Source organism: Vanessa atalanta, chromosome 28 (genome assembly GCF_905147765.1).
Source record: "Vanessa atalanta chromosome 28, ilVanAtal1.2, whole genome shotgun sequence".
NCBI lineage: Eukaryota > Metazoa > Arthropoda > Insecta > Lepidoptera > Nymphalidae > Vanessa > Vanessa atalanta.
The window spans coordinates 4,562,606-4,621,994 of NC_061898.1; the positions used below are offsets into that span (position 1 = coordinate 4,562,606).

Here is a 59,389-nt window from a genome sequence, read left to right on the forward strand (position 1 = left end):
GAAAAATGTTATACGTCTTTTCTGTAAATCTAAAATTATACTTGCGTTATTCATTGAATAGACACCATTTCGTATTAATTTTATACATTACAGATACGAATAATAAATTATATTCAAATAATTCATCAATTCAAAACCAAACCAATAATTCAAATACTAAAATTGACAATGAAAAGAAGGAAACAAATAATGTAGTATATGTAAAAGAAAGAGATGAATACAAATCCTTTCGTTCTCACAAAACTATGAAAGTTGGAGCTTGCGCGTTTTTAAACGTACCAGTTGCGAGAGTAAGTAAATTTGTCTTTTTAAAATTCCCATTACTTATAATATAATTCTAGTAGAGTATGTAGCAGCACATCTGTTTGTCGTTACGACGCTAGCCACTAGATAGCCACTCCAAGCGTATACAACAACTACACGCTATCATGTCGCTGGCTCACTCGAACACAAGTCTTTCTTAGAATAGACGATGAGTGGATGGTAGTCAGATAGAGACCTTTACAAAGCTCTACCAATTATCTCCTATAATACTGTATGTCCTATCAATCCAAATCAAAATTATTTATTCAATATAGAAGCTTTATACTTATTGTCAAAATAAACACTACCAGTGGTTCGGAGAGAATATATGATGTTTGATGAATGTTAGTGTAATAGTTTTAATATCAAAGGAATAGCTCGGAGGCAATCGTTCCGTTCCCAAGTTGTTTTTTTTTTATATCGCGTTGCATTCGTACAAGCATTGATATCGATTAATTGTTAAGTTTGTGCTGGAAGTGGTTACCTCAATAGTCGAAAAGATAAATATGAACCCCCTGCTTAAATTCGCATGTGAATATAACTAGAATACGAAAGATAATCTCAATGTATATCTTACTTGTTTAGTTCTCGACCCAACCAACCAAAGCACCCAAAGCTCCACCTAAAGCACCACCTAAAGCGTCACCTAGAAGAGAAAGAAAGGAACCGATGAAAAAGTCATCGCCCCCACCTAAGGCTCCGGGTGCTGGATCGGAAGGGAGGATTATTGCAGGTGATAATTATGATGATAATATTCTTATGGCATTGGTAGGCGCGAGAGCCGAAATAGCCCAGTAGTTAGATCGCGTGCATCTTAATCGGTGATTGCGGTTTTAAGCCCAGGCATGCACCACTTAATGTTCATGTGCTTAATTTGAGTTTATAATTCATCTCGTGCTCGGCTCTTGTGAAGGAAAACATCGTGAGGAAATCTGCATGTGTCTAATTTTAACGAAATTCTGCCACACGTATTGGAGCAGCATGGTGGAATATGCTCAAACTTTCTACTCAAAGAGAGTGGAAACCTTAGCCCAGCAGGGGGAAATGTATTCAAATTTGCCTAATTTATTTTTTTTTCCTGTAAAATAGTTCGATTTGATCCATTTTAAAATTTCTATTACACAGTAATTGGAGCGGTCGTGGACGTCAAATTCGATGTTCACTTGCCGCTTATTCTAAATGCACTCGAAGTTCCAGGACGAAGTGAGTGATACTTTACATACATAACAGAGATCACCCACCAGGTCTCTGCAAAATGCCAATTTGTGACACTAGTTTCGTTTCTGGTTTAAAAAAATATACGAAGCCTTACCATACACCCTACTTATGACAATGATTGCAGCACGTATTTTAATTTATTCAAAAAATAAATAAATCTTACGATTCATAAACAAACAAACAATCAAGACAAAATGTAACATGAGAAAGAAATATTGATGAAGCAGAATTAATGAATGACTCCATTAGAACGCGTAAATCCTAACCGATGATTGCGGGTTAAACCCAGGCAACCACCAATGAAGTCCTATGTGCTTAATATGTGTATAATTCATCTTCTGCTTGCTAATGAAGGATAACATTATGAATCCTTTGTATCTTATTTCAATGAAATTCTTCCATATGATATTGGAGCAGTCTGCTGGAATTAACTTCAAACCTTCACCTCAGAGAGAGAGGGATTAGTACAGCAGTGGCATAATAACAGGCTGTTATATTTAAAGACCCATAAAAACTAGATAAAGGCCACGGTTTTGTCGAGGAGAGGTTTTGGGGCTTATTTTAAGAGAGAACTAGTGCGTCTCGTAGATCAGTATTATCGATTGGTAACCAGTTAAAAATGTTTCTAGAACCGCGTCTGATATTGGAAGTCGCTCAACACTTAGGTGATTCCACATGTCGTACAATAGCAATGGACGGTACCGAAGGTCTGGTCCGTGGGCAGCCGGTTATAGATACTGGGGCTCCCATTACAATACCGGTTGGTGAGCCAACGTTGGGCAGGATTATAAATGTTATTGGTGAACCCATTGGTGAGTTTGGTTATAGTTTGTAAATAAAAAACAAATGCATGATACACCTCACGAGTGCCTTTCATAAAGTAATCCTTCATTACGTCTCTATGATATCCTTTTAAAAAGCAAAATCGGCACTCCAGGTCTTCTTTCCGTTATTATCGTAAGCGCTGCCATAATCCGAATATACTAAGAAATATAAATGCATTGAATCTCGTTTCAACAAATATATGATACATGAAAAAAAAAACGTAGAAAGTATACTTAAGAATATCTGTAATGAGTTGTTTTTCATTAAAAATACATGTTAATATACGCATAGTAGAACTTGGTGTAAAATTTTTGTTTAAAGAAAAACTAAATGTATGCTTAATCTAGAATTTTCCATATACTTAGACGAACGTGGTCCAATCGAAACGGATCAGTTCGCGCCGATACACGCTGATGCTCCGCCATTTGTAGAGATGTCTGTGGAACAAGAAATTCTCGTCACCGGAATCAAAGTTGTCGATTTACTCGCTCCTTATGTTAAAGGTTTGAGCAGATATATATAACGTTAATAAATATTGTCGTTAAATTAAGCTATTACATTCTTAAATTCACTAATAAAAAACGAACCAACTTTATTATCTTGGTGTGCGTGATAGTTACGCTTGACAGACGCCAAACATCATACTACTTTACTAGTGTGCGTGCGGAGCCAACTGTTGGTCGCCATTTTTTCGACGCGTTCTCAGCTTTGACAGTCTACATAGACAAAGAACCAAAGCTGGTAACGTTAGTAGAGTCCAATATCCTGACCAACACATTACCAATCGCGAAGCCCTGACTGCAATGGAGGTCCAGTATCTAACTATTTACTTAGTGGTAGGGCTCTGTTCAAGCCCGTCTGGGTAGGTGCCACCCACTCATCAGATATTCTGCCGCCAAACAACAGTACTCAGTATCGTTGTGTTGCGGTTTGAAGAGTGAGCCAGTGTAACTACAGACACAAAGGACATAACATCTTAGTTCCCAAGGTTTGGCGCATTGGTGATGTAAGGAATGGTTAATATTTCTTATAGCGCCAATGTCTATGGGCGGTGTTTGCCCATAAGCTCGTCCGCAAATCTATGCCAATATTATGCTTTATTTGGATTTTGTAGTATCATCAGTATCAGAATCTTTGCGGCCCTTGTCACCTGTTTCTCGCAACTGCTTTCTCGCTCTAAAATAGAGACAGCGCTAAAAGTCTAAAACATATAGTTCGCGTATTAGTTTATCTGCCCTCTGTTTGCTTTTAGGTGGTAAAATCGGTTTATTCGGTGGTGCCGGTGTCGGGAAGACGGTTCTGATCATGGAGCTAATCAATAACGTGGCGAAGGCGCATGGCGGGTTCTCGGTGAGATTATCTTACTGACGCAAAATGTCGATGTTTTAAATATAAAATTTAATAGAGATCTACATGATTGCCATCAGTATATAGTATATAGGGGTATAAGAGACTTATACTTGGTCCATAGGGAGTTGTGCAAGCCCAATGCTAGGTATGAACAGTTATATTTTGGTTTGAAGAGTGAGCTAGTGTAACTAGAGGCAATCTTGGCTCTCAAGGTTGATTGGGTATTGTTGGTGGAATGGTCGATATTTCTCACGGCGTCAATTTCAATGGGCGGTGGTGACTACCGTCCAATAGGTTGTATTTACATTTTCCATTGGAGTCCATTTGATAGATTTGATTAAGTATCTGAATAAGAAAATATAATCAAATAGTTAGTTTGGTATATTGGTCATTTAGTAATGTGAAATGTTGGTCAAAATTATGTTGGTCGTTTTTTTTTGACATTGTCCGGGTAGACATATGAATCCACTCCACCTGATGATAAGTGGAAGTCGAGTCCAAACGCGAAGACGACCAGTACTTTACTTGGTGGTAGGGCTTGGTGCAAGCCCGTCTGGGTAGGTACCACCCACTCATCAAAAATTCTACCGCCAAACAGTAGTACTCAGTATTGTTGTGTTCCGGTTTGAAGGGCGAGTGAGCCAGTGTAACTACAGGCACATGTGACATAATATCTTAGTTACCAAGGTTGGTGGCGCATTGGTGATTTAAGGAATGGTTAATGTTTCTTACAACGCCATTGTCTGCACTAGTCGCCCTCGCCATGCCGGCCCGCAAGACGCCTCTTCACGCCTCGTTTGAAGGCAGCCAGGTTATAAGAGGAGGGGAACAGTGTGCTGGTAGAGAGTTTAATTTTTTGGTACGACAAAGCAAAGAGTTGCTGCGCTATCACAGTTTAGCGGTAACATCGCGAGCCAGCACGCGTAGATCTGCGAAGGAAAGGGGAAGCAGGAATTAGAGAGAATAATTCCTCCGATCGCTCGCCGTGATACAGTCGATAGAAAGTATTGTACGTTGGCTGCAAGTTTTACCAATTTTTTGCAATTATTTCTCGGAAAATCTCATTGTCACGATACGATTGGATGTCTCTATAACTTTGTTCTAGGTGTTTGCCGGTGTCGGCGAAAGAACGCGCGAAGGTAACGATCTATACAATGAAATGAAAGTCGGTGGCGTTATCACGGATAGCTACAAAACGTCGAAGGTACACAATGACATTGAATTACATAACCCTTTTTTATGTTATGTGTGGCAAACGAGCAGGAGGCTCATCTGATGGAAAGTGACTACCACCGCCCATGGACATCTGCAATACCGGGGGACTTAAAGGTGCGTAGCCGGCCATTTGCCGCTCTTTGCTTGAAGGTTAATGACTTGACTCCCTTGAAACTGCCGTGACCGAAATCGGTCAGGAGGACGTCATCATCAACACGGTCATGGTATGTGATGGAGTAGCCGGCAAACTCCTCAAGGCACCATTTTCTTTTTATATTATTTATAATTTTACCTCCATTATCCATTAAAATCTTGTACAGGTGGCATTAGTGTACGGTCAGATGAATGAGCCGCCAGGCGCCAGAGCTCGAGTCGCCCTCACAGGACTGACTCTCGCTGAACATTTCCGCGATAAAGAGGGTCAGGACGTGTTGCTGTTTATTGACAACATATTCCGTTTCACCCAAGCGGGGTCTGAGGTGAATGACCTTTATATACACTACTAAAATAATTAAAAAACAAAGTAAAATATTTAGACATATGTCACGATAAATTATTAATTTAAATTATTAGTTTTCTTAATTATTATTTATTATATAATAGTTTAAAAAATGTATTACGTTTCTTATTTTTAATTATTGTGCTTATGTTAAATTTATATTTTCAATTCCTGTAAGTAGTAGAACTTTTGCCTTGATAATTTTGTAATTAATTTTTCTTTTTTTTTTATATTGTTGGTTGTCCTAATGAAAATAAAATAAAATAAATAACGTAGTAATAGTACTTAAACTTAAATCGTGTAACTTAACACTACTACCACGTGCGTGATACCGTTAGTGTCATATAAATGATTCGCGTGCTCTTAGTAACGAGTTACATTAACACGCGTACGATATCGCTAATGTGTTTCTGAGCACTTACCACCTGGTGGTAAGTGGTCACTGACGGCCATAGACAATGGCGCTGTGAGAAATATTAACCATTCCTTACATCGCCAATGCGCCACCAACCTTGGGCACTAAGATGTTACGTCCCTTGTGCCTGTAGTTACACTGACTCACTGTTCAAACCGGAACACAATAATACTGAGTACTGCTATTCGGTGGTAGAATATCTGATAAGAGGGTGGTACCTACCCAGACGGGCTAGCACAAAGCCCTACCACCAAGTAAAATTGATTTGGATATTCTTTTACGTAATTGTTAGGTATCAGCACTCCTCGGTCGTATTCCGTCCGCAGTGGGCTACCAGCCCACGCTGGCGACGGATATGGGTACGATGCAAGAACGTATCACCACGACGAAGACAGGTTCGATTACAAGTGTACAAGTAAGTAATTACGATGTGTGTGTGACCTTGAAGTTTTTATTTAAACAGCCATTATTGATTTGAGGATGTTTTCGTTTTTGGTAACACTAGAGCAGGGATGTTATGGATTTGTGATTTCGGATATGAATAATATTTTATTGGCTACAGACACGGTTACGGATACGAAATTATTTCGGATTTTTCCAATTGTTTCGGATATTTCAATTACGGATACTAAATTATTTAGAAATTAGAAAAGAAAAAAAATACTAGATAAAAATTTGACTTCAATTGTTGGCTTTATTTGCTATACGGTTAGAATAAAACAAATAACTGTGCAAAAACAAATTATAATAAATATTTTTTGCATCGGATTCGGGTACGTTTATGGATAGATTTTTATTTCGGACTAGCTGTGCCCGCAACATCGTGCACGTTTTAATAACAAAAAAGTTTTCGTTGTAGCCTAAGTTACCCTTTATTATATCAGCTATCGGCCAGTGAAAGTACCCTGTTATACCCTGTTCAAGTTAGCTTGATCTTTTGTACAGACGGGCTAGTGATGAGAAACAGAAAATATAATATATATATAACAGTCGATGGAACGATGGAATGCGTAATTCAAAGTAAACTTATTTTTCTAAAAAGAGTTATACCAGCTAAAGAGACCTCGAACACTAGCCAAAGAGACCCCCGTTCGTAACAATTCTATTTAAATTGAAGCAATAATATATAATAGAAAAAGTCTTAAAATTTTCGGATAACGCTTGAATCTTTACGAACTTTTGTATTATATGTATTTTTATAAACATTTTTACAATTTTTAAAGTAATTAAATTAAGAAAATAATATATGCGTCATTGCAAGGTTATGTCGTTTCCAAAAATTTACATCTATCTGTCAAAAAGATAAGCTATCTTAATACGGTATATTAATTCCACGAAGTTTGACAGCGTCAGCGTCGACAATGACGTTGCAGTCACAGTAATTCCCCGGTGACGTCACGAATGTTATTGGACTTTATATCATAAAACCCAATAATTTTGTATGCGATATTTACCCAATTAAATCTTCTATATGTACATAAATATATAAAAGCGAAATACCCCTCACTTATTAATAACGAAGTCTCAGACACCATAACACCTAGAAACTTATAATTTGGCAGATTCCTTATAGGGCGTAGACATCCGCTAAGAACTGATTTCACGAAACTCCATCCCTAAGGGGGTCGGATTTTTTTGTTTTATAAATTTCGTGCGGGTAAAGCCGTAGGTTCAGCTAGTATTATATATGTATGTTATAACCGATGCGTATGAGAAATGTTCAATATATACAAATGTAGGAACATTCTTTAAATTGAAACGAAGTTCTTTTGTAGAGTGTAGTGTAGCCTGTAACTGTAATATTTTAATTATGATTTTTTTTTTCTTGTTGAATATTGCTCATTATCCTAGGCAGTATACGTACCAGCGGATGATCTGACGGATCCAGCGCCCGCAACGACATTCGCCCACTTGGACGCAACGACAGTTTTATCCCGAGCGATCGCTGAACTGGGAGTGTACCCAGCCGTCGACCCTCTGGACTCGACATCCAGAGTTATGGACCCTAATATCATTGGACCGGAACATTATGGCGTGGCGCGAGGTGTTCAGAAGATTTTGCAGGTTCAGTATTCGCGGATCCGTTGAGGCTTATAGTCGAATCTAGTTTTCTAAATCTTTGTTTTTCACTTTCTATTAAGAATTATCGAGTGAATGAGAATTAGAGTAAATGAGAGATGAGAAATGTATTTTGCAAAAGTACGTCTCATGTGTATGTTAATAGTCTCGAGTATTGGGCTATTAAATACAAATATAGTTTTTCAAAACCGACCAGTAGTTCCAGAAATTAGCGCATTCAAACAATAAACTCATCGACTTTGTTATATTAGATGGGTTGAACTTTATATATATATATATAGATATATATGTATATAGGTAGGCATACGACTCCACTCCACCTGATGGAAACGCGAGGACGGACAATACACTCAGGAGTAATGAACTGCACTTGCCGGCCTCGCCACGCCGGCCTGTAAGATGCCTCATTTGAAGAAACCCAGGTTATATGAGGAGAACACGTGTGCTGGTTGAGAATGCTGTGACATCGAGAGCCAGCACGCGTAGACTCGTGAGAAAGAGACGCAGGAGTTAAAGAGAATAATTCCTCAGAGTACTCAACGTGATACAGACGTCGATATTGTAACGTTATTGTCGAAAGATTTTGTCCAAATTAGTTGATTTGTGTACTGAGTCGAATCAAATTCTGGGAAGTAGGATATAATTATTTATATTGAGGAAAATGAAATTAAATATAATATGTCTTGATTCATACGTTATCCGAAGAACGTTTGGAATGACGCTCAACTTAAGTGTTCTGCAGAAACATGTTATTTTAATATGAAAGTCTTAATATTTGACGGATCATCAGAAGGACTTTATCCTCCACGGTGGACGTGATAATGGCGGAATATCAGAAATAAAGATGCATCGTAATTGTTCAGTTCACTATTATTTAATTTTCCAGTACAAATACACAAAGTATAATACGGTTTGGTAGATTAACTTGGATTGATTGGATTAACCTACTGGAGGTTAGGTAGTGTCTGCCTCGGGCGACGGTGACCAAGTTGAATAAATCTGCTGTCAGAACGTTTTACGACACACAAACCTATTCGGGACTACCCCGCTCTTAACATAAATATTCGATTATAAATAAATAATTTTCAAACCGGATACAAACAACACGAACGCCATTAAAAATAGACAAACTATGATTAATACTATATCTCCCTCTGAAATTATTTATCAACGCGCGTCATATATGTATATATTTTTGTAACGATTAAAATTAGAAATTATAATTCATTTGGGGCCAATAATTCAGAATTTTGTTCTAAATTAATTGCGGTCTGACTTATATGCGGTCGATCTAACCTTATATTTAGTGTGTTTTCTATAAGACAATCTATCTTATATTTTTCGAGACAAGTAACGAGCGGAGAATGAGAAAGGAGAAGTGGACCTAAGATGACATGGATGGAGCGTGTGTGATACGAGAGAGATAGGATGTAGACGATCAGGTGATGAATAATACAGGAGAATGGAAGGAAAAGACATGCTGTGCCTCCCAAATAAATTGGGACGCGGCCAAGGCGAACATATATGTACATTGGACATACATTGTTCCTTTTTAAATTTTGTGTTTAAATTTTTCAAAAAGTAGTTTTTCGTGTAGTAGTTTTTTAAGGCAGGTTATAGATAGATACTAATTTATCGAGACGTATTTTCAGATGTCTATGTTCCTAATTCTCATAATTGTATATTTAAATAAATGTCAGGACTACAAGTCACTCCAGGATATCATCGCCATATTGGGGATGGACGAACTCTCGGAGGATGACAAGTTGACAGTCGCACGGGCTAGGAAGATACAGCGGTTCCTCTCGCAACCGTTTCAGGTGAGATTTATGATTTGAGACGAGGCAATAAGAATTACTTCTCAAGTGCATAGCTATTTGGTAACGAAGGTTTGTCGGTTTGCTCCTGTTTTTTGTACTCGTCTTTACTAATATTATAAATGCAAAATTTCGTCTGTGAATGAAACTCTGTCTGTCTGTTGCTTTTTCATTACCAAACCACTGGACTAGCCCCTAAAACTCGATCTAGTATTTCCGTATATGATCCACATGTCTCACCGGGTGGTCTTTGCTGTCTGTGTATTGGTACGAATTCTCCAGTTATTATACCGCCAAATAGTAATTTTATGTTCCGGTTTGAAGGATCATTAACCCAGTGTGATTAAAAGAACAAGGGATGTAATATTTTAACCTCTGTCGAAGCGCGTTCAGTTTTAGTTTAAGCACGTTGCTAGTGCCTAGAGCGTCAAAGTTTCAATTTAAAGTAGAGGATGAGAAAATAGAAATCTTTGCGTTATCGAAAATACTCTTCTTATATTTAATATATATATGTCGGAGAAACATAATTCTTGTTGACATCATCGTCAATGGTTATGGGCTTAGTGGGCGTCATTAGGGTAAAGAAAAAGCACAAAACAAACTATCACGTAATTACAGTATTTTAATTAATATAAAGTCAACAAATTAACACTTTAACGAGTAACAAAACCGAGCAGCGGGTTCAGTCACCGATCTGACCTTTTATAGGCAGTCTTCTACACTTTTCAAGATCCACCTCGATCTGTCACTTTTTCTAATCAAACAAAATGTATCCCTCAAAACTGTCTCAGCCTCTGTCAACCAGATGCCGCCTCGACCCCACTCGAGGCAAATGTTTCGCTCTGATTGAAGGTTTTAAATTGAGAAGGATATAATATCCTTAATAGAAGAATAGAATATTTAAGATTTTTAGAGATTACATTTGTAAAAGGTGGCGGAGGTGTTCACCGGTCATGTCGGTAAGATGGTGAAGCTGGAAGAAACTATCAAGGGATTTAAAAGGGTATTTTATTTTATTTCGTTTAATTTCGTGGTAGGGATTTAGACATTTTCCCCCGACAAATAGTGATACATAGTATTCTTCCGTAGCGATTTGAAGGATCAGTGAGACGGTGTTACAGGCACAAGGGACATAGCATCTCAGTTGCCAAGGTTGATGGCGCATTGGCGATGTAAGGAATGGTTAATTTCTTACATCGTCTTGTGATTTTTTGCAGCGTGGTGGAATATGCTCCAAACCTTCTCCGCAAAGGGAGAGGAGGCCTTAGCCCAGCAGTGGGAAATTTATAGGCTGCTAATGTATGTATGGAAATGTACAAAACAAAATTGGGTACTTATCACTGATTACCAACTAGCTATCCGTCCCGGCTTTACACGAGGGTTATATATCTTAGATTGAACAACCAATCAAAATTTCTTGTTTTTACTTCTGAATATACATTTATATGCATGTATTATACATATAAAACTTCTTTTTGATGAAAACCGCATTAAAATACGTTAAGAAGTTTAAATGACCTAAGCGTACAGGAAGGGTCTTTGTTTTTAACGTAGTGATTAAACATATTAGTATTCATTGAAGATTCTAAATGGAGAATTGGACCACATACCGGAGGCAGCATTTTATATGGTGGGGACGATTGAAGATGTGATCGCCAAGTCGCAGTCTCTCGCTAAGAATATTTAAATACATATTTTACTCAAAAATGTGTTGTTTTTATTTATTTTTAAAATTTTAACAGACTTGCCGCCTAATGCATTAATGCCTTGTAGCGTAATACATTAAGAAAAAAAAGGAGCGCGCGATCGCCTGTCACAGAGGCTTGGGTTAACTTTTGGCGCGAAGTTTGAGCGCTTCGGATATATTATTCTGAGGCATTGAAAATTTGTAATTTTAGTTGGTTTGTGTTATAAATTATTATTCATTTTAAGTTATTAATGTTATTGATGTAACAAAGTATTTATAATGACTGAAAAAAAATTGAATCGAATATATTTCTTTTAATAAAAAAATTACCTTTTTTTGCATTTAAAAAAAATATTTGTTCAATTAGTTGTTTAATACAAAGACAATACAGGCACAGATAATTTTACATTTTACTTATTTGATATATTTTTAAAAGTATGTATTTGTACAAAATGGCCGAAATGACACGGCATTCTATCCAAATAAACTGTTTTCGTACGCTCGCATGGCTAATGCTGATCCTAATAACGTAATAGTAAATTGTAGGTCTGAGAAAGGCCTACAGTAAAGTCTGTGAAAACGAGTGTGTTACTTTTAAGGTTAAGTAAAGTTTCAACATGAATAAGTCCCTTAATAATTTAGTTTTGATTGATTATCGGCGCTGCGATCGGGTTCCAAGATATTTTTACCAAAGTCAAAACATACAGCTTATATAGTTTTCAATGGAGATGTTCGAACTATGTTTTTAGCGTATATGCGGCCATCTTGGTAAAGTGACAGCTGTCAAATTTGACAGTGCCCAACTTGTCAAAAAAGCGAATGTCGTAAGACTCGAGTAACTTTCAGTCAATGGGTTATGTATTGCGAAAATGTATTTTGCGTACATTTAAAAACACAAATAGATGTTAGCTTGTTTAATAAATATAAAAGAACGAGAATTTATCGTCAGTATTTCTAAACAAAATACATTCAATTAAACATAATCATTATAAAAGTGTAATTATAATGTAACTACACGCTGGTGAGGCTTCTGCCCTCGGGAGTGGAAGTTAGCTGGACCCTTGCACTTTGACGGTCACGCCACACATCTGGGAAGGGGGCGCGTTGATAATCTGGAAGGAATGTTCCATAAATAATGAAACGATAGAAGTTTTCGAGCAAAACGTTTAAATGTTGACCTGTCTTAATCTATACTAAATAAATGCGAAAGTAACTCTAGTAGTCTGTCTGTCTGTTGCCCTTTCACGACAAACAATTCATTTATGAGGACTTAAAAATATTTTTTTAAGTCCTCATAAATGAATGAGTTCTGAGGTATTTTTCTTTTAGACTTGCTTGTTGACTTCCAGGCAGGGTATATAACATATATTTGGCTAACATTCGGTTTCGGTTTAAAGACATTTATTTCTCATAAAGAATTACTTAAAAAATTACTCAAAAACATTACTGTATAAAACGTTGAAAAAGAGTAACTACTGAGTTCCTTGCCGGTTCTTCTCGGTAGAATTTACATTCCGAACCGGTGGTAGCTTCATTTAATATAGAGTGCTTGTAAAAGCCTATTCGAATAAAGTATATTTTGATTTTGAGCCGGCTAAAGTCTAGCTTGTCTCTTCGGTGTGATTAACTACTAGCTTCTATTGGAAGGTCGTAGAATAGATATTGAAGCTCCGCATACCGCTACTACATGAGTTACATGCATGCATGAATCAAAATGAGGTGCGTGTGATTGAATGGGCGGCTATAACTCTTCCAAAACCCTACCACGACTGACATTACTCGGATCCAGCGTTGGGATGTAGGCCAACACGCCAACATGCCAAGGTGACCATAAAACTTTACAAGATGATTGCCGAAATTATTGGCCAACGCGAAGAGTCGACTTATGACACGCAGGCAACCAGAACTAAGCAACTAGAATATAAAGGCTATATTACCTGAGCCTCTTATCTTTCCTGCCGTTAAAGGCATCGATGTCAGCAAATACTGCTGATCGTACGCGATACAAACATTGCATACTATTTTGAATCTTTCCGAAGTCATGTATTTAGTCAAATTCGCTGAACGTCTCAACATTTTAACTTATGACAGTTCATTATCAGGCTCTTTTTGTGTCAATTGTTTTAGCTTCAAAAAAGTCTGATGAAAGGAGGTTTAATGCAAAGAGGTGACAATTATTTATAGTGTAAAAACTGCACCCCTTCAAAAAAATACCGTCCTGTTTAATATTTTATCTATTAACAAAACTTGATTCGTCGAATAGTTTATCCTGTTTTGGTTTTATTGTTTTATAAAATGTATAATAATATTTATATCGGTTATATTATTAACATAATATAACCAGCAGTGCGATTCTGTAACAATGTTGATTATTGACTTACGGTGATGCGCCAGTTTGATGCGTGTTTTCGTATCCTATAATATTATAATTATTAAAGTCAAGATACATGTAATTAATATCTGTCAGTTGCATTCTTGATGAATTTCATAATATTTTGTTGGTATATAACTAAAACTTGATTAATTTTTATTTTAAATGTTTTAGTAAATTATTATCGATATACATATACTTTTATTTTATGTAATAGGTAGGAGGACGGACAAATGTACCACCTGATGACAAATGGTCCCCACCGCCCATAGACATTGGCGTAACAAATATTAACCATTCCTTACATCGCCGCTGCGCCACCAAACTTGGGAACTCAGTGTTCTACTGATAGCGTAATGTAACGCCTGCAGATCCTTGGCAAAGTATTCTTCTTTACTTCTCTTGTGGTATTAATAGTCTCTTAATTACAATGTTGTAAATATAATTTGACGCATCTATGCATATATTTGTTAAAAACATCCTGCACGTCTCGAGCAACAAGATTATAAACAGGAAGGAAATAAATTAATTAAACATGTACGTACTAGCTTCTAGCCGAGATGGCCCAGTGGTTAGAACGCGTGCTTCTTAACCGATGATTTCTCATGATAGAGGAAGCCTTAACCCAGCAGTGGGAAATTTACAAGTCGTAACTATACTAAGTATTATAAAATGAGGTAAATGTGGAAAAACAAATCGCGTTATTGAAGGTAAATTTTCTATTATGGATGAGTAATATCTATAATTAAAATCAACGACTTAAAATACGCTTACGAAAACCAGTTATAAATAAATAATAAATCATACCCGTGCTAAGTGTGAAGTGGGGGGGGGGCATCCTTGTTTTAATTATATGCCAAAATTAAACGATGGCATTTCGAAGAAAATTTATTAACGTAGATTTTCCTTATATATATTTATATCAGGATAAATTAACAATAATAAATTTCCCAACGTCTTAATTTTATGACGTTGTCTAATATTTCCTCATTGCCAGAGAGAGGAGAATGACGTCATTTTTATCAGCTGTCATAAAAATTGTATATCAATACTGTTGGAAAGCGACATCTGCGTCACGTCACAAATATACCCTTTAAAAAAAAAAAAGGCGGGAGTTTTTGGCGGCAGATGTTAATATTGATGGTTATTTGTGTTGTAGATTATTTTTTTTTTTCTTTTGTGATAGATTTATTGTTGTCGTAAATTATAGGACATTCAACATCTACCCGCAAACGGCAGTGTGGGAACAAGACATTCGTAGATAATGTCGAAATATCGAGCTCCACCAAATAAAAATAAAAAAACATGGTAAATATCCCGTTTTAAATACTTAAAGGACATTGTTGTAGAAGTTAGCCTATTTGTTTTTTTTCTTTTAGTAATTCCTACTTCTGGTTCTAAAAATACTAATAACTCTCTAACACTTCTTACGCTCAAACCTCACGCTTAAACCGCTGAATTAGATGAACTTTGTTACGGAGATACTTCGAGTCCCGGAGCATGACGTAGGCTAATTTTTTAATTGACCCCTTGACGTAACAAAAAGGAGGACGATGCTTTGTGTGCTAAAGTTATTTTTTTATAAACTACGCGCGTGTAAAATCGCTGGATTAACTAGTATACCTATAAATGTCTATACTTGTAACGCACGTATATAAAAAAGTAATTACTATAATCATAATAAGTTAGCAAATACCTAAATTAAATTATTTTAAACAAGAGCACGAAAAAAAACAGATTGTAGTAAGGGTGAGTGAGCATGTGTAACTACAGGCACAAGGGACGTAACACCTTAGCTTAAAAAAATGGTGACGTATTGTCTATGGAAGGAATGTTTAATATTACTTAAATTTGTTACAGCTTATTAAACGACTTCCGTGGTCGAGTAGTGTGTACACCGGTTTTCATGGGTACGCCACACCGAGGTCCCGGTTTCGATTCCCGGCCGAGTCGATGTAGAAAGTTTATTAGTTTACTATGTTACTTCTGATTTTCCATAACACAAATGCTTTAGTTACTTAAATTGGGATCAGAGTAATGCATGTGATGTTGTCCAGTATATTTACAGCACCAATGTCTATGTGTGTGTATGTAATGTATATATATGTATACGTAGTACTATTGGCAATATCGTAGGCGATATGGATTTTAAGAAATTCGAGATAAATATTCGTAATGATAATAATATGACTGTTGATGTTCCTCTTTATTCAATAATAATCACACTGAATGGCGACTAGATACTATTTGTTATTTGTATATATCAGTATATTTGTATGTATTTATGTATGACTTAATGTATAAATGTATTTATGTACCTAGCTATATGTATGTAGTAGTTTATGTATGTATTATATTATTTGTATCTATGTATCTAGTCCATTTTACACCACCTACCATCTCTCTGTTGGCTACTACTCCATATCACCTCGGTTGTCTGGAAGAAATCGCTTTAAAGCGATAAGACCGCCGGTTGTACCATCTTTTCTTTATATATACTTACTATAAGGCTAATCTGTTTAATTTGTGGTGTACAATAAAGTTTTTAAATAAATAAATAAATAAAATAAAAATAATTATTGCGATGCAATCTTTGATTAGATATTAACTTGTATATTTACAAAACAATAACATTTATTAGAAAACGGTTAATTCAATGATTCATTTAATTAAACATTTAATTCCTCTCAGCCAGTTATGCAGAAGCGCTCGCGATGCGCGGACGTGCGTTGACGTATTATTTCTTGTTTACATAGTTTACACATTCTGTGCGCGCGTGATTCTGAGGAAAAACAAGTTAATAAATCGTTGAGTTTTTTATATTATAAGTTGTTTTAAATATCAAATGCAAAAAGGACCGTTAAAGGTAAACAATTTTTTTTTTTTTTCTATAATATCATGCATGATTTATTTTATGGTCGTAGTATTTCACGGCCTTGAACTTCAAAAAAAAACAACAATTATTTAAATATACTTTTGTAATATGTTTGAATCATCAGTCAAGTCTTAATGGAGAGGTTCTAAAGAAGATGGTCATTAAGCGTTTTGGGGGCCAATTCTTAGACCATCAGTGTTGCGCTCCAGAATATTGTTTAAAAAGCAATGTTTTCAGGACGTAGAACACTGACTGGGCGCTTGGGTTCAATGCGGAACTGAGACTCATATTTTATACACCAGTTCGAATACCGTACACCTGTTTATGTAAACAAGTATCCTAGTTATCTATAAATAAGGGATTATTCAATTTACGAAGACTTAAATGTGATCGGCATATTTTTATTTGTAATATTCTGGCAGACGAATTTGCCACTTGGACCAAAATGGGATTTCGTAACAAATATTAAGTAACCCTTTCGTTGTAGATGCTCCAGCAACCGTGAGAACTACAATGGTATTTCCCTTGTACGTGTCGTTACACTAGCACAGTCACCATTCAAACCGCAACACAACAAAACTAAATTTGTACTTACTTAAGAAACCAGTTGCTATAGTAACTGACCTTACTGGTGTGCGTTCGGTGTTGTCTGTCTGTCTGTCTAGAATATCTGATAAGTGTCTACCTACCCAAATGCAAATGACAGTCCACCTACCGATTTCATAAAAAAATCCCCATGCCAATGAAAAATTGTCATTACCAATGAACTTTTTAGCCTTATGTCCTAATTTTTCCAGTATAAGGCTCCTAGCCGTCAAGGGGCCAACACTGCCCAATAATCCGGCACTGGTTAGGGGAGAAAACACGTATAAATTTAAGGCATACAATATAAGTAAATGTTTTAATTGTATCGCGTTTGTGGTTTTATATTATTTGAAATGGACGAACGGATGGTAAGTGGTCACCACCCGGTGCCCTTGTAATTGTTAATATTGACCATTTCTTATATATTATGTATCTTGTGACCGTAATTACATGAGTCACTGTCTGACCTTTGAAGTTATTCACTGGTATTTGTAAACATTATATGTCGAGATTAAACCGAAATGTCTCAGCGGTTGGAACACGTGAATCTTAACCGATGATTGCGAGTTCAGACCCGGGCAATCACTACAGATTTTGATATTGAGTTTATAATACAATTCGTGTATTTTTGCGGAAAGTCCTCTAAATGATAAGAAGATAAATTCAGAGCCGGATTATCTGTTAAGCATTGAAGGTACCTGCCTAGGGCCCCGCATCGACAAGGGGCCCTAGACCGATCAAAATTTTGGAAATCGTTTAAGCCAAATATTTTTCCTATTTATATAGAGTTATTGCTTATCTTCGTAACATAGTAAAAAATAGAGTAAAGGGGACCAGAGAAACAATATATTGCCTAGGGGTAAGTGGTTAATTAGACCTCTATCTCATGTTTATATGACATATAAACATATCGATTATATATATGTCATCGATCGTACTCGTAATATATTATACCGCCAAACAGCCAAATCTGAGATGTGATGAGTAAGCCAGTGTACTCATCACATCTCAGAACTCATGGTTACTGGTGCAGGTGTTATTTTAGGTATGGTTTGGTCTCTATCATAAAAAAAAAACAAACCCTGAGACTGAACCCAGGACCTCAAGACTTGTAAACTAGCCAAGAGACCAACAAGGCAGTTAACCTGCCAGTCTACAGTCTTGAGAATAAACTACGATAGTATAATTGTTCTATATCAACCGGTTTAGTGGTCTTTGCTAAATCCGGAAAAAAAGACATCACGAATGAAACCTGTTCATGAGATTTGCATTATAAGAAATATTAAAACACATTTATAATAGTTCTGATAATTTTAATGACGTCATTAATTAAATGTCACGCGAGATGGCCGACTGGTGTCATTCAAGACCACTCGCGACGCGTCCTGGCTTCGCTTTTGTACAATTTATTAATAAAATTAGCTTAGCAAGATAACATAATTAGATTAGATTATGTTTATTTACATTAATTAACAACATTTAAGAGTAAAGAACCGAGATGACCTAGTGGTTAGAACGCGTGCATCTTAACCGATGATTTCGGGTTCAAACCCCGCAAGCACCACTGAATATTCATGTGCTTAATTTGTGTTTATAATTCATCTCGTGCTCGACGGTGAAGGAAAACATCGTGAGGAAACCTGCATGTGTCTAATTTCAACGAAATTCTGTCACATCTGTATTCCACCAACCCGCACTCGAGCAGCGTGGTGGAATATAATATAGGAGGCCTTAGCCCAGCAGTGGGAAATTTACAGGCTGCTAATGTAATATGTAAAAAAAAAGAGTAATTAAATGTCCCTTTGAGCAGAAGATTCTGGAGGTCGTTTTACGGTTGAGTCCACACTTGTGTCAGAATTTCATGGAAATTAGAAGCATGTAGGTTTGATCACGATGTTTTCCTTCACATACATAAATTATAAACACAATTTAAGCACGAACATCGGTCAAGATGCACGCGAAACCAACCATGGCTTAAGCTTAAAAATATACCTCCAAAAAAATTCATCAGCTAGATTACGAGTTGTCACACAAAACCTCCTCAATTTGTCCTTAAATATATTTCTTGGGGAAAACAACAGTATACGCTAATATATCCGCCTTGTAATCGTGATTATGCCTGAGGCCCGTGACCCCTTCTGGTAAAGAAGGTGCCGCACGTGACGATACAGCTTTATTGTTCAAGAATTTCGCTATTAATTACATAGTGGATTATTTTGATTATTTACCTTGCTATTCGAAAAATGAGGAATATATTGTGAGTAAGGTCTTGAGTATGAATGTGGATGGATATAGAGGAAGGGGACGACCAATGAAAAGATGGATGGATTGTGTGAAAGATGATATGGCTGGAGAGAATGTCAGTTGTGAGATGACGTCAGATAGGGAAGTATGGAAGAAGACATGCTGCGCCGACCCCAAGTAAATTGGGATAAGGGCAGGAGGATGATGACGTTGCTACTCGTTTCATCCCGACTTCGTTCGGGTGTAATAATTGAGAATGGGAATAATTGTAAATACCGTTAGATTATATATACCTCGCGAGATTGTGAACTGTCGAATGATTTTGAACCGTAACATGCTGCTTACAATTCAACGCATTACTTTTAGGTAGATTATAATCTACCGAAGATAATTAAAGTTAAATTATAAATACTCTAATCTAACCTAACCGAAATATCATAAACTATCAAAATTTTTTATATTTTATTTTTAGTTCACAATATTTCGGCAGTTTACAATCTCGCGAGATAGATTATAATATACATAGTCATACATATATTGTGTACTCTATCGCAGAGTCATTACGGTTCAGCCGTTTAAGAGTTCAGTGACGCACATACGTACTAAAGAATTATTTATTTAAATATATGACGCATAAAATATACCATTATCCTCCTTGACATCATCATAAGCGGTTACAGGTCTTGTGGGCATCGTCAGGATTGAATTTGAGCACAAAACAAAGTATAAACTCTTTCATACAACTTAAATTAAAGTTTCATAATCTTTAATCACTTCACGACATGGTGCCCATAGACATTAGCGCTCATAGTAATATTAATCATTCCTTACGTAATGCGCCACCAACCTTGGGAGCTAAGGTGTTATGTCCCTTGTGCCTGTAACACTGGCTCACTCACCCGTCAAACGGGAACACTACGTTACCAAGTATTGCTTGGCGGCATATATGATACCACCAAGTAAAATTTAAACATTAAATTGTATCTGTGATATTCATATTTTTTTTATGGCATTGGTTGGCGGACGAGCATATGGGCCACCTGATGGTAAGTTGTCACCACCGCCCATAGACAAAGGCGCTGTAAGAAATATTAACCATTCCTTACATCAATGCACCACCAACCTTGGGGACTAAGATGTTATGTCCCTTGTGCCTCTGATTACACTGGCTCACTCACCCTTCTAACTGGAACACAACAATACAGAGTACTGTTATTTGGCGGTAGAATATCTGATGAGTGGGTGGTATCTACCCAGACGGGCCTGCACAAAGCCCTACCACCAAGTCATCAGATAAGGTTGATTTAGAAATTAAATTAAATGGTCCGAATCATCGCGCGGCAATTTTTATATATCCTATTTTCCCGCGCTTTCGCGATGTGTGTCACTCGAGATGACAGATGCATAAATACACAGATAATAAATTTTCATTTAAAATATAAATCGAATAATAATTAATATGTTATTATAGATCTGTGATATAATAGCATTTCGTATTTCTTAATATTAAACAATCCCCATTAAATATTATGATGTTAAAAGTGCCTCCTGAAAATTTTACTCATATTATTTTGCTGGTTTGCGATTAAGAATCGTAAACGACTATGCACGATTTTTTTTAAAAAACAAGACATATCTATGACCTCGTGCTTAAAATGAAAAGGATTGCAGTAGTTTCTATCCCTTTCATTTTAAGCATAAATATTTTAATATTAAATGATGTGAGAAATTATATTTAAAATATATAGCAATAAAGTTCATTTTTCTAATGTGTTCCGTATTTTTGAACACTTAGAACCAACCATATTTATGGCGGTTTGACTGAAACGATCTATATGACATTTTAAACGTCTCGACCTTTTGAGCGAGTATATTGTTGACAACAATAAGGAAACTGTTTGTACCGATATTGACTTTTTTGTTGCGTCTATTTATTTGAATACCCTGAGCGTCTCTAATTATTTGACGCTGACTGTATACCACAGATCCATCGCACGTTTCCTCCGATATCATTTTATAGTATAAAACAAACTAGCTTACCGCTGTCTGTCCCTATGTATGCTTAGATCTTTAATACTAAACAACGGATTTTGATGCGGTTTTTTTAATATATAGATTGATTCACGAGGAAGGTTTATATGTATAATACATGCACAATATAGTAGAGAAACACTGATAATTTTAGAGGTTTTTAAATCGATGTCGCAAATAAACACATTTTTTACGCTTACATTGCAAATGCTGGCTCAACCCAACGAGATAGGTCTTAAAAAAAGTCCGCGATAGTATATATCATCTCTTAGGGTTAATACGAGACAGGCATTCGAATAATTTGTACCTACGAACGATTTTTTGCAACTCATAATTTGTAATCAGTGATATATTTTATATATTCTGTATTAAGAAGTATTTATTTTCGATTCGTTAGAACATACTCGTATATTGTAATTGCTCGGCCAATATTCGCGATTTATATATAATTTTTTTTTTTAGAATTGCGTCATTAGTTTCCTAGATCAACCCCTACATATAAACAAATTTTACCTCTATGTCATATTAATATAAAGTCCATTCCAACCATAACAGGAAAAAAGACAAATAAACAACATTTGACAGCAAATTGACGCAGTATCATTGGTAGAGAGCTTGATTAGTCTATGATATTCACTATGGATTTGCGAAAATGACGATTTGAACGTCGACGTAACTGTTATCGAAATTTTGAAAGTAAAATTAAAGTGGACATAAGTAGTTAAGTGCAATAGTGTTGTATTATAAACAAATATATATTAATCATAAACTCTCAGTAAAGCACAATATAGCCGAGTTATTAGCAAATCACATAAAATAAGTAAATCTAAGACTTGTTTATCTTTTTTCGTACTTCCATTGGAATAGTCTGTAGATTTTTATACATAATATTTTATCAGTTCCTGATCAATTAGCAACACCTCGTAATGATTACGTATAATTAGTATTAAACAGTTTTTATTTTTTTATTTCAGATGCATATTTACAGAACACTTTTGACAGCTGTCGGAATAGTTTTGACATATGGCGTTACGGTACTAGCCGAAGAAGATATTAAGGGGGATGACCTTGAAGCTCTCATACATGACATATTTGGTAAATTATTATGTTTATTAAACAAACTAAGCTGCATCTTCTGGCTAGGCAACAAACCGACATCTTCCTAGTTATTAATATAATTTCGTGCAAGTCTAAGATAGATCCGATCGAAACCTATCTACAATTATAGATCGTTAAAAAATAATGATATTTTATTTGACAACATGTATCCGCAAAATTCGTATAATCGGGATATTTCTATATAAAATCCATGAAATTCAATGACATGACAGTTCAACGGGCGGCCATGTTTGACGTTTACGGGTGCGTTTAGAAAGTGTGTTACGGTAGTTAGTATTTTGTATAGTATAACATTTGTTTAGCCTTATTTATTTCACTCGACGCCGGGTTTTCATCTAGTTTATTAATATAATAGGACAAAGGGTATCCTTATAAGTTCACTTCGTCCTTGTCCAACAATCCGTTTATCTGTCTCTCTGTCAAAACAACAACACAATTTCTCAGGAAAGCGTAGACGTGAAAAGTTCAAATTAATACCAAACACTAAGGTCTGTGGTTACTTGGAGCTGTACTCTGAATGCGCAGGTCTGACTTGTACTAATCAGGTATTTTTATAGTATGTACAGGACGGCCAAATGGGCCACGTGATGGTACGTGGTCACCACGGCCCATAGACATAGCCGCTGTTAGAAATAAGAACCATTCATTGCATCACCACTGCACTACCTTGGAGCTAAAATTTTATGTCCTTCATACCTGTAGTTACACTGGCTAACTCCCCTTTCCAACTGTACCATAACAATAATATTTAATTTAGTTTCGAACCTAACGAGAGAGATTTACTCAAAGCCTTACTTAGCCTTGCCAAGAAATTATAAATATTTAAGCACGAGAAATTGCATTGATCCAGCAACTTTCGTTTAAGATACGAGGTACTCTCAAACCCCCTTTTTTCATACAGTGGATATCACTTGGTGGCTTTGTGCAAGCCCGTCTGGGTAGGTTGGTACCAGTTGTGGGACCACCCACTCATCAGATATTCTCCCGCCAAACAGTAGTATTCAGCATTGCTGTGTTCCGGTTTTAAGGGTGAGTGAGCCAGTGTAACTACGGGCGCAAGGGACATAACTCAGTTCCCGAGGATGGTGGGGCATTGGTGATATAAGGAGTGGTTGATATTTCTTACAGCGCCATTGTCTATGGGCGGTAGTGACCACTTCCTATCAGGTGACCTATTTGCTCGTCCGCCTACCGATAACATAAAAAAAAAATCCTGAGAAAGCTTAGGGCCTATGTGGGGGCGAACTGAATTATGCGGCATTCGAACGCATTAGAATTACTTGGATGGCCGTTTTCAGCACGGATCGTTGAGGCTGCGACATCGTATCGGTATAACGGCTACTGCCGTGCTGTAAGAATCCTGCTATTTTATAATAAACGTTTTCAGGTGAACCCTGTAGTTTACAGAACGACGTTATTGGTTCTTGTGTGAAATACTATCTCTGTAATGAAAATGGCACCGTCGTGACTGATGGCAAAGCCGTCTTAGAATCTCGGTAAGAACTTAAAAATATTTGTGTATCCCATTCCAATATTCCCATTCCAATATTTAAACTACAACATGAAAAAAGCCAAAAAAACAACAATTGACGGCAATTTTGAGAGCATGATTAATCTACGATATTCACTATGGATTTGAGAAAAAATGGCGTTTCGAACGTCGACGAAACCGTTATCGATATTTTGGAAGTAAAATGAAAGTGGACATAAGTGGTTACTACAGGTGTCACACTGGCTCACTCACCCTTCAAAGCGCACAACAATGTGACGTATTGGAGCTTGGCCATCGAACACATGATGAGTTGGACCTAATTAGAAAGGGCAAAATTCTAAAGTTACTCATTAAATTGAAGTTCTAATCTTAAATTTTCTACGTTTTCAGGAACATGCGGGGCACCTGTTCCAACTTCTTAGATGTTTGTTGTTTATATGAAAACATGAACCCTTCAATTAATAATAATAATCAAATAACTCAAGAGGTAAGTTTATTTTCAAGCGGAAACACTTTATGAATTTATCGTTTATGTACATATATTTATTTAATCTTTGCTAAAGAGTTTTAGCTGATCTTACTCGATAGAATCTACATTCCAAGCCGATGTCTGCTTTATATCAGTACTAAATAATATAATACAGAGTGGGCTACAAAAAAGGGATGACTGAAAGACGATAGGCTATTTGACAATGCGATAAATAAAGTGTCAATTATTGTAATCAGTATATATTATGAGTTTAGTTAGAAATGGCTGTTTATTAACGAAAGTTGAAAATACTAATTAATTTATTCAAAAATCTATAAATAAAAATGCATTTTTTTAATGTTTTGTCACGTGACACAAAACGCTCCTAATTGGTCGGGCTTATAACGACGTCACTTGCTTATTAACCTCGTTTGCCTACTGTATGTCGATCATATGTGCCACAGATTAAAATACAGGCAAGTGACGTCACCGACCCCAGCGCGCCATATTGTCAAAGTAGCGTTTTCGCGCGCTATTTAAATATGGAATTTTTATTTAGATATTTTTCAGCAAATATGTACTAAAATTAAAAAAAAAAAAACAACTTTTACTGAGTTCCTTAACCTCTACTAAATAATATAAAATGCATTTTAAAAACCAGTCAAATAGCCTATTGCATGTGGCGGAGAGAGATGAGAGTGCTGAGAGGAATGTGTGGTGTTACGCGAATGGATAGAGTAAGGAATGAGTACATAAGAGGAAGTTTGAAAGTGGCACCGGTAACCGAGAAGCTATCTGAAAACCGGCTGTCTTGCTATGGGCATGTTATGCGGAGGAATGAGGACCATGTTGTGAGAATGGTTTTGAGAATGGATGGATATAGAGGTAGGGGACGACCCAAGAAACGATGGATGGATTGTGTGAAAGACGATATGGTTAGAAAGAATGTTACTTGTGAGATGGCGTCCGACAGAGAAGTATGGAAGAAGACGTGCTGCACCGACCCCGAGTAAAATTGGGATAAGAGCAGGAGGATGATGATATGAACAAATAATAATAATATATCTGTTTGTTGCTTTTTCACGGTCAAACTAGAAAACTTAAATTGATGATATGTGGTATGAAGTGAGCTAGAACCCCAAGCAAGGGTGTAGGACATACTTTTTATATCTAAAACTGGTTGGTAAATCTCTCTTTCAACTTGGCTTATTAATAAACATGACATAATAACATTGATAAATATGGAATATTACTCTGTACAGGTTTACATTCATGATAAAAAGCGTTGACTTATTATTTTTTTATTTTTAGGCAAGATATATGTATATATATACATTTAATTATAATTTAAAAGAGAGAATCTACTAAGTTTCTTGCTTAAGTTGCTTGCTACTCGGTAGAACCTACTTTCCGAATCGGTATCTTTATATTTAATTCAATTCCTGTAACAATGTTTCAAAAGTCCCTTTATGAGTCTACTTGAATAAAGAGTATTTTGATTTCGATTTAAGCATCCCTTACAGCGTACCTTACACGATTTCATTGTTATTATTTCAGAAGAAGAGCTGTGGTTGGCGAAATCATAAAGGTTTGGGCGTACAGCCAAGTAACCTCAAGGAAGACGAAACAAAAATAGGCGAGTTTCCCTGGATGGCGGTTGTTTTAAGGTAAATAATGTCACCACGCTGAAGGGTGGGTACCGCCATTACCGTCTTTACCATAGGGCACATGGAGCACGTGCCCAGGGCCGCCATCTTGAGAGGGCCCCGAAGAACCGACAATTTACCAAATTAAACCATAAAATATCTAGCAAAAGGGCCCCAAATTCATGGGTGCCCAAGGGTACAAACACAGCTTGAGACGGCTCTGGGTACCGCCGGTTTTTTAGAAGGTATCACGGTGTCTGGAACTAGTTGATATCGGCAGCGGAAAGTCCCACTTCATGTAGGTGAGAGGGCGTTTTTCCAGCGATAATCATACAAAATATACTTTATTCAAGTAGGCTTTTACAAGCCCTTTTGAATCGTCATTTAACAAACTATATTAAGTAAAGCCACCACCGGTTCGGAATGAATACTCTACCGAGAAGAACCGGCAAAAAAAAAATCAGTAGTCTTTTTCAACATCTAAATATACAGTCGTGTTATACAGGTCTACGATAGACCGGATCGAAACCTATCCACAATCGAGACATTTCGATAAAATTCAATGAAATGACAGTTCGACGGGCGGCCATGTTTGACGTTTACGGGTGCGTTCAGAGAGTGCGTTCCAATTGAATATTATCGTGCAGGGATACGGTAAACTCGATGAAAACTTATCCACAATAAATTATAGAGCAACTTTTTTGATTTAAAAAATATAAAATCGTATTTGTTTACTTTTATACCTAGATATATTTCATCTAGTTTATGATTATTTTCAGAAAAGAATCGAGCCATACGAAGAGCGATACAAACATTCGGAACATATACATCGGCGGTGGGTCCATCATTCACCCAAGCGTGGTGCTGACAGCAGCTCACGTTGTTTCCGGTCCTGAGCTGTTCATCCGCGCTGGAGAATGGGACACGCAGTCAAATAACGAGCTGTATCCCTTGCAGGATAGGCATATCAGCGAAATTGTTATTCACGACGAGTTTAATAGTCGTGAGTTGAATTTGTATTTATAATGTGCTTTTATGACTCAAAATCAGAATATTTAAGTATACATACATATTCCTACGTATGGTTTAACTTTTATCGAATTTCGTATTATTTTTCACTACCGAAAGTACTCTATTGTTAAATATTTGTTGACGAACTAATTACGTCGTTCGCAGCCGAAGACTTAAAAAAAAAACGAAAGTACTTTAAAAGTGAATTTATTTTAATTCACAAACTTATCTTACAAATATTAATACTAATTTAATTAGACTACTTCATGTGTTGAGGTTGTAACACAGAATGCCCTCAGAACCAATTATTATATTATTTATATTAATACTTTTCTTAATTCTAAGAGACACAGAAATTATAAAGAGAGATCGGTGTGGTCCGTTGTTGGGCGGCGTGGTGTTGCGCAAGGGTTGCTGGTAGCGGGCCGTCGTCGGTGGTCTCGGCGAACGCGATGTCCTAATGTACCTCCATAGGGTGGTCGCATACCTAACAAGCTGTTGCTATTTATATGAATGTCATATAATAAATAATAATAATTAATAAATATTCCATAACATCACATACATTACTCTGACTCCAATGTAAGTAGCTAAAGCACTTGTGTTATGGAAAATCAGACGTAACGACGGTACCGCAAACACCCAGCCCCTTTTTATATATTCATGGAAAGCGCGCCTAGTGCGCGCCTTCCCCCTCATCCTCCACGCGGGAATGTGGCGAACTCCCCCGAGTCCGCCACTGGAGGCTGGGCGTCAACGAAGCTGACGCCCTGCGGCGGATAAGATGGTAGGCTCCGCCGCTGACCGCCGGTGTAAAACACCTGGGAGGCTCGAGTAGCGAGCCCTCCCACTCCCTCCTAGCCAACGAGGCCACTCACAAGGTCCGCCCTGACGCCGATCAGGGACGTACCAGGAGCAGCCCCGCGGCATCCCTCCCGCCAGTCTTAGCCGTGGCCGACGAGCAAGCTCAAGCCAGCCCCGTTGCCCAGGGTACACCACGAGGAGGTGACTGACATGTACCCCACAAACACCCAGACCCAAGACAACATAGAAAATTAATAATTTTTTTCTACATCGACTCGGAGTGGCGTACTCATGAAAACCGGTGTCCACACTACTCGACCACGGAGGTCGTCAATACAATAATATAGTCGTTCGAAAGTAGCATTTGCATTAGCATTAGCAGCCTGGAAATTTTCCCACTGCTGGGCTAAGGCCTCCTCTCCCTTTGCGGAGAAAGTTTGGAGCATATTCCACCACGCTGCTCCAATGCGGGTTGGTAGAATACACATGTGGCAGAATATCGTTGAAATTAGACACATGCAGGTTTCCTCACGATGTTTTCCTTCACCGCCGAGCACGAGATGAATTATAAACACAAATTAAACACATGAAAATTCAGTGGTGCTTGCCTGTGTTTGAACCCGAAATCATCGGTTAAGATGCACGCGTTCTAACCACTGGGTCATCTCGGCTCACAAAGTAAGACGTAGTTCGAAAGTAAACGTGTTTTAATACGGGCGCGATCAATATTGCATACGAGGACAATGTCACACTGGATGAAGTACGAAGGAGATTGATCGGTATTCGGTTAGATCAAGACAACGCCATTGTTTAAACTTTGAAAAACAGATTAATAGGACATGATACTTTTTTAGTCCATCACCTAAAACATAAATTTAATAAATAACTATTTTCATTCGAATTTTTGTAATTCTTAGCTTGTTTCATCTTATAACTTTGAATTAAAGTATGAGTGTGTTAAGGAAGAGCGACTTCTTCTGGCACGGGAGCTCATGGCACTCAAAAGAAGAAGTCAACCTTTGTGATGTTATTGTACTCTGTTGGTTATTGATGAAATAAACATTATTATTATTATTATTATTAATTGAATAGTGTAACCGGTTCGAAAGTGCTTCGAAGAAGTTGTCTTGAATAATTTTTTTTCTGGTTTTTTTATGTTATGCTGTATTTACTCTTAGTCGTCTCACGCACACTGATACATCTGTGCATGAACTCATAATGATTATAATTTAACGTGGAGGTTCGCGCATTATATACGGCTGTAGTTAATTCAGCTTTCCGTTCTTATGAGAAAATTTCGCAGACATTTTTAACTTTGCCGTTTCATAGATTCAAGTCATTTGTAAAATATACATTGGTAAAGAAGGCATATTATTCGATACAAGATTATATTGATGATAAAAAAGCATGCAGTTAATGCTTGTTGACTTCCAGGCAGGAGACATAACATACATATATAATTGTATTTAACTAACAAGACTATATTCTTAGATGTTGAAAAAGCGTAACTACTGATTTTCTTGCCGGATCTTCTCGGTAGAATCTACATTCCGAACCGGTGGTGGTAGCTTTAAATGACGATTCAAAAGTGCTTGTAAAAGCCTACTCGAATAAAGTATATTTTGATTTGACTATATGACTTTTTTTATCAAAAATGATTTGCTTTTATTATTTATTTAAGGTAACTTGTTCAACGACATCGCTCTCATATTCCTGACGAAGCCACTAGAATTGGCGCCCAACGTGGGACTCGTTTGTTTGCCGGCACAGAATGTACCAGTGCAAGAAGGCGTGAGATGCATATCAACAGGTTGGGGCAAAGACAAATATGGAAAAAATAGCCCTTTCCGAGTTGTTATGAAGAAAGTAAGCATCGCCGGTATTTTTAATCTATGCTTAATAATATTTGGTTTCTTGCCGCAGATAGTCAATTCAAGTTCGGCAGTTCTTGTTATTTTTATACAAAATAGAACTACTAAATTAGACACATGCTACTTTACTATACTTTACTAGCTTTCTTTCACCACCTAACACTAAATGAATTATAAAGATAAACATAAATTAAGCACATGAAATTTCAGTACTGCTTGCCTGGATTTAAACCGGCAATCATCGTGTAGATGTACGCGTTCTAACCATTTGGCTATCTCGGCTCAATTTGGATAACTTATCTTTAATTTAAATAAAAACGTCTCGACAGTGGTGTAATGGAATGGGCTATTTAAAAAATGGCGGTAAATAGAAAAGCTAAGGTCCTCTATAATTCGTGCGTCTGCGTCCTTGCGTGTTTGTATTGAGGACCTGTATAAAGAGCATCCGCAACTCGTCGTGTTGCGAGCGAGTGCGACTGGTTTCTCTGAATCTGTTGAGCGCAACCAGGACGTTGAGTCCCAGCCCCAAGTCGGGCGCCAGAAATACACACTCGCTCCATGCACGCGTGAGAGCTACAGCGAACTCCTTAAAAATCACTACTTGAATAGAATTGCACGCCCATTATGTATTAAGCACTATAAGAGCATTGGATCACAGCCTTCTTGCTCACTGTCAAATTATATATAACTGTTCAAGGACATTAAGATGATTCCTTAGACAATTTTTTATTTTTAACCAGTTATATACCTGACACGGAAACATTTTTATTAAACGACTATACAAAAAACAGGTGTAATGTTTTCAGTGTTCATGTATGTATGTATGTATGTATATATGTATGTATGTATGTATGTATGTATGTATGTATGTATGTATGTATGCAAGCGAGTTTCTTTTTGCCATTATAACTTTTAAATGCCTGAACAGATTTAGATGTATAGGGCATCGTTAGAATCCTTAAATCATGGCAATGGTTATTAATTAATTAATTTACTAAAGTTTGTTTATTCCTTGTTAACAGGTGGAAGTACCGACAATAAATAATGAGATATGTCAATCAGCGTTGCGCTCGACCCGTTTGGGTAGATTCTTCCAACTGCACTCCTCCTTTATGTGCGCTGGTGGGGAGGAGGATGTAGATACCTGTCAAGGGGACGGCGGCTCGCCCCTCGTGTGTCCAATTGGTGTAAGTTAAAAATTGCAATGCTAAAATCTGTTTTTATATATATATATTATAATCTACCATTCACCAAAATATTGAAAAACTATACACAAGTACTCATTATAGTAGCGGCACGCTATGATGGCCGTTTTGACGTTTGCCCGCTTTTGAAGTTTCGTATTTAATAAATAACTACATCAAAGGAGCAAATTGTTGTTCTTTATTGTCAATAGTGACGTGCAGTTAGTCATAAAATTTATCGAATGTGATTTCTAAACTACAAATATTATGGTACCGCGAAGATAACTTTTAACTATTAAATTAATAAAGGACGATTATGAAATAGACGTGAAAATAGATAATATTTTAGAAAATGAACTTATAATTAATGTGAGTGACGATAGCAGTGAGAGTGAAAGCAGCAGTATGGACGACTCCGATTAAATATAGCCACTAGTATAATGTTTTTGGTTTCTTTTTTTGTATCAATTTATTTCTTGTATGTAATGTGTTTATAAAGTTATTCATTCTAATTTCAATTTTTGATTTAAATTGATTTCGTTCGACTTTTTTAATCAGATACTACTTGCAACAAACTTCTAGAAAATGACAAAAACATTAAAATCATGCAACTGACTATAAAATTCTATCTCTTATGTCAACTAAAGATGGCCGCCTCGCCGCTCGCGTGTCATAAATTGTCTTAAATCAAATCAAATTAAAATATAATTTATTCAAGTAGGCTTTTACAAGCACTTTTGAATCGTCATTTAAGAAACTATTTAAAGTAAAGCTACCACCGGTTTCGGAATGTCGATTCTACCGAGAAGAACCGGCAAGAAACTCAGTAGTTACTCTTTTTCAACATCTAAAAATACAGTCGTGTTAGTTAAATACAATTATATATGTATGTTATGTCTCCTGCCTGGAAGTCAACGAGCATTAACTCCACGCTTTTTTATCTTTCGATATAATCTTGTGCCACGTCGTCTGTCCGGTGACGTCACTTCCCCGGCCACGTCACTCAGTTTTCGTTCAACAATAATATATATAAATATAAGTTTAAGATGTTAAGTTGAATAAAATTTAAAATAATAAATAACGAATAATAGCTTTCCCAGATACCCTGAGAGGGTTAAGTGCAAGCTCGTATGGGTACCACGCATCATATACTTCTACTAAACTAAAGCGTTATTCCAGTGTTCCAGTTTAAAGGGAACACAGGGGACACATTTATGTTATGAGCATTGGTGAGATGAGGAATGAGTAATATTTTTTACAGCATTAATGTCTATGGGTGGTGGTGGCTTACCATCAGGTGGTACCTACATAAATGACAAAAATATACAGTTAAATCTAAAATTAATGGCAGCGGTGGGATTCGAACCCACGCCTCCGAAGAGACTGGTGCCTTAAACCAGCGCCTTAGACCGCTCGGCCACGCTACCGATGGAAAGCTTTCATTAAAATATAGAAGGTTTTTTAGTGTCTATGTAAATATAAGCGAAATACCACTGACTGACTCATGAGATCTCCGTAACCTTAACTCCGACTGACTTGAAATTAAACATAATCTTAATTTGGGGTCACGTGAGATATGCGTAATTGCGTATTATTTTTATGATATCGTTAGGTGGATGAGCAAATGGGTCACCTGATGGTAAGTGGTCACCACCGCCCATAGACATTGGCGCTGTAAGAAATATTAACTATTCCTTGCTTCACCAATGCGCCACCAACCTTGGGAACTAAGATGTTATGTCCACCCACAAATCAAATCAAATCGGATCACAACAATACTGAGTACTGTTGTTTGGCGGAATATCTGATGAGTGGGTGGTACCTACCCAGACGGGCTTCCACAAAGCCCTAACACCAAGTTAAACTCCAACGCACTAATGAGGCTTCACACAAGATTGGAGAAATCAAAAATATCTCCATAAATAATTACAAAAATTAAATATTTAAGCCATCAAATTTTGTTTCCAGAATGATCGCTACATCCAGAATGGTATAGTCGCCTGGGGAATCAGCTGTGGGTTGAAGGACACGCCTGGCGCTTACACCAACGTCACCAACTTCAGGTCATGGATCGATAATCATGTCATAGCCAAAGGATACGACCCTGCAGTATATACTTATTGAATATAAAATAAATTATAAAAAATAATGAAGACTTTTATTGAATTTCGGACATTAAATTCGTTCTTTTATTGGGCAACCTTTTTTGCTCTGGGCCCTCAACTAGAGAGGGCCCACGATAGAGATTTATATAAATCGGAGTTAACAATTTTAATATAATATGTTGAGATAAATTGATATAGTGAAATTATAATCATATGATTACTTACTTAATAATTATTCTATTAATTAATTTGTAAAGTTATAATTAGGGCCCTCCAGTCTGTTGCTCCAGGGCTTTCATTTCTTTGTTGCTCAAGGCCTCAAGGCTTTTAAATCCACCCCTAATTCTGATAAACGGACGTTCGGTGATACGCAGGATGTGCGGTTTTAAAATCTTATAAAAGTCTGAAAATTTTCCATCGCTGGACTAAGAACTCCTCTCCGTTTCAGAAGATGTTTTCTGACATAATAGTGTAACGGTAATATTTTGAGGTGAGGCGAGGAAGGGAGAGGGAGGGGTTATGATGGTTTTCAAAATATATCTGAATTGGGATCTTATTTGGGAACAGAAAATGAGCGATATTAAATCAACTACTAAATTCAAGTTGTATTGCATTCCTTGTATTAAGGTTTTGGTATTTTATAGTTGCTTAAATCTAATGGGTCTCATCACGATTAATTGGCCGAAAATCTTTATTCTTTACACTAGTTCTTTAATATAAACGTTTTTTAAGTTCCCAAATAAGTAATAAAAGATTGTACAAAGACAATTGCAGAATAGTGATCACTTATGCGGAAATTATAAATAACCAGTACAACTGGCCATTTTTGAATAACATTTCATCGTTTATAATCCAAGTTTTTTATGTAAAGGGTTGGCGGGTGAGCATATGGGCCACTTGATGGTAAGTGATCACAACCCCCCATAGACAATGTCGCTGTAAGAAATATTAACCAATCCTTACATCGCCAATGCGCCACCAACTTTTGGAACTAAGATGTTATGTCCCTTGTGTATGTAGTTACACTGGCTCACTCACCCTTCAAACCGTAACGCAACAATACTGAGTGCTTTTGTTTGGTAGAATATCTGATGAGTGGGTGGTACCCAGACGGGCTTGCACAAAGCCCTTCTACCAAGTAAAGTACCAAATATTTAAACAAGATTAAATTAAATAGGTATTTAAAACTGGTAATATTTTAACGCTGATCACTTTTTATGGGCATTCTGTTGTACACCCAACGCAAGTATACTCTTTGCGCTATCATAATCCAATGAGTTGTCACTATAAAAATGGAACAATTCTGCACAACACTTTAATTGGCTATGAATGAAAATACCTTGATAAAAACTGCATATACTGTCGTACGAAATTCTGCCAAAAACAATCCATTCCTCGTCTTCAAAAATGGGGAGGCGCTTGACAAGCAGTGGACCAATAATTACTGTTACTTTAGTTCTGTTTAAATTTTCAAAAACTACTTTTAATAAATGTCAACATATATGAACGGAAATATATTTGAATGGTAACAAAGCTGTTGTAATAAATTAACAGATTTCTGGTATCAAATTAAACAAAAAACATCAAAAATATCTTTAAATAAGAATTCGTAGTTTCCTGTCAACGTATAGACTAGGGGGCGAAAAATCTTGAAACAAATGATTGCTTCGAGAGCCCAAGACATTGTTTATCTTTACAAGGCTTATTGGGCTGAGGAAGAGGAACTTTACATCCCTCCTTTGGGCAAACAAAGGGCCTTTTCTTTTCCTTCTTCGGAATCGGCCAAGATGGTATCGGAATCCAGGGTTGAAAGTCTCTCGCATAATCTACGGCATCTCCACAATTATTGTTACCATGAAATTTCAACTGTACGCTCAATTTCTGAATTCGTTGGATCACGACTTCGCTTAATATAGATAAAGAGGTCAGTGCTACTTCCGAATTCGGGGATGTGGTATTTTTGTGTTTCGCGATGTCAAAAGAAACATCGCGCCTGATCATTGTGCTTAAGAAAATGGGCAATAACTTCGCGCATGGGTCTTTTTTCGGTTTACAAGGTGGTATTTTGCACGGTCCGGAAGCTGATGACGGTTTTGGTTTGGGTTGAATCGGGCAAGGTTTCACGTTGCAATCACTTTTAGACTTGGATTTCTCGCCTTGAGAGCCAGAAAAATTCTTATTTCCCTCAAGCTTAATATCGGCTTTCGCAACGATTTTTCTACAGTATTCCAAGCGATTTCGTTCTTGTATATATTTTAAAAGCAAGGACAAAGGGACTGAGTTTTCTGAACACGAAGTATCTCTTTTACTTATTAGCTCGTCTAAATTTGCGTCGATGCGATCTTTGCGTACAGATGTTGCTTGCTTCGCTTCAGGTTCCAATACTGAATGCGAATCTTTCAAGAAGCTCTCTGCTACTCTCTCGGCTCTATCTGTAGATTCCTGTAATTCGATTTGCGGCAATGCCGAATAAAATATATTTTGCGAAACCGGACTTTCTGCAAATATACGTTTCACCGTCTCACCCTCTGTTAATATATCATCTGGTAAACTGATGTTGAAATATTCATCAGGATTTTGGTTTGCGGAAATCGAAGTATTCTCGGGAAGATCTAACGTTCGACGATCGCCTTCTGGTAAAAATGTGCTCGATATTGAAGACTTTTGAGGTTCATCTTTCGAATCAGAGTGCATGTCTGGCGTTTCAGCTTCAGATGTAAATAGCTGTTGGCTGTTCATGATGTTCAGTGTAGGTATATTATCTTGTATAAAATTATTTCTTACACAGACATCTTCTTGGGCTGTTTTTAAAATTTTTGGTTCCAAAATTGATTGGTGACATCGATTAATATTAGGCTTAGGGTTCAAATTTTCTTCACCTTCAAGTATTTGACTTTCTTCTTGATCAATAGTATTCCTTTCAAGAGAATCATCTTTGAAAATAATCTCTGTTTCTTGTATATTCTCATCAATTGCGGCTGTTTCCATTTTAGAGTCATCTTCTGGTGTAATGTTTTCTTTATTTGGATATTCATAAAAAGGTAGTGCTGGTTTTTCATACGGAGATAGAGGCGGGGGAGTATCTATTTTACTTTCATCAACATCTTTTGTAAAAAAGATTGTAGAATATTCTCGTATAAAACCACCCTCTTTATAATCCCTTGCAACATCGTCAATTAATGGTACTGTATCTAAATTTACTGGCTGAACCCTATCGAATCGACATACATTTGTGGCACCCGTTTCTTTTATACATTGATTTTGAACTAAATCTAAATCACAATTCGACTGCGATTTATTTTGAGAAATTCTCTTTAATTCTTGAGCTACAATTTTATCTAGTTCATTGTCCGGTGAACCGAGACAGCGCTTTGCTAACTCATCTAGATTTGTTTGTTCATCGTTTGAAATCGATTTGGACATCTCGCAGGTCTTGCCACCTAATATCTTCGGTATTGAATTAAATCCTTCAACCTTAGGCGCATGCGCTTCAACATGTGGCGTTTCATCGACGACCTCAATCCTCTGAACCAACTTCTCTTCTTCGTGCTTCGCTGTTGAAGCTTGTACTTTAGCATCTTCAGCTAAATTAGATTCTTTATTATCTACCGATGTATCGTGGACAGTTTCATTTTTGAATAGCCTTGAGATAACCGTGTCGCATCGTTCGCCATGTTTCATGTTGTAAAATTCAGGAGTAAAAATAATTTCATTCTCAACATCCTTTACTTCTTTACTCATCCTCTTGCACGCTTCTGGCTCTGACGCCGAAAGTGACTTATCATCGAAGCACTTTTCAATAATACGCTTTTGTTTATCCGTTGCTTCATCTTTACCACCTGAATTCGTACTTTTTCTAACTTTACTGAACTGCTCTAATGCACCTGTAATGGACAATAATATTACCTTTACAGTGTATCGAATTGTTGTGTTATTTATTTGTTTAAACAGCGAAAATTTTACATCAGCTTATTAAGTTATTTCTGCCATATTTAACGCTTATTTGCCGTGCGTATGAAAGAAATAAAACGGACAGATACATCAATATATATATTTAGCCAAATAAACTTCCAGAATTATCGTGATTTTAAATATTTTATTTGTTTAATTAAAATATCTGATCAAACTCTCAATTTATATAATGCATTTGAGATTAATAAAAAAAATATTTATTGTAATAATTTATAAAGGTATCTGTTTAATAATTGCATTGGATGTTTTTTTAAATAGATCGCTACCGAACAATTATAACTCGGATATTCTTCCCGATAATGTGGCCATACCGTCAAATTATTATAATTTTCATAACGACAAAATCATAACGCTTCAACTTTAATATTGTAACCAAGAAACTTGCTGAAGAAAAACGAGTTCCACGCCATATCAGAAAATTATCGACAAATATTCGTTGAATTAAATCGACCAATACAAGTCTGCCACGCAATTTTTTTTGGTAAAAAGGTAGGCAAAGGAACAAAATACCAAGATGGTAAGTGATGGTATAGTTGGTCATATATATTCAAACTAATGAGATTATAATATGTTATACTCACGATTATAATAATTCAACTCCTTTGAATATTTTAAGTTTTTTAATAAAATACGTGGTAGCAAAATTGAAGAACAAACTTGCTTGAATTTAGATAATTTAAATCTTAACATTTTTCTAGGTAATTTTCATGCGTTTGCATAAAATAAATAATTACATATTTTAATTAGTTGTTACTTTTAAATTTAACAGTCTTTTCAAAAATCTTTTTCTCTTCTTTGTTCTTGATAGAAATTTGGGTTTTTTATTTTTAAACCAGCCAGTTTCTTTTTTTATATTTATGCTGATTTATGATTAAGCATTTTAAAGAAATAAGAAAATTAATGAAAGTGAGATCTTAAAATTAATTATTTAAAAGAGTTAATATAAGAATAATTTTTAGGTATCGTCTAATAACTGTAGCGTTTATCACTTTAAATTATTCTTAAGTCGGTACCATACAGTACAAATTTCGTGAATATAATGCATTAGCGTCATAATGAGAACTTTAGCTTCGTTGTATTTTGTGCCGTTAACAATAAAAACATTATACTCCTAACTGCAAACACTACGATCAATACTTTACGCTAAATACTGGTACGGCTATACTTGCGACTTCTTTGAACTTTGCCGCATATATAGCTTTGACTTAAGAATTGCATGTAGGAGAATTTTAATTTTTAAGTGAAATTTCAATATTTTTAGAGACAAAGATAGGTTTAATTTTTTCGTTGTCTGAATATAAATATATAAAAAATATAAAGATAGTATCACAAAATATATATTTAATTTGATATAAAGGACCGAACATTACTTAATATAATATTTTACGATATTGTATCAGTACTATTTTGAGACATATTTATTAATAAAAAAAATCTACAATAACTTATAATTAAAACTTTTCATTATCTTCTATCAAAAACATTATTACAGCAACGAAACGTCATTTCAAATGCATGAAAATAACAAAGATGGCTGAAGAACAGGTGAGTATCAAAATATTACATTTTTTTGACGATTTTAACATAATTGAAGGTTCAAAATCTGTGAGATTGAAATTTATTAAATGGACATTTAATACCATTTACAATTTTATAATAAATTTCTTACAAAAACATATTTTGCAGCCGAATGTTTTTGTGATTTTTTGACTGCGTATTTGTGTGAATTGGGGCGTTTTTACACATTAACAATTGATTTTATATTAAAGCGATTCTTAAAACGATGTCTTTAATGACTGAAATTTATTTATAATTAATTTATACGCCGGCTGTTTGGTTAGATTTCTGTGTTGACAGTTTTCCTACCCTTGAAATATTTGAACGAGTAAACATTGTGATATTTTGATGGTTAAAGTATCATTTAAATCCAATTACGAACATTTCCTTAAGACGTAGAAAAATCACTTAAAACCGTCCTAGATACTATATTTTTCGCGTTTAATAATCTTGCTCACATAATATAATATCTTTGTATATACTATCATAAAAAATTCAACGTTAAATTTAGAAAGTTATACAATTTTTTCCGAACGATATATATCTTGATTTTATGTGTTTTTACTGTGTTAGATATAATTTATTTTTGTTTTGTTTATAATTGGTTAGAATAACTAATAAAACAGTCATAAGCCACATAGTACTACAATGTTAATATTATTCTAATAAGCACATTAAAATGGATATCGGAGTCCGATAGAATGCAGTTTTTTAAAGATATTATTCTGTTATGCATGAATAGAAAGCTGTATATTCTGTGGAGTTGCTCATTGTTATAATAAAATAATTAAAGCCTATATTCTAGCCTAAGACTCGTCACATGATAATGAGATCAATATTCAAAACCAACTATCTTTACATATAAAATTGTCTTATAAGAAGCACCAATGTTACAATACTGAGATAGGATTTAATCACCAGTTGACGAGGTGCACAAAATTGTAGCTGGCATTGCTATTTCGAGTATCATACCAATTTATTTTTAGATGATCTGATAATTGTATGATTACAACAGAAATTTTCACAATTTCCAACTTCAAGTTTCTACCAACAGCACAAATATGGGAATTAAGGAAAATGGACATTCATTCTTTACTCTGTGACTGGTTTTGCTTAAAAGTATCCTAGTTATATTTCTGCAATGCAAATTATCAACATGTACAGCCTTAATGATCGTTCTAAGACAGATAATGTCATATAAAATGAATTTTGACTACACATATTTCTTAAGACAGTGACTTGGTCGTAACAAACAAATACTATATACAATACTTACCTATGTGTATACGTATAATTGTATAATTATGCATATAATCAAACGAGATTTATAAGTAAATATTATTTTCAATTGATAATTGATAAGTTTCTACTTTATTAATCTCTTTTTCTCTCCTAATCTATTGTTTACCTAAAGGTTGCCTGAAAGAGATCACCCTCACAGCGATAAGACCTTCTCACCTTTTTTACTATGTGTACACGACAAAGTATATCCTATTTAATTAAATAACAAGTATATGATATTCACATTCACACACAGTATAATGATACTCACTTGTCACCGTAAAATAGCTAATACATAAATACCTAAATAGCCTGTTCTAAATCTATAAACATTAAAACCATATGGTTTGACAGGTAACTGTGGCTTCCGAGTGACAAAATATGCAGTCATATCGAATTCCACTATACTTCATTCAAGCATGCTCTTCCAAGCGCTTTAGAATCATCATAATACAAAATTAAATTAAGGATACCACAGATTCAGATTCTATCGAAACAAATCTGCAAGGAACTCAGTTGTTAATTTTTCTGGTCTTTAATTAAATCAGTTGTAATAGTAAAATTTGGTTGCGACATGAATGAGATGTTAAGTGAATCTCTGCACACTTACACAAGTGATAACAGTATATAGAGAATAAGGATTTTTCTTTTTTTTCTGGCTTTTATTTGTGCCAAAAAGGCACAGATTATTTCGCCAATGTCACGTGCGATGGAGGAGACACGGTAGAGATTGATCGGTGCGGTCGAGATTACAGGCTCAATTTAATTTTGAAGGCATAATAGTAGTAGACGGAATTAAAAACCCACAACCTAAAACAAAACAATAATAATAATTAGATAAAAAAAAAAATTGCTATTTAAACCCATAAAAACAATCACAAAACTATTTACAACTTAATCTTATTACGTTCAATATATTTACATAGAAATTTACAAAATGGACTAAACACGAACATTAACAAACATTCAACATTAATAGGGCGAGGAACTTTAGGAGGGAGAGCGTCATATACGGGATAGAGGAGTTTGGGACAAGGGAACAGTATATGGGGTAGGGAACCTTCGTCTAGGCTAAAATCACACAAAGAGTGATATTAGAGAATTAGGATTGCCAGTTAAATTACAGTTCATGCTGACTAATCACTTTGCTCGTTTAAGTCTACAGGATATGCAAATTATTCATATAGGTACTTTGTTTCATTCTCTACCTACTAGTCAATCTAAGTAAGCTAGGAACTAAAGCAGTATGTTGTATAATTTTTAAAGTGTAGACAGAAATTTATGTGCAGCCCCCGTCCATAGACTTGGCACTGTAATATGTGACCAATTTCATCGCCAATTCACTGCCAACTTTGGCAACCAAGATTTATGTTCCTTGTGCTTGTAGTAACACTGTCTCACTCGTCCTTCCAACAAGAACACAATAATACTGACTATCGGAAATGGTTGTATTGGAGACTGTTGGCTATTTGCTCATCTGTTTATTCCTAACAACTAAATAATTTATATGGATTTTAAATTTTATTTATTGTACAGATTGGAAGCACTCCTCTTCCTTATAGTAAAAGTAGTAAAACTATCATTGCTATTATACATTATTATATATTTTCATATATGTATATGAAAATATATGTATTTATATAGTATATATAAGTAATATATGTAGTATATGTATTTTGTGTATTGTATTTTTATGTATGTTTATGTATTATATTTTTATTTATGTAAGTATTTATATTTTCATATTTTTTTTATACTACAGTATGCACTATTTTGCCCGCTACATCACCCTGTCACTCACCTCCATAGGTTGACTGGAAGAAATCTCTTTTAGAGATAAGTCCACCTTTGCCTGTACATATATTACTGTACCATCTTTGTAACATATTTCAGTGCAATAAAGAATATAATATATATAATTAATTAATATTTAATTTTCTATGGTATTGTATGTTGTCTGAGCTATTGTTTAAACGTGCGAAATTGTAGCCAGTAGTTGGTAGGCAGGTTTGCTAAGTGTGGAGCCATCGGATGTTCTGTGACAATGTTAATCTTTCATGTTAATATTTTTTTTATTCATAAATAAATATTTATGAATGTAGTTCATGGCTAGTGCCAGGCACGAGCCTAGAATTGAAGCTTAATTTTACTTAGCATCATGTTTGCTAAACTACTATAAATAAACTTACTACAATGGCTTTTTTGAAAATACATTTCTTGAGACATACACTTTTGTAACCTTAAAATTATCTTGTTTATGGACAACTAGTGGTCGCCCGCAGCTTAGGGCTTTAGTCATCAGGTTTTAGACATAAAAAGGTACCATCATCACTCCAAGGTTCTACCAAGTGTCATCAAATGAAAGTCAGTCATCAGTGGTATGGACAGTTGGAAAGAGAAGCAGAAATACTCTTACTTTGGCATTTATAATATTAATATTGATTTCTAAATTGTAGAATTAATGGTACTCAGAGCCACATTTAAAGGCTTGGAGGACTTGGAACATTGGAGTTAAGGGCATTGGAAGCTCCCAATAATTTGTAAACATTTGTGGAAGTTGGTGAAAACATTTTTTCTGTTAACAGTGAAAAATTAAATGATGTAATTATTTTTGATTGAACGAACGTTGCTCTCCCCTAAATCCCTTGTATCTTAATGTATACATTGGGCCGTTCCACCTCTTTAATATGTAATCATCAATCAAAATCAAAATGAAATCAAATGTCGTCTGAATATCAGATGTCATCGATTTAATGTTGAAAAGTAACCGTTTTCACCACTAAAAAAACTATGAATATCGATCTAATACCTCATTCAAAATACGATTGGTACGACAAAGCTTGAATGCTTGAGAATGAGCATGAAACATCCGTCCTGTCTCTCTTTATCTTAACGGTGACCAGTCTGTGAGAAAGAGATGGAGCGAAAGTAAAACCAATTTCCATATCATATTTGTTTCATCTCTTTCACACGAACCGTACAATGTAAAGTTAAACAAAGACAGAACGACATCTGAATTCGGATGTCAACATCGATATAAATGGGATATTGCCCATGACTAGTATGAAGATACTCATTGTTGAACGTATTTTTTTTCCAGGAGGTGATCCAAATAGAGCTTCTATGTAAACAGCTCTATGAATCTCAAGATCAGGCTCTGAGGGATCGAGCTGAGATTGCTGTAGTCGTATTTCAGGTGAATTATAGATAATTTTTCAATTCAAGGACGAAAAACATGAACTATGAAACAACTCGCCACCGGTAGATGGCGCTGATTAAATATTTCACAATTCTGAATCACGCAGGATAGATTTAAAGTCTGGAAACTTTGAACAGTGGCACTGGAGACCCGTATTGAATCCTATGATTTCGTATTTCGTGGCCTAACTTAGGGGATTGATATAAATTGCAAGAGATCTCCCGGGACTCCGCTGAATATGGGAGTCCCACAAGGTTCTATTGTTGTTCCGTATCTCTTCCTCGTTTATATAAATGACTTGCTATTTGAAATAGTCCTGTTAATGCATAGTAAAGTTATTTTTTAAATAAAAAATTGCGATCAGTTCTCTGAGTGTGTATGTTGTGTCTGACTCCCTGATGTTATTAAAAACCTTTTTAAGATGAACATAGACATCAAAAACATGAAATTACCGCTTGCCACGTCAATAGCCAGAGTCTAAAGCGGGTGTAACTACGAAACGCAATATATTAAATATTTAAACTGTTTTAAGTTTTATGTTTTTTTTTTGCCAGGAATCCCCGGACACTTTAAGCAAATGTCAAGCACTCCTCGAAAGAGCGGACTCGAGTTATTCTCAGCTGCTAGCGGCTACGACACTATCGAAGCTTGTAAGCAGGTGTGTGACGAGTACTCAGTGTTGTAACCTTACATAAAACGAATAATCTTCTTAAAAAATAATGTTTGTATTCAAATCATTCATCGGATTGTGATGAATCTGTGCGTCTGGCCCAAAACTAAAACGGTGGCGGTGTCAGGGATACAGAAAACCACATAACCTATACACAACAACCCATATCTCAAGGCGAATATTAGATCATCTATAATAAACCCAACTATAGATATCAGCAAGTCTTCTAACGACTGACTTCCCAAAATCACTTTGAAGTCCAAGTTCGTTGTCATTATAGGCAAAGGTTTAAGGACCCGAAAAGTTTAACCGGCAGACTATCCTAGGCGAATTTATTAATACCGTTTTCTTTCTGAATCCTGTTTGTTTATGTTGTCATAATTATTATTATTACAGGTCAACGACCAGTCTGTCCGTCCAGCAACGGTTGTATATACGCAATTATATACTCAATTACCTCGCAACGAGGCCGAAACTTGCAAATTTTGTTGTACAGGTATGATTTATTAATACATATATATTTTTATAATTTTAATAAAATAAATATTAACTGTTTTAAATAATTAAAAAAAGAACACTGCTTATATAACTTCTTAACAAATACTGACCGAATTACTTCTATAATGAATATCAGTTACTACTGAGTCTCTTGCCAGTTCATCTCTATATAATCTATTTATCAAACCGCTAGTAACTCAAGTTGAATGTGATGATTCAAAGTTTTGATTTTGATTTTGTCAATAATTTATCATTCCAGGCGCTTGTATCACTGTTTGCGAGGATCACTAAACTGGGATGGTTCGATATGGTCAAAGAGGAGCTGGTCTTCCACAGTGTCATGAACGATGTATCCAGTTTCTTGCAGGTGAGGGTTGTTCTGTTATATTGGCTCGCTTTAGAGTTTAAACCCATTGCAACTTTTAGTAATAATAATAAATAAATATTGGACAACATCACATACATTGCTCTGATCCCAATGTAAGTAGCTAAAGCACTTGTGTTATGGAAGATCAGACGTAACGACGGTACCACAAACACCCAGACCCAAGACAACATAGAAAACTAAAGCATTTTTTCTACCTCGGAATGATGTACCCATGAAAACCGGTGTACACACTACTCGAGGTCGTCGAGCCAGTCTTGAAGACAGTACAATGTCTGCTGTTAATAAATATATATATAAAGATAAATAATATATCACAGGGTCCAGCGGAAATGTGCACGATCGGAGTACAGTTGCTTTCGCAGCTGGTGGTCGAAATGAACCAGGTGTCGGAGGCCGACGCCAGCAGATCCCTCGCCAAGCACAGGAAGATCGCCTCGTCGTTCAGGTGAGTCGAGTTATATCTTCGAATAAGTATACTGTTAATTCATCACGGTGAGGAAGATTTCTCATATCCATCGAAACCGGAGTACAGTTAGCAAAAACATTTTAAACGTTACGTGCCGTGTGTCGGTATAAATTAAAAAATGAATAGCATCGGTGTCAGTCACGCACTAACGCACTGAGGGCCGCGGGCGGCGCAGGGACACGCAGCTGTTCGAGACGTTCCGGCTGGCGTGCTCGCTGCTGGGCGCGGCGCGCGGGGAGGCGCTGGGCGCGCAGCCCGCGCTGCTGGCGGCGCTGCTGCGCCTGGCGCACAACTGCCTCACCTTCGACTTCATCGGCACCACGAGCGACGAGTCCTCGGACGACCTGTGCACCGTGCAGATCCCCACGTCGTGGCGGCCCACGTTCCTGGAGGCGGGCACGCTGGAGCTGTTCTTCTCGCTGTACCACGGCGGCGGGGCGGGCGCGCCGGCGCTGGCGCTGGCCTGCCTCGTGCAGCTGGCCTCCGTGCGCCGCTCGCTCTTCTGCAACAGCGAGCGCGCCAAGTTCCTCAACCGCCTCGCCGCCGGCGTCATGCGCATCCTGGAGGACACGCAGGTGAGTCGCACCGAGCTAGGCGACTGTATGCACTCTCCATCTGCGGTGTGTACGAGTGCGACTGCAGTGTATTTGAGTGAGATAGACAACTTTGTTAAAAATATAACTTATTAACTTTCAGGGGCTAACCGACGCGACTAACTACCATGAGTTCTGTCGTCTGCTGGCGCGACTTAAGTCCAATTATCAGCTCGGAGAACTGGTGATGGTCGAGAACTACCCGAGGCTCATAGAATTAGTTGCAAAATTCACCGTACAAAGTTTACAGGTACCATATAATGATTATGTCCTACTGTTGACTTGTACAGAAAACATTATAGTGCATCAGTGTGTGCGAAGGTACAAATACACGTATACACACACACACACACACTAGTTCTCATAATCCGATGGTTCTTCTCAGTATCATTTACACTGTCGAACCAGTGTCAGCTTAATATATTTTTTTATTATGATAAAGATTTGGTGGACGAGCATATGGACCACCTGAGGATAAAAGTGGTCACCTATACCCATAGACAATGGTGTAAGAAATTGGGAGCTAAGATGTTATGTCCCTTGTGCCTATAATTACACTGGCTCACTGGCTAATCACCGGGACAAAAATTGGCTTACTCTATTAATATATAAGATTATTCTTATAAGGATTCGTGCAGAGTTGTCTTGGTGGGCACGTATTCTACAGCCAAACGGTCATACTGAGTATTGTTGTGTGAGTGATAAATACTGGTACAAGTGATGTGACATCTTAATTCTTAAAGCCGGTGTTAACTGTAACGGATAGTGAATATTTCTGACCTCGCCTTTGGACAGTGGTGACCACTTCCCACCAACTGACTATTATATATATAAAAGTGTATAGTGTGTCGTGCCCTGACACGTGTAAGCTCTGCGCGCAGATGTGGCAGTTCGCGCCCAACTCGGTGCACTACCTGCTGTCGCTGTGGCAGCGCATGGTGGCGTCGGTGCCGTACGTGAAGGCGTCGGAGCCGCACCTGCTGGACGCCTACGCGCCCGGCGTCACGGCCGCCTACGTCGCCTCGCGCCTCGACTCCGTGCCCATCCTCGTCAGGTGCGCCCCAGATCGACGCTCCCTCGAGTACTGTCAATTAGCTTTATTTTGACACAGTTCCACGCAATTCTGATAGGGCACACACAGGTTTGAAGTAACTAAAGATGTGCCAATTATAACATTGGCTGGTTAATCGAGTAGTCGTTTGTACAGACTCCGACTAGTTGGCCTCTTTTTGTCAGGGCGGTATTTTTGTGTAAAAAAAATAATGTGTTACTTTTAATTAAAGTGAAAGAGTTTAAGATGATTAAAATTAAGCTTAAGAGAATTAAAATTTAATTATATTAAAAATAAAGTACCGCGTATGGGTCATCAAGAAATATATTTAATAAAAGAAGCCAGTTATTCAACTACGAATGCGACCGGATAGTAGTCGGTACACATTTAAAAATAACTATTCTCCTAATTAATGAACTCCTAAACTGCTGCAATTTAAAAGCGGCAAAGTCGAAATGTTCGAATCCATTCCAGAGAAGGTCTCGAGGACCCCCTGGACGAGATCGGCACGGTGCAGCAGCAGCTGGAGCAGGTGTCGGTGATCGGTCGCTGCGAGTACGCCAAGACGTGCCAGCTGCTGGTGGCGCACTTCGACCGCGCCGCCGCCGCCTACAGCGTGGAGACCAACCCGCAGCAGCTGCTCGTGCTGCAGGGTGAGCCCGCCTCCTGTCCAGCGGGGGGCAGGGGGAGCACACGCACACACGCAAAAGCGAATGCAAATATCCGTCAATTCGTCAATAATTGATAATAATTGTATCAGCACTTTTGTTTCTTACTACCAGGAATTTGTATTCACTTTTGTTGTTTCACTTTATTGTTGCAAGCGCTCCAACTGCCTTTAGTTTTACAGTCTCACGATGCTTTATAATACGAGACACAAGTAAAAATTAATAATAATAGCCATTAGCAAGGCCAAAGGCTTTACATGATTTTTGGAGCAGAGGAGAGTATGGAGACAAAAACTATAGCATTTACATGACCTGCATGTATCGGATGACTTTCCGCTACATGTATGCTCGTATACACCAACATGCATGACAGCATGAAATGCGTATTGAAATAAACTCCGAAAGCGTCTCAAGACATTACAACCTTAGATTTACGTATTTCATGCGATTCGCTAACTCGGCTATATTGTGCACTACTGAGAGTTTATGATTAATATATCCTTATTTATAATACAACACTATTACACTTAACTATTTATTTCCACTTTAATTCTACTTCCGAAATTCCGGTACCATTTTTTTGTAAATCCATAGTGAATATCATAGATTAATCGAGCTCTCGACCAATGATATCGCGTCAATTTGCTGTCAAATTTTGTTTATTTGGCATTTTTCTTGTTATGGTTGGAATAGAGTCTATATTATGTAAACTGTCTTCTTGAATCACGCATCAAAATCCATTGCGTAGTTTTAAATATCTAAGCATACGTGGGGACAGACAGACAACGGGAAGCGACTTTGTTTTGCACTATGTCATATTTTATGCATGTGTGTGTATTATATGAACATGTGTGTGATGTTACTGTATATACTTGTGTAATGTTGTACTCCACCAACTTACCTTGATTATATGTTATAATATATCTTTTAATGGTACCTTTCCCTACATCACCAATGCACTGATAACCTTCGGAACTAAGATTTTATTTCCCTTGTTTAAAAGAAATGGCAAATTAACCATAAGGGTGGTATTATGTTACTATTTACATCGCTAGACGACCCTTAAACCAATTATTCGAATGTAGTATTTTCTAATATTGTATGAAAAATTATAAGCTGTGTCCTTGTCTCAGGTCAGCTGACGTGGCTGGTGTACATCATCGGAGCCGCCATCGGGGGCCGCGCCTCAGTCAACACGAGCGACGAGAACGACGCCATGGACGGGGAGCTCGTGTGTCGCGTGCTGCGGCTCATGGACCTCACGGACTCCAGGCTCGCCTCGGTGAGGGTTATGAGTTGAGATTGTCGGGAAGTGGAAGCCCAGGGGGAAATCCGATGGGGGTTTAGTTTGGCCGTACTGACTGACAGTAAGGGTGACTCAATTGAACCATTATTGTATTGGATTACGATGGTGTTAGAATCGTGAAGACGCTATGTTTAGGTACGAGGTAAGTAGCGGGGAGGGGTAGGAGGGGTGTTATTTTCTTGGAGCTATATAAATGGACTGTAGACGTCTTTTCACTTCCGACTAACGAAACATGATTGACATTTGGCGCCTTTCAAACTGGAACACAAATACTAAGTATTGCCATATGCTGAGTGTGGTACCTATTCAGAAGGACTTACACAAACCCTACCACCAAGTAGATGGATAGATTAACATAATTAACAATGCTTTACTTGGTCGTAGGGCTTTGTGCAAATCCGTCTGGGTAGGTACCACCCACTCATCAGATATTCTACCGCCAAACAGCAATACTTAGTACACACAGGCACAAGGGGCGTAACATCTTAGTTCCCAAGGTCGGTGGTGCATTGGTGATGTAAGGAATGGTTAATATTTCTTACGACGCTATTGTCTATGGGCGGTGGTGACCACTTACCATCAGGTGGCCCATTTGCCCGTCCGCCTACCGATACCATAAAAAAATGCAGTACTTTTTTTCTGTTAGATTTTAATAAATGTATTGTGATTTCCAGGGTGGTTGCGAAAAACTGGAGCTCGCTATGATGTCGTTCTTCGAAGCGTTCCGTAAGATATATGTCGGCGAGCAAGTACAGAAGAACAGCAAGGTGTACGGGCGTCTGAGCGAAGTGCTCGGGCTGAACGATGAGAGTCAGCTGTTGAGTGTCATCATGAGGAAGATGTGAGTGGCGTGTACTATGTTTAAATGGCAGTTTTTTTATATACAGTGTAGCGGTGACATCATCGCATTAAATTATACGACGATCAATACTCGGTACACGCTCCCCCGCTCCCCGCACAGTCCCCTTTGACTTCAGCCGGCAGTTATTATTAGGGTTATCATTTAATGTGTTGACGTCACAGGCACATTATACTAGGTAGGACGGTGCTTGGTCGCCTTATGGTCGTCCACTACTATAGATATTAGTACCGTAAGAAATAATAATAATAATATTGATTATTTGATAGAAACAGTGACGAAAATAATGAACAAGAGAAATCGGTAACACTAGTGTTACCCAAGTGTTGCCAAGTTAATTAATATTTCATATAACAAAGGTCCTGACTCAAAAAATATTTTTTCATTATATATTTGTGTATATATATAAATGTTTTATGTAGTGTTAAGCCGGGTGGGGTAGCTAGTTTGATACAGTTTTTAATGTATTCCAATCATATTTCCAGAATAACAAACCTTAAGTACTGGGGAGGTTCGGAAGCTATCATATCGAAGACCCTCTCGCTCCTGAGCGACCTCAGCGGCGGGTACTCCTGTGTGAGGAAACTAGTCAAGTTGGAAGAGGTCCAGTTTATGCTGACGCATCACACGGTTAGTACACATAAATATCATTAAGGAATTACATCATCACAATGGCAGTACATGGTAGATACTTGAAGGTTGTTCATGATATAGGCCCTTGCTTTCCTCGCAGTAAGTTTGGTATTGTATATGATGAGGTTCACCGATTCAGGCCGCGGCGATCAATCTCAAGGGCGCCCAGCCAACTAAGCAGGAGATATTATAGTTCACAAGTGTGTGCGCAAACTCAGGTACACTCTGTCCCCTCGCTCTCACAATCCGATGGGACGGTAACTCGACCGGAAAGACCGGCGCTGGATCGACGGCTTTACGTTCGCACCGAGACACGGGAGTGTACGCACTTCAAACTTACAGTACGACCTCGGGTTGAAACCAGAATTACTCGGATATTGTCGCCTTATATCTACCTACTAGACCAATGGGCCAAGTGAGTTTGTTTATTTAATACGCTCTCACATCTAAATTAATAAATTTTACATAAACATTGTCAATGGTGCAGATAATCCGATATAAAGTATGAACCCCTCCCCCTCACGCGCGGCGCTATTCGCCCTACTAATGAGTTCGCCGTCCGCCGCCCGCAGGCCGAGCACTTCCCGTTCCTGGGCGTGGGCGTGGGCACGGCGGAGATGCGGTGCCGCAGCCGCCTGTACAACGCGCTGGGCCGCCTGCTCATGGTGGAGCTGGGCGAGGACGAGGACCGCTTCCACGCCTTCATGATGCCGCTCACCGGTACGCTATATACCTATCTGATGGAAGACTCCATGATGACGCTCCATGTTAATTTACACATTCCAATGTGAGGCACAGGCGCAAAGGGCATAACGTCAGTTCCCAAGGTTGGTGACGTATTGGTTATGCAAGATATGGTTGAAATTTCATACGGCGCCAATGTATATAGGCAGTGGTGACCACATACGATCAATTGCCATCAAAACATTTTAATTAGCTATCCTCAAATTCTATGAATGACGTCGACAGCGGCGTTCGAGAGCCTGCTGGTGCTGCTGGGCCCGGGAGACAACGTGTACGCGTCAGAGGACGCCAAGAAGACGTACATCGGGCTCGCTAGAGACCTCCGCGGGCTGGCGTTCGCGTTCAACACTAAGACGACCTACATGATGCTCTTCGATTGGATGTAAATAATCACATTAACTATCTGAACTTACTTGGAAAACCTCATGTTCCAATATAAAGTATCTGTGTCTGTTAGCTACCCGGTGTACCTGAAGCTGGTGCTACGCGGGGTGGAGCTGTGGTACACGGAGCCCGCGCTGACAACTCCGGCGCTGAAGCTGGCGGCCGAGCTGGCGCAGAACAGAAACCAGCGTCTCCAGTTCGACGTCAGTTCGCCCAACGGCATCCTACTCTTCAGGGAGCTCTCCAACATTATATGTGCATATGGTGAGAGACAATATTGAAAATGAATACTATACCCCCCCCCCCCTATACTATTGGTACTTTGTATAACCAATCGTTGGAGGAGTGAGTTAGTCAGTATAAAGTTACAATCGATATAACATTTTAAACCGCGGATATTTGCGTTTAAAAGCTTCGTTGGCTTTGGAATGCTTTTTAGATATAGTACATTTTACAAAATATAGTGGCCCATCGATTAGAAAGCGTTAAACCACTGAATACACGCTGTTTCCTTCCCCGCCCTAAAGGAAACAACCTGAGGATACCTGCAGTTTTACGATAAAATCACAAGACCCCACATTAGAGCAAATGTTCTCGTCGAAAGTAGAGGAGGTCTTAGTCCAGTAGCGAGTGGTGACGTGGTGTTATCTCATATATTAATAGCGTAAGCCGATTTTTGTCCCAGTGATTATGGAACGATAGCCGCACATAAAATATTATGGTCTCATTTTGGAGAGCTCCAGCCGTAGATGTGCAGACAATTAAAGATAATTCTTGATGGCATTTTACTAAATTGTTGTATAGGAAAAAAATTAAAAACGTAAACAAAATTAAAGTAAATTGATTTCGACAAACTCCAATTCTAACTGAACTAATGTATACTATTTGATATTAAAAAAAAAAAAAACATTAAAAAAAGGTTTCATAATTTTAGCGCCAAATGTAGACGAATGACTTGTAGACATGTGTAGTGTGTGTGTGTGTGTGTGTGTGTGTGTGTGTGAATGATAGTGAAATGAAATCAAAACAAAACCTCGGTTTTGGCCTCATAGAGAGCGGTGCTATGGCCGTATACAAAAAAAAAATAACAAATGTAAACGTGCGAACAGACGTCGTCAGTTTACAATTAAATTAAAACAAACCTGCCATAGGTTTCGAAATTTGTGAAAATCCGTTGAATTCGATTTAGAATTTCGCGGGCGATCAACTATACTTACTTTTATTATTTTCTCGATGACAGCCCCCTTGGAAACTTGAACGAGCGTCTTTTTTACATTACGCATGCATTACTTTATACCAGAGTCGGGTACATGGAAAGGGATGGAGCTATATCGATTAACGTAACACGATAACAGAAAAGATATTTTAACAAAACGTAAGACACTAAAACTGGCCTACTAATTTGGTCACAACACTACAACTATCTCAACGAAACTAAATGGAAGTCGTATAGTTTGTTTAATTTAAGCATTTATATTTTATTTTTGTTCCAGGTAGCAGAATATTGACAGTCGACGTGAATAAAAAGCAAATGTACGCGATGAAGCTGAAGGGCATATCGCTGTGCTTCACGATACTCAAGGCGGCTCTGTGCGGGAACTACGCTAACTTCGGCGTGTTCAGGTAACGCCTCACTGACTCAAGTTGTCGTGGTCAAGTCCTGACCGATTACGGACGTAGCCGTATTTGTTCATGAGATATTATGTTCAAGTGTGTACAAACAGATTTTGATACCCATCATAAATATTGATCGTTTGATTTAAGAAAAAGTTATTGTTGTAGTCTACAGTCTAGTTACTCCACATTACATCAGCTATCTGCCAGTGAAAGTCCCGTCGAAATCGGTCCAGCTGTTGCAGAGATTAGTCGGAACAAACAAACATACAGACAAAAATTTTCATAAAAATATGCATTTAGTTAAAAGCGGTTATTTAATATTACGAACAGACACTCCAATTTTATTATATGTAATATTTATAGATTTGTTATAATGGGTTATATATATATAACATATATATAATATAATTTATATGTTATAATATAATTTAATTATATATGTTTTAATTTCAGATTATACGGAGACGAAGCGCTAGACAACGCTTTGAACATGTTCGCGAAGTTACTATTAAGTATACCGCAGAGCGATTTATTGGTGAGTACTAAAGTTTTATTTAAAGGCAAACTTTTGCTTTATAAATCATCTGTATTTCGATGACTTTTTGTGTCTTTGAGCAAAGCCGTCTCAAGCTATGCTGGGGCCCTTTTAATAAATAATAATAATAAATATTGGACAACATCACATACATTACTCTGATCCCAATGTAAGTAGCTAAAGCACTTGTGTTATGGAAATCAGAAGTAACGACGGTACCACAGACACCCAGACCCAAGACAACATAGAAAACTAATGAACTTTTTCTGCATCGACTCGGCCGGGAATCGAACCCGGGACCTCAGAGTGGCGTACCCATGAAAACCGGTGTACACACTACTCGACCACGGAGGTCTTTTGGTAGATATTTACTACCATGTACAAATAATTTGCGTTTGGCCAGGCCTTGAGTATAGTTTCAAATAAACGGTGCGGTAATTTTCGTAAATTCGTAGGAATCTGATTGGTTGGTCAATCTTATGGCTATTTTATAGCCATAAGATTGACCAACCAATTTTATTTCTATCATGAAGAGCACGTCTATAGCTTTCTCCTTTTAATAATCGACTATCGTCACCAGCCTTTTGATAAATATGTTAGTTATTTCTTACAAATATGGCAATTTCGAAAATATACATAGCACTCAACGTGAGGACAAACGTGTGTAACAAATTGTTTGGTTCTTCGGGACCCTCTCAGGATGCTTTCCTGGGCACTTGCCCCGTGTGCCCTATGGTAAAGACGGTAATGTCTTTGAGTGAGACTCTGGATGGTTTCATTTGAACCCAATATGTGGCGCTGCGATCGGCAACTAAATACAATTCAGTACTGGTATCTAGTTATCTCTAGCTGTAATACCGCTTATCTGCGCATTCAATGGGAAAGGGGGAAGTATCAATGGAGTTTAAAAAAATATATCTATAATTATAAAATGTCCTGACTGACTGATTCATCATAGCAGAGCGTAAACTATTAGTTGTAGGGCCATGAAATTTTGTGAGTAACCTACTCAACTCGTTTCATTGAGAAAACAACCACTAAAGAAGGAATCTTGGAATTACCGATCTACCCCTAATAGGGGTTGAAAGTTTGTATAGATTGTTTGGGCTACTGATTAAAAATGAGTAGATACGAATTTAAGCGTTTCTTCAATAAATATATATATCAAGTAAAATATTAAATTGTATAATATTTTGTCATTGTGACGTCTCTCTAATTATTTGTTCACGTGTTTCCAGGACTACCCGAAGCTGTCGCAGACGTACTACGTGCTGCTGGAGCGGCTGGCGCAGGACCACATGCCGTTCCTGGCATCGCTGCAGCCCGACGTCACGCTCTACATCCTCGCCTCCATCTCCGAGGGACTCACGGCGCTCGGTGAGACCAGAGACAAACGTGTTCCTGGTTTAAACCTTCCTTTGCATCGTCAATGCACCACCAACCATGGGAACTAAGATATTACGTCCCTTGTAATTACACTGGCTCACTCACTGGTCTTACTGTTTGGAGATAGATGATGAGTGGGTGGTAGCTACCCAAGCAAGCTCTACCACCAAGTATTACTATTCCGTTGTTATGGGAATGAGTTGTTTTATTGATCTATGAATCGTTCTCAGATACAAGCGTGTGTACGGGATGCTGCGCGACGCTGGACCACATCGTGACGTATCTCTTCAAGCAGCTCGTACAGAAGTGTAAGATTTTCTTTTATATATACATACGGAAACACAAGTGCGTTCTCTATTTCCTTACTCTCATAAACCGCCGAGAAGGCAAAACGACACAACCGTAAAAAAATCAGGCGCCGAAACAACAGCTTTTGTACTTTCGGAAGCACGGAAATGTAAATACAGCAGATTTTCCTGCTAGTACTTTACACAAATCCTCTGACCTCTGGCGTCAAAACCTGAGGTCAAAGGGCCTCCCTATAAAATCAAAATCTACTTTATTAAAGTGGGCTTTTAAAAGCACTTTTCATATTTGACAGAATAGGCTATTTGACAATGCGAAAAGGAAAATGTCAATTATTTTAATCAGTATATATTATGAGTTTAAAAATGGTTATTTAGTAACGAAAGTTGAAATAAATAATTAATTAATTCAAAAGTCCATAAATAGAAATGTTTTTTTTTTTAAACGTTTGTCACGTGACACAAAACGCTCCTGATTGGCCGGGCTTATGATGACGTCACTTGCTTGTTAACCTCGTTTGCCTACTGTATATGGATTATATGTGTCACAGATTACAATACAGACAAGTGACGTCACCGACTTCATTGCACGTTTTCGCACGGTATTTAAATATCCAATTTTTATTATTCAAAACGGATTCTAAAAACCAGTCATATAGCCTATTGTATCAAAATGCAAAGCTAGCCCCAAGACCAACGAGATAATGTAATTTAAAATAAACTTAACTGTTACAAAAGAGTGGAGCTAATACTTGTTGACTTCCAGGCAGGATATAATATACTTGTATTTAACTAACATAATGTATAATCAATTATTGGATTAGAGTTATTACTGTGATTCTTGCAGGTCCTTCTCGGTAGAATCTACATTCCGTACCGGTCGCTTTACTTAATATGGTTTCGTGAAAAGCCTTCTTTAGTAAGTACATTTTTGTTTTGATTTTGTTGCAGCGAGTAATAAGGTGCCGAACCCGAGACAGCCGCCCCCGGAGACGAGCAACATGTTCATCGAGGTGTTACAGCGACGGCCCGAGATCATGCAGCAGCTGCTGGCCACTGTGAGTGATCAACTCGTTAACGGCGACCCGGTGGTGGTGGTGGGGCTTTGTGTAACCTGCACATATGTACAACAACCACTTACCATCATATGTAATAATTATCATTTCACTGACTAGATAACTTTAACATACAAAAATTTTATTGTATATGGTTACAACGGTAAATTAGTTCCTGGGAAATGTCCTTTTTTAGTTTGGTCGTACTTACCATTATGGTCCAAATTAAACTTGCAGAAAAAAAAATTTTTAAATTAATTTTACAATAATAATTTAGAATTGACTTATTAAGTGGTCTGATATAATTTTCACATCTCGTAATTGTACTTTTCCAGGTGCTGAATGTGGTGATGTTCGAGGAGCGCTGCAACCAGTGGTCCATGTCGCGGCCGCTGCTGGGGCTGGTGCTGCTGAACGAGGAGCACTTCGGACGCCTCCGAGCAGAGCTGATCGCGCAGCAGCCGCGAGACAAGCAGGCGCAGCTCGCGCACTGGTTCAACGGACTCATGCAGGGTATCGAGAGGAATCTGCTCTCTAAGAACCGCGACCGGTGAGACCCCACTAGATCCTTTTTATTTTTTTTATGATATTGGATGGGCCACCTGATGGTAAGTGGTCACCACCGCCCATAGACAATGGCTCTGTAAGATATATTAACCATTCTTTACATCAATGCACCACCAACCTTGGGAACTAAGATGTTATGTCCCTTGTGCCTGTAGTTACACTGGCTCACTTAGCATTCAAACCGGAACAACAATACGGAATCCTGCTAGACCTAGACCTAAAAGACGAGCCGCTATGGTGTGACGTCATATAGGCAAAAACTGTCATTTCAATATCATCGGTCTCTTTGATAAACAAATTTTTGGAGTTTTAATGTTAGTATTTGTACAACTAGACACTACATTCCAATGATAGCGATAGTAATTCATTATTTTCCCAAAATATCAGCTAATATTTGTAGCTGTTAACGTGGAACGAGTGCCGGTGACGACGCGTCGTGACGTCACCAAAATGGCTGACAGCGATTTTGCGGGAATAAAAAAGGATTAACGTGTTTATTTAGCCGAAATATATATTTTTATAGCTTTTTATTAGGAAAATGACTTATTTTCAAGTACTTTTTCCAACATAGTACCCCCTTTCTATTTCGAAATCTTAACTAACACAATGATTCTCAATTCCAGATTCACGCAGAACCTGTCGATGTTCAGGCGGGATATAAACGATTTATTAAAGGGCAGTTCCGTCACGACGTCGTCGGTGAACGACATGATGACGTCGTAACCAACACAGATTATTTCGCATGCGTGGTGATCGCGACGAAACTGATACAGCCTTAAGGCTTAGCACAACACTAGTGCACAATATTGTGATGTTCGTGCCAAAATGTGGTATTTGAATTGTCGTTCTTATTTTTGAAACAGATAAATAATGATGGCTGTATATTTATTTACCGTTGCGTTGTTTGTTTTTTTAATATTTTAAACATTGAACTGTTTCGTAAATTTAAAATTTAAATTTAGAGTTATTTTTTTTAATACAAATCGCTGACAAATAAATATGTTTTAATAAATTTAAATTAAGAATATTACAAATGATACAAATACCACATTTTGTCTGTGTTTATTTATAACTGATAAAGTTGATAGCGAATGCGTTAAGGGAATTGTTTCCATTCTATCCCACTAGTGGGCATCCAGTCTAAGATAAGTTGTATGTAGTTTGACGAGAATGTTCCAATTTGAATATATAAACAGCCGTGTTAGTAATTACGTGTTTAATATAGACTAAGGAACTAAAGAGCCAATGTCTGCGGTGTGTTAAGACTAGCGCTTACTAAATAGTTATTGAATCTGTGTGATTATTTTTTGTCTACGGCCACAGATAACTTACCGTACGAACACCATTCATTCATTATAAAGGCGAAAGTAACTCTGTCTGTCGCTCGTTCACGATCAAAGTACTGAACCGAATTTGATGTAATTTGCAAGGAAGAACTCCGAGTGAGGCCGTGAGCTACTTTTTATGTTAACAGCTAACGACCGAGCCCCAGAACGCGAACGAAACCGCTTGCGACGACAAGTTTATTATATTCTTATCTTTGACGTAAACAGATTGCTATCTATGTGTATTCGACGTGTAAAATTACATATTTACATACGAGATTATAAAGCGGAAATCATATTATATACTAAAACCTTCTCCGAAACGCGTTGCATCTCCTGGCGTGAGTTTCATGTATATCGGTTTAGTAGATTATCAGTTAGGCGTCACAAAAGAAACGTCTCCACATATAAGGAGCAGTGGCGCGCTAACAGGGGGGAAGGGGCGGTTCGCCCCGGGCCTCGTTCTTGGGCCCCCAAATGCATCCACCTTCCTCTGATCAAATCCTAAGCAAGACTTTAAAAATGTGCTTAGTACCTACATAATTTCATCAAGATGAATCTGTCCGCCACTGATAAGGAGTAAAGTTAAACATACCTTAGATTTACACATTACATATAATTTTCTAAAAGCTCCGCTGTATTACACCACAACCAGTTCTCCGTCAATATATCTTTATTTATAATACAACACTATTACACTTAACCACTAATGTCAACTTCGATTTCACTTCCAAAGTCCCTGTAACACCATCGTTGACGTCCATAATGAATAAAATCAAAACTAAACTCAAACTCAAATTCCTTTATTCAACATAGAAGCTTTACACTTTCTTATTGATGGTCAAATTAAACACTACCACCGGTTCGGAAAAAGTAACACCCTGACCTGAGAAGAACCGGCGAAAGAAACTCAGCGGGTCTTTTTTTTTGTCAAATTAATTGGATACATAATTGTATATAAATAGAAACAGCCAGGAGGCGATCGTTTCATTCCCAAGGTGTGCTATCAAAGATAAACTCACTAATTGTATAGTAACCTTTCGCACACAAGCGTTCGTTAACATTTTTTTTAATTCGACAACAGAAGCATTTTGAACGCTTTCTGGGATCCTGTT

General features: G+C 37.3%; 4 protein-coding genes and 1 non-coding gene across 6 annotated transcripts; 3 read left to right on the forward strand and 2 right to left on the reverse strand.

Annotated features, from left to right (window-relative positions):
- Positions 1 to 227: 227 nt before the first annotated feature.
- LOC125074668 (ATP synthase subunit beta, mitochondrial-like) lies at positions 228 to 11,420 on the forward strand. The gene is made up of 13 exons (XM_047686044.1): positions 228 to 290; positions 889 to 1,036; positions 1,429 to 1,506; positions 2,151 to 2,333; positions 2,712 to 2,849; positions 3,599 to 3,696; positions 4,802 to 4,900; positions 5,232 to 5,390; positions 6,118 to 6,240; positions 7,677 to 7,889; positions 9,605 to 9,724; positions 10,653 to 10,724; positions 11,304 to 11,420. Exons 1-13 carry the CDS (start codon positions 246 to 248, stop codon positions 11,406 to 11,408), a joined length of 1,581 nt encoding a protein of 526 aa, XP_047542000.1. The 5' UTR covers positions 228 to 245; the 3' UTR covers positions 11,409 to 11,420.
- Positions 11,421 to 16,473: 5,053 nt separating this feature from the next.
- LOC125074861 (phenoloxidase-activating factor 2-like) lies at positions 16,474 to 33,259 on the forward strand. 2 transcript variants are annotated; one of them, XM_047686317.1, is made up of 9 exons: positions 16,474 to 16,645; positions 22,489 to 22,609; positions 24,021 to 24,129; positions 24,516 to 24,612; positions 26,152 to 26,261; positions 27,020 to 27,243; positions 29,737 to 29,921; positions 30,949 to 31,113; positions 33,079 to 33,259. In XM_047686317.1, exons 1-9 carry the CDS (start codon positions 16,625 to 16,627, stop codon positions 33,232 to 33,234), a joined length of 1,188 nt encoding a protein of 395 aa, XP_047542273.1. In that variant the 5' UTR covers positions 16,474 to 16,624; the 3' UTR covers positions 33,235 to 33,259. The 2 variants fall into 2 exon arrangements, with proteins under 2 accessions (XP_047542273.1, XP_047542274.1); XM_047686318.1 differs by having other exon boundaries at positions 26,155 to 26,261.
- On the reverse strand, positions 32,456 to 32,537 carry Trnal-aag. The gene has a single exon. It is a non-coding gene; the product is annotated as a tRNA-Leu (tRNA).
- A 1,461-nt stretch (positions 33,260 to 34,720) lies between the features above and the next one.
- On the reverse strand, positions 34,721 to 37,909 carry LOC125074723. Its single transcript, XM_047686137.1, has 2 exons — positions 37,769 to 37,909; positions 34,721 to 37,099 (listed from the first exon to the last, which is right to left on the reverse strand). The coding sequence occupies exons 1-2, from the start codon at positions 37,875 to 37,877 to the stop codon at positions 34,848 to 34,850; spliced, it is 2,361 nt and encodes a 786-aa protein (XP_047542093.1). The 5' UTR covers positions 37,878 to 37,909; the 3' UTR covers positions 34,721 to 34,847.
- Positions 37,910 to 38,702: 793 nt separating this feature from the next.
- On the forward strand, positions 38,703 to 57,865 carry LOC125074849 (exportin-7-A). Its single transcript, XM_047686306.1, has 23 exons — positions 38,703 to 38,732; positions 43,126 to 43,221; positions 43,779 to 43,882; positions 44,291 to 44,390; positions 44,652 to 44,759; positions 45,098 to 45,225; positions 45,422 to 45,821; positions 45,943 to 46,089; positions 46,721 to 46,893; positions 47,365 to 47,543; positions 48,692 to 48,840; positions 49,539 to 49,705; positions 50,209 to 50,353; positions 50,929 to 51,076; positions 51,326 to 51,482; positions 51,558 to 51,748; positions 52,978 to 53,107; positions 53,555 to 53,636; positions 54,875 to 55,013; positions 55,253 to 55,330; positions 56,279 to 56,385; positions 56,718 to 56,932; positions 57,573 to 57,865. The coding sequence occupies exons 1-23, from the start codon at positions 38,703 to 38,705 to the stop codon at positions 57,670 to 57,672; spliced, it is 3,273 nt and encodes a 1,090-aa protein (XP_047542262.1). The 3' UTR covers positions 57,673 to 57,865.
- Positions 57,866 to 59,389: the final 1,524 nt, after the last annotated feature.

Bases quoted from the DNA above. Each gene is read 5' to 3' on its own strand.
- LOC125074668 (XM_047686044.1), top strand. From the start codon at position 246: ATGAAAGTTGGAGCTTGCGCGTTTTTAAACGTACCAGTTGCGAGA. The intron at 291-888 runs GTAAGTAAATTT...TTACTTGTTTAG, and splicing joins TAAACGTACCAGTTGCGAGA to TTCTCGACCCAACCAACCAA. The intron at 1,037-1,428 runs GTGATAATTATG...TCTATTACACAG, and splicing joins GGAAGGGAGGATTATTGCAG to TAATTGGAGCGGTCGTGGAC.
- LOC125074861 (XM_047686317.1), top strand. From the start codon at position 16,625: ATGCAAAAAGGACCGTTAAAG. The intron at 24,613-26,151 runs GTAAGTTTATTT...TTATTATTTCAG, and splicing joins ATAATCAAATAACTCAAGAG to AAGAAGAGCTGTGGTTGGCG. The intron at 31,114-33,078 runs GTAAGTTAAAAA...TTTTGTTTCCAG, and splicing joins CCCTCGTGTGTCCAATTGGT to AATGATCGCTACATCCAGAA.
- LOC125074723 (XM_047686137.1), bottom strand. From the start codon at position 37,877: ATGTTAAGATTTAAATTATCTAAATTCAAGCAAGTTTGTTCTTCAATT. The intron at 37,100-37,768 runs GTGAGTATAACA...TGTCCATTACAG, and splicing joins GGAGTTGAATTATTATAATC to GTGCATTAGAGCAGTTCAGT.
- LOC125074849 (XM_047686306.1), top strand. From the start codon at position 38,703: ATGAAAATAACAAAGATGGCTGAAGAACAG. The intron at 43,222-43,778 runs GTGAATTATAGA...TTTTTTTGCCAG, and splicing joins TTGCTGTAGTCGTATTTCAG to GAATCCCCGGACACTTTAAG. The intron at 51,077-51,325 runs GTACGCTATATA...TGACGTCGACAG, and splicing joins CTTCATGATGCCGCTCACCG to CGGCGTTCGAGAGCCTGCTG.